We start from the raw sequence: 67,955 nt of genomic DNA on the forward strand, positions 1-67,955 counted from the left end.
GAAATGCTGCAGAGTTTCAGAGAAAAAAATACTTTTAATAGCCTCCGGGGACCGAGCCACAAGGTAGACTAGTTGGACAGGTGGGTCCCCATCAGCTTCTACCTGCCCGTTGACAATGACTGATATGTTTCTGCCTATGTGTGCATAAAGGCAGAAACCTGTCAAAGGGCAGTTGGACAGAAGTCTGTCCGACTAGCCATTCTGCAGCTCAGTCCTCAGCGGCCATTGAAAGTATGTTTTTCTCTGAAACGCTGCAGCATTACTGAGTGAAACATACTTGGCCTGGGATTATATAGCCAATGGATGATACGTGTTGCCTGAACTGATGGAAGAATGTATCAGCTGTCAGGTTCCCTTTAACCACTTCCTGCTGTGGCCAATTTTTCTTTTTGTACTTTTTTTCCTTCTGTTCTTCCAAGAGCCATAACTTTTAAATTTGTGTGCCAACATAGCTGTATGAGGACACGTATTTTTCTGACTATAAGATGCACTGTACCATGTGACACACCTTGGTTTTAGAGAAGGAAAAGAAGAAAAAAAAATTGAGGCAAAAATATGGTAATGACTCACTGTTTTGGGGGGTAATTCTGCGCCTGACACTTATGGGGTAATATCCCAGAAGTCTGTATTAGTGTCTCCCATCCTGGTATATATGTCCCTCATCTAAGTGTATATGTTCCCTGTTTTGGGCCCCTTCTAGTATATACAGTATGTTCCCCATCTTGGGCCCCTTCCTTGTATATATAATCCACACCCTGTTAGATATGTCCCTCAGCCTGATATATATGTTCCCCATCTTGGGCCCTTTCCTGTTAGATATATTCCACATCCTGTTATATATATCTCCCTCATCCTGGTATATATGTTCCCCATCATGAGCTCAGAAAATCAGACAAGGTGATTTTCTGGATTTGTTTTCTCTTTTTGTCTCTCATAGTTGTGGTCTACCTATGATGTCAATTACAGGCCTCTCTCATCTTTTCAAGTGGGAGAACTTGCACAATTGGTGGCTGACTAAATACTCCCCCCCCCACTGTATAGGACTCCCGTTTTGCTGCACACAAAGAAATAAACAATTCTATGCACTTTACCTTCACTCCCCAGGTGTGAGACATTATCTTCTGATGCTGACAACTGACTTTTGTGTAAATGATGGACAGAGCATGATGTAAAAAATGTGCCCCTTGTCACACCCCAATATCAGCTGCAAGCTAATCCACAATGAATATTCACTGCTCCCAACGCCCATAATTTGGGCCACCTCTCGACGCCGGGGTCAGTTATAGTAACAATCTTCACAGTCATTTACCATCACTGACCTCGAGGGCGTGGTTATCCTTTAATGGGGAAATGAATATTCCCTGCTTCTGCAGCCGTATACTTCTTGGAGTGGCAACCCGGCTCCTGCCTCCTGTGACCCCGCTCCACCATAGCGAGCCAGGTATATTCGGACTATAATACGCATCCCCATATTCCGGCCAAATTATGGGGGGAAAAAAGTGCATCTTATAGTACAAAAAATACCGTAGTTTTGAATGAAACCAAATAATATATGGTAAAACATAGGGGAAAAAAATGTTATGAAATAATGGAACAGGAAGAATATATTTTTGTACAATGTTAGCCAGTTGATATAAAAATAACATTTAAAAGTCGTTAATATGTGACTCTTCCGAATTTTTGTTATACCATGCCTGATGAAGAGACCAGAGTCTCGAAAGCTTGCTATCTATTACCTTTTTAATGGCTAACTGAAAAGATGGTATCAACCACTGAGGACTCAAATAATTGAATATATTTTTCTTTTTTACAGCCTTCAAAAAAATAGCAATCCTGGCATTTTTTTTTTCCTTTAAGATGTTAAGCTTTTTTCAAACGACCAAAATCATCCATTTTCGAGCAGAAGACGCTTCAGTGAATTTTTTCTCAGTAATTTTATAAACCTAAAGCATCTATTCTTAAGCCTGCTTTACATGTTACGAATAAGCATACGATATCGTATGCGATCGTAACCTCCCCCATGGTATATGCGGCACGTTCAATTTGTTGAACGTGTCGCACAACCGATTAAAAGCTGTCACACGTACTTACCCTTCCATACGACCTCGACGTGGGCGGTGAACGTCCACTTCCTGGAGTGGGAGGGACGTTCGGCATCACATCGACGTCATGCGGCAGCCGGCCAATAGAAGCGGAGATGAGTGGGACGTAAACATCCCGCCCACCTCCTTCCTTCCGCATTGCCGGCGGGAGCCGCGGGACACAGGTAAGGTCTGTTCATCGTTCCCGGGGTGTCACACACTGCAATGTGTGCTACCTCGGGAACATTGCACAACCTCACGTTCAATTTTTAGCAATTGAACGACGTGTATGCGATGAACGTTTTAACGTTCAATCACAATCGCACGTAGCTGTCACATGCTACAATATAACTTACGATGTGGATGTGTGTCACTTACGACGTGACCCCGCCGACACATCGTAAGATATATTGTAGCGTGCAAAGCCCGCTTAAGTGCTTTCATTTTAGACTATCCGTGAACCCTCACAATGTTTTTGTCAGCGACCTCTTTTTCTAGAGTTGTTCCAGTGTTCTTAAGGTGTCTTTTGCACTGGCATTTTCTAGGCTTTAAAAAATAAATTAATAAAAAAGAAAAAAAAAACTTTATTCAACAAAGCATCTGGTTTGAAGCAAAATGCTGACAAAATGTTCAAAAAGACACCCAAGTGCAGAGTGAACTTGCTCCAAATACGCCTGGAAAAATGTTGTGAGAACATACTCTAAGAAACAAAGCACACAATAATAGATTCATATACAATTTTTTTTTTTTTATTTTTCATTGACTTTTTATTTTTACAGCAAACTGGAAAAAAACAAAAAAAAAAACACAACACTCAAGCTCTGTCATACCACAAATAAATATATTATCAACCGCAACACACATACATATATAATACTGTATTGGCTTTATAGTGCACATTGTTTAAGGTCAGATATATTAGTGTTTTCAAAATAAACCAGAAAAAGAAGTTATAGTATTATGCTGTTATGATATACACCATTTTATGTCAGACATGGGCTATTATATTTGAAGAGTCACTCTTGCCAAATGGTGACATATGGGGTGTGCTTGGAAAACTTTCACCCCTTGTGGCCCTATCTCCTTCCAGCGGACCACAGTTCGAGTGGAACAATTCAGAAATTTGGAATTTTGATTCAAATGATGCACAAATTTACTGCTCCCTAAATTCAGCCACCGGCTCATCGTCAGTGCCAGGAGAAAATGCTGATTTCCTTGAGTGATATAGCTGGGGTCAGACATACTTGGACAGCGACAGAATGATAATTTAGTTCCTCTACAATGGATTTGATACAAAGTCACCAAGATGTTACTGGAGAGTAGCTATTTAGATTTTAAGTTGTCATCCAAAAATATTGCATTAACTATAAAGTGTTGTCTTCATTCTGTAGGTCACATGGATTACAGCAGTATCAAATGTGTATGGGTTCTATATTTGTTTTACAAAATTAAAACGAACTTTAAAAAAAAAAATAAAAAAATGATATATTATTTTTATATATATATATATATATATATATATATATATATATATATATATATATATATATATATATACACATATACATATACACATATATACACTGTCTCCTTCTGAGTGTTCTCCCTCTGTCAAACTCCTCACATAGCGTAATTTCATGCATTTACGCTGCGTTTAGCACTGCAGCGTAAATGCATGCATCCTGCGTCCCCTGCTCAATCTATGAAGATTGTGCATAATCCGTGCGCACAATGCTTTTTTGAACGCAGCGATTTGAGTGTCAAAAATTTGACAAAATCAGTGTTTAAAAATGCAACATGTCACTTATTTGGTGCGCTTTGGATGCTGCTCCAACTCTGTCTATGGGAGAGACAGCATCCCGAGCACATGAAATCGGCATCTAGGCTGCAAACACACTGCATCCATTAAGCAGTGTTTCTGCATCGATTTGGAGCGCACCTGTGCTGCCAAATCACTGCAGAAATTTCAGCATGTACAGTTAGGTCCAGAAATATTTGGACAGTGACACAAGTTTTGTTATTTTAGCTGTTTACAAAAACATGTTCAGAAATACAATTATATATATAATATGGGCTGAAAGTGCACACTCCCAGCTGCAATATGAGAGTTTTCACATCCAAATCGGAGAAAGGGTTTAGGAATCATAGCTCTGTAATGCATAGCCTCCTCTTTTTCAAGGGACCAAAAGTAATTGGACAAGGGACTCTAAGGGCTGCAATTAACTCTGAAGGCATCTCCCTCGTTAACCTGTAATCAATGAAGTAGTTAAAAGGTCTGGGGTTGATTACAGGTGTGTGGTTTTGCATTTGGAAGCTGTTGCTGTGACCAGACAACATGCGGTCTAAGGAACTCTCAATTGAGGTGAAGCAGAACATCCTGAGGCTGAAAAAAAAGAAAAAATCCATCAGAGAGATAGCAGACATGCTTGGAGTAGCAAAATCAACAGTCGGGTACATTCTGAGAAAAAGGGAATTGACTGGTGAGCTTGGGAACTCAAAAAGGCCTGGTCGTCCACGGATGACAACAGTGGTGGATGATCGCCGCATACTTTCTTTGGTGAAGAAGAACCCGTTCACAACATCAAGTGTTCTGAAGTCCAGAACACTCTCAGTGAAGTAGGTGTATCTGTCTCTAAGTCAACAGTAAAGAGAAGACTCCATGAAAGTAAATACAAAGGGTTCACATCTAGATGCAAACCATTCATCAATTCCAAAAATAGACAGGCCAGAGTTAAATTTGCTGAAAAACACCTCATGAAGCCAGCTCAGTTCTGGAAAAGTATTCTATGGACAGATGAGACAAAGATCAACCTGTACCAGAATGATGGGAAGAAAAAAATTTGGAGAAGAAAGGGAACGGCACATGATCCAAGGCACACCACATCCTCTGTAAAACATGGTGGAGGCAACGTGATGGCATGGGCATGCATGGCTTTCAATGGCACTGGGTCACTTGTGTTTATTGATGACATAACAGCAGACAAGAGTAGCCGGATGAATTCTGAAGTGTACCGGGATATACTTTCAGCCCAGATTCAGCCAAATGCCGCAAAGTTGATCGGACGGCGCTTCATAGTACAGATGGACAATGACCCCAAGCATACAGCCAAAGCTACCCAGGAGTTCATGAGTGCAAAAAAGTGGAACATTCTGCAATGGCCAAGTCAATCACCAGATCTTAACCCAATTGAGCATGCATTTCACTTGCTTAAATACAGACTTAAGACGGAAAGACCCACAAACAAGCAAGACCTGAAGGCTGCGGCTGTAAAGGCCTGGCAAAGCATTAAGAAGGAGGAAACCCAGCGTTTGGTGATGTCCATGGGTTCCAGACTTAAGGCAGTGATTGCCTCCAAAGGATTCGCAACAAAATATTGAAAATAAAAATATTTTGTTTGGGTTTGGTTTATTTGTCCAATTACTTTTGACCTCCTAAAATGTGGAGTGTTTGTAAAGAAATGTGTACAATTCCTACAATTTCTATCAGATATTTTTGTTCAAACCTTCAAATTAAACATTACAATCTGCACTTGAATTCTGTTGTAGAGGTTTCATTTCAAATCCAATGTGGTGGCATGCAGAGCCCAACTCGCGAAAATTGTGTCACTGTCCAAATATTTCTGGACCTAACTGTATGTGCGCACATAGCCTTAAACTGCACTGTGTCAATGATAAACTGCATGCCTTTGCTTCTCCAGCAAAGTCTATGAGAAATCAGAATTTCCATGTGCACGTTGCAGTTTTTTTTGTCAGTGTTTTATTTGTCAAATATTTGTCAAAATCTCTGGCAAAAAAAGCAGCATGTTCATTCTTCATTGCATTTTGTCAACATTTTCCACCCATTGACTTCTCAATCTGCAAACGCACTGTCCAAAGAGAGGCCAAAACGCAACAAAAACGTGGAGAAAACGCGGTCAAAACGCATACATTTTTACCGCGTTCTTTTTGTCAAACACAGGGTTTACATTTGTCAAAAGACTGCCAGAGGATGCAGTTTTGTTCTCAAACCGGAACGCAGCGTACGCACATACCCTTAAAGTATTGGGATCTGTGTTAGTTCTAGTCCCAGTACATGCAGCAGGTGCTTAGCTGTGTATTACAGCCATCTCCCACTATGTACTGTGGATCGAGCAGAACTTTTGTGCTGTGCCATCCCAGAGACATAACTGTCCATGTGTTCAAGAATTCAGACAGTCATTGATTGCAGACTCATAGCAATTAGTAATTCATTAAAAATAACTCTTTATATTTATAATTCTGTCACATTGTCTAATTATGTCTTAAGGCCCCTTTACACACGGAGACTTTCTAGCGATCTTGACCTGGCCGGGATCGCTGGAAAGTCTCTAACAGTTGCTGGTGAGCTGTCAAACAGGCAGATCTGGCCAACAACGCAGCAGCGATACGGACCTGCAGAACGACCTCGCTGGAAAGGGAACGCTAGCACGAATATGGGCTGGGTCGCTAACGATGTCGTTGTAACAGTGTCAAACACACCGATGCATGCTGCGCTGCGGGAAACAAAGGACCAAAGAATGTTCCTGAAAGATTTGTAGCGATAAGTGACCTCACAGCGGGGGCCAGGTCGCTGACGCGTGTCACACACTGCAGTGTCGCTGGGGAGGTCGCTATTACGTCACAAAACCGGTGACGTTAAAGCGATATCACTAGCGATGCTGCAGTGTGTAAAGGGGTCTTTAGTCTCTTAAAATTTTATGTAATTTCTATAAAGGTAACATGGTATTTTTGTAAAACCACTTACATTAAGAGAAATTCATTCATATCTTGTTGGCTTTGTTTCAAACCCATTGTACAGGTCTGCAGAGGCTAAATCATGAAAATTCAGTCTAATTACTTTTGAATGCAAATGTATACACAGAAAAACACTATCATATTGCAGATAAAAAGTGGAAAAGAAAAATGAATAAAAACATTAATAAAGCGGCTGCACGAGGCAGGTCCCTATGGACACAACCAGACTTATATGAGAGAAATCTATTCTATATTGACTAGATAAAGTACAGCTTCTAAAACAACTATAACCAGTCTCCAGGTCAAGTCCCATTTAGACGGCTGACTTTACGAGCATCAATCGACTATATACTAGGTGACAAGCGCTGGTTTCCTGGCCTCTTTGAAACAGGCTGCCGATAATTGATGGGTGAAGGATGATTATTACATCATTGTTTACACTGGGCGATAAACAAGCTTTTTTCTTATGTATCGGGTGATCATCGGCATGTTTACAAAGGCCGATAATCGGAAGCAACTGTTACTTCCAATGTTTGTTTGACGATTCTTCGTCCATCTGAATGGATAATTAGGCTATTGCAAAAGAAACGATGCATGCAAGCCTTATATCACCCAGCACAATGCCAATTGTCAGAGTAGTGTAAAGCTGTTACTGGACTCAAGGAGTGGAAATGATGAGTCAAGCTGCTCTTTCTGCCAATCTGGACAAGTCTTGGAATGGTAAATGTCAGAAGATCATTACCTGACTGCATTGTGCTAATGTTAAGTTCAGTGGAGGCGGTATTATGCTATGGGGGCTGTTTTTCATGAGTTATCCTGCTGGATGAATAAGCAAACATTTCCACACAGATACAGTGCAAAATCTTGGGAGAAAATCTGGGCAGAAGAGAGGAAGCTGTTTAAGCTGCAAAAGGTGGAAAATTCCATAAGGACCTGTGCACACACTGCATATTTACCCGCTTTTTTTTGCATTTTTGCTGCAGAAATTTCCTGATAAAATGGTTGTAACCTTTCTGCAGACATTCCCCTGCAAAACCTATGGAAAAAAAATAGCTGTGCGCACACTGCGTTTTTTTCTCAAGAACATTCTTTCTGTAGAATTTCTTGAGTAAAAGAATGAGCATGTCACTTCTTTTCTGCAGGTACCTGCGGTTTTTGCCATAGATAATAGTAAAAAAACAAATGGACCAACCTGAGGAAAAAACGCATCCAAAACGCGGTAAAAACGCATGCGTTTTTCGGTGCGTTTTTTTAATGTAAGTGCGCTAATCTTTCAGACTCAAGAAATTTCTTGAGAAAAATCCTTTTTCTATTGCGCACAGGGCCTAATGCCTATGGATTAAGAATGGGATCTCATATTGTGTATGTACTGGGTTTCCCAATACTTGTGTCCATACAGTGTAAGTTAATGCAGAATATTGAGTAATGGAGATGAATTAGATGAAATCTGCAATGTCTGTGGTGGTCATACACACAATTAATATCAGTTTTCACTGAAAAACCCTAGATCTGTCAATAATGATCAGATACATATCTCATGTCTATGGCCAGTACAGGAGAATAGCAGTGTTATATGCTATCCATATATTTCACATGAACTTTGCGCTTTGTAACTCCCATTTACATTTCCGCTGTAGAAATACACAATGAAATACTCTGTTTACAATGATTATTATCTACAGCAGGTCTTCTCATTTTGCTGTAAAGCTCTACCTGCCTTTGATCTGCAAAAATAGTCTGATCCTGACAGTTCCCTTCTGGGCATTATGCAGGGAAAATGCTGGCATTATGTCAAAAGCCCGAAAAATAAATTAGGCTTGATGTTAGTAAAAACAGAAAAGCTAAAATTGGCCATACACTTATAACCAACTCCACTACCATTTTCTGGAAGCCCTATCAATTTCCTGGGAGCAAAACTATTGGGCATGATGAAATTGAACATGTCCAATCTTCATTTCCTTAACATCTGCCATCATGGACGCGTCAGGAAACCACTATATACATTATATGGTTCCTGCTAAAATCTCATGTAAATGATCATCTTTCATAGAGTTGGGCATATAGATTTGTGTGACTCCGGTCCATTGGTCAGTTCAGTGATTGGAGCTCCGCGAATCTCATCCTTTGGGGATCCCCAATGCAGGGTTTTGATTATTCAGGCTGGCACAATGTTATCTGCACAACATGTGCGAAAGGTATGAGACTCATGAGCCTCCAATCGAGTGACTACAGACGTGACCGAAAAATGTAGAGTCCCAAGAATAGGTCTGCCCGTCTCTAATATTTATATTAGCATTATTGAGAAGCCTATATGTATATAGAAGTAACTGTCTACTGGTTCACAATCACCTGGAAAATACATGTAATCCCCATCAGAAGACTGTCAGTTTCTTGGTACTTATACGGGGATGTAAGTTCAAGTATCTGAATCTGAGGATATTATTGTAAAAAATCTGCAATATAGAACAATATCCCAAACCGTCACACAAACACAAATACCCTCTGACGTAAATGCTGCATGAATTGATGGCTTGGTTTTGCGCTTTAAAATGTTGCACCACAAGGGTTAACTGAGGTTTGGCAGCCCATGTTACGACTCTCCACCAGTACCCGGAATAGCGTCCCATCTGCACACATACACAGCTTGTAACGCTCTGTCCCATCATCGTACATCAGCTCCCCTGTGGAGGTGGGCAATCGGGAAGGAGTGACCATCACGCTGCCATTCAGGACTATGCTGTTTTCCTGGTGGGAGAAAGACATAAGAGGCTTAGGTCCCCAGGTTTAATATTTAGTACTGTAAATTAAAGCTATTCCTGAGCACCGGGGGTAGAGCTGGGGAAACAGCCGAGCACAGCTGAACTACACGGCTTCTGGAACTCCCATGAACGTGAACAGAACTTGCATACAAAGAAAAAAATTACATTTTTCCCATGCGCTGGATCCAATTTTCATCCAGTTTTGGCCCGTATGTGGTTTTACCATTACTGCGGCATCAATTTTTCTTAAGAATAAAGCTTTTCCCACCTATGAAACAGTAAAACCTCGGGCAGCAACTGAATGGCATATGCTTACTGTCCCCTGTGGGCATGTTAACATGCTAATTAAGGCCCAGCATCAGAGGTATAATTGCGCTCACCTTTGCTACCATCACGTCCGACTCCTGGATTTCGGGTCAGTGCGCATGATCAAAGACTTTCGGTCATGACCGAGCCCGAAATCCAGGAGTCGGGAGCGATCGCAGCAGAGGTGAGTGCGACCATCCTGATGCTGCCCATTCATTAGCATGTTAGTATGCCCACAGGGGTGTGCTTACATGCTAAGTGGCTGACTAGCCATGGGAAGTAACACCTTACGACTAGGCGCTGGCCTCATTAGCATATCATAAAGGATCTTTATAAATACTTTTTCTAATTATCTATGTTAGTGTATACAGGGACGGTTAGGCAGGGATTAGCAGTATGCACCCAGTACTGCTCGTGGTTCTGCGTGCATATTGGACCTGACAGGTTCATTTTAAGTATGTTTTGCAAACAAAGAAAGATAATCCATGCCGACTGGTAAGTGCCCAAGACCAGATCAAGTAATGCTGGAAAACACTTACAACTTTACCTATATTTTAACTGACTGCAGACAAGAAAATAACTCAAGTGTCACAAATGCGAAAAAATACATAAAATCCAAACTCAATAATACAAGCGCATACACAGCAGGAGCGCATTATTAGTAAATTAATATAGAATTTCAAACACTTACTGCTTTTAGTACAATGTTTCCACCCGTCCGGAAGTCTATGGTCTTTCCCATTATGAACACTCCTTCATTTCCACGTACAGTGATTTGCCCATCAACATTAATTTTAAGATCACTGCTTGCGCTGCTGGTAATCTGAATTATAAAGAGAAAAACAGTGGATATGAAAAAGACTGTATTAGGCCTTGTTCACACACTGCGTTTTACTAGCATTTTTGCTGCAGAAATTTCTTGAGAAAATGGTTGTAACCTTTCTGCAGACATTCCCCAGCAAAACCTATGGAAAAAAAAATAGCTGCGCACACTGCGTTTTTTTTCTCAAGAACATTCTTTCTGCAGAATTTCTTGAGAAAAAGAATAAGCATGCCAGCAACTTCTTTTCTGCAGGTACCTGCGTTTTTTGCCATAGGTAATGGTAAAAAACCGCAGGGACCAACCTGCGGAAAAAACACACCAAAAACGTACAATACCGCGGTAAAAACACATGCGGTTTTCGATGCCTTATTGGTGCGTTTTTTGACTGCAAGTGCGCCAATCTTTCAGACTCAAGAAATTTCTTGAGAAAAATCCTTTTTCTAGTGTGAACAGAGCCTTAGGCAGGCATGGAAAAAATGCTGCAAAGTAAAAATGCTCTCAAAGTTACGGTAATAATGTACTTTTATCAAAATGCAAAAAGAATGAACAAAAGAGAAATGTAAATGAAATGAATATTGCCTTCAAAACAGTATTAATTCTAGTAAGTACACTGCACACAGATTTTGTAGAATTATAGTCAGGTGTATGTGTAACCAATTATACCAAATGGGATACTGATCATCATTTTCTTATGTAGGCTAAAACTAAAGGCCCCTTTACACACTGCAGCATCGCTAGCGATATTGCTGTAACGTCACCGGTTTTGTGACGTAATAGCGACCTCCGCACCGACATTGCAGTGTGTGACACACATCAGTGACCTGGCCCCCGCTGTGAGGACGCTGATCGCTACAAGTTGTTCAGGACCATTTTTTGGTCCATTGTTTCCCGCTGTGCAGCATGCATCAGTGTGTTTTACAGCGGGGACCAACGAGCACCGACTCTGTGTAAGCGGTGCACGCTGGTAACCAGGGTAAATATCGAGTAACTAAGCAAAGCGGTTTGCTTAGTAACCCAATGTATACCCTAGCTACGTGTACTGGGAGCCAGCAGTGGCAGCCTGTAAGCGGTGTACGCTGGTAACCAGGGTAAATATCGGGTAACTAAGCAAAGTACTTTGCTTGGTTACCCGATATTTACCCTGGTTATCAAGCGCAGCATCGTTACACGAGTCGCTGCTGGCTGGTGAGATCTGCCAGTGACAGCTCACCAGCGACCATGTAGAGATTTTCCAGCGATCCCGGTCAGGTCGGATCACTGGTGGGATCGCTAGAAAGTCTCAGTGTGTAAAGGGGCCTTTAGTCATTAACTAAAAGACAAATAGCTGTGCAGGAGGCTTAAAACCTAATGGGGAACAGCCCATCTCTGCTATAAAGGTGAAGGTATGGTAAACACTTCCATATCACAGATTATACAGCAGCAAGAAGACACATGGTAGTTATACTGCATCAGTAAGGATTCTCCCAGGCAAAGCTTTCACAGCAGACAGGGGTTTCAAGACGAGCTGTTCAAGCTTCTTTGAAAAAACACCAAGAAATGAGCAACGTTGGGGAACAAATATGCACCGATTGGACAAAGAAATGAAGTGCAGCAGATAAAAGACATCATGCTTATTTCCTTTTCAGTTTTCAAGTTGTCCAGCAATGCCATCAATTCAAAACTGACAGTAACCCGCATGTCCCAGCTACATCCATCTGATGTTCAGAATTTGGCCAGAATTGGTTATCATGGAACAATGGAAATTTTAGCTGGACAGCAGTACAATAATGAGTGTCTGCAGCATGGTGGAGGTTGCTTGCAAATTTACAGCTGCACTTAAGCAAATGGAGCTTGGAATTTGGTCAAGATTAATGGGTTTCCTTAATGCTGAAAATTACAGACATATGTATCCATCATTGTAATACCCTTGATTGGATCCAAATTTATTCTGCAGCAATATAATGACGCCCAACATACAGTCATTGTCAAAAAATCCCGCTTCCCAAGTACAGTTTGTTTTTTTTACAAAACAACAAAACAAAAAAACCCACGCTTTACATACCATCCAAAGTGTCCACCGCCGAGTCTCCGTTGCCGCTCATGGTGTCTGATATTGGCTTCAGCACTGATATTACAGTGACATCACAGCAGGCAATAACTGAGCTCAGCCCGTGTAGATTGGCTGAGTCCGCTTGCTGAACCTGAGTGGCATCCTGAGGACCAATTGATACGTGACTGATGTGGTCCTGTGATTAACCAATGACTGTGGGGATCCTATAAGAGGGAATACCTGATTGGTTGATGGTGATTGGTTGTCCTGTGTGTGACATCATCAACAGAACCTTTAAGAGGGGTTGCAGCCATTTTGTTTGCTTACTATAGCCTTAGCCCCCTGATGAAGCCAGACATGGTGAAACATGTTGGGGAGGCTATTAGTTATCTTTTAGGCAGGGTAGGGCAATATCACTCTGACAATTATTGTAGGACAGTTCACTTACTCATATTGTCTGGTCCGCGGCCGGATACGTGATTTAGTATATGTTTAATTGTTCTACCTGCTACTGATTTTAGATTGATCTGTGTTAATTTGTTAGGATTAAAGGTTAAGTTTTATTAATCTTTAGTTTAGGGTACCTCTAGTTGCCCTTTGGACAAATTGTGTTTGCAGCCCATGTAGATGGAACGCCCCGCTCATAACCACTGAACTCAGCTACAGGATGCAAGGAGCAGTGGCCAGGCCCGAGGAGAATAAGGGGGGCTTTACATGTTGCGATATCGCTTCCGAAATATCGTCGGGGCCACGTCGTTAGTGACGCACATCCGGTGCCGGTAACGACATCGTAACGTGTAAATCCTAAATGCGCCGATAAAGGATCGCAAAAGTGTTGAAAATCGGTGATTTGTGTAGCATCGGTCATTTTCATAATGTCGGGTCGACCGCAGGTACGATGTTGTTTGTGGCTCCTGCGGCAGCACATATCACTGTGTGTAAACCCGCAGGAGCGACAAACATCTCCTCACCTGCGTCCCGCCGGCATTGCGGAAGGGAGAAGGTGGGCGGGATGTTACGTCCCGCTCATCTCCGCTCCTCCGCTTCTATTGCCCGGGCGATTGATAACGTTGCAGTGACGTCGAACGCACCTCCCCCTTGAAGGAGGGATAGTTCGGCAATCACAGCGACGTCGCCGAGCAGGTATGTGCGTATGAAGCTGCTGTAGCGATAATGTTCACTACAGCAGCAATCACCACATATCGCATGTGCGACGGGGTCGGGTGCTATCGTGCTCGGCATCGCTAGCCGATGCTAGCGATGTCGCAACGTGCAAAGTACCCCTAAGTGTGGGTTGTTTTTTGTTTTTAACTACAAATTGTGATCAAGCACCTGAATTTTCTAAAAGGGGGCACACCTTTTAGAAAACTATGTAAAGGAGAACATGGAGTCCCTCATCTCAACATCATGGAGTCTGTGTGGGATTAGATAAAGACACAGTATATGATCGGAAGTGCAGACGACTTTTGACCATGTGTAGTGAGCCGCTCTAAAGCCGGGGTGCATACACCCAGTGTCAGAGAAGCTTACTGCTGAGGGGAACAAAGCTGTGAGTGTGTGTGGCTTTGTATAATGCTGGCAAACATGGCGGCTTTTCTAAAGTATGTTAACATGTCCACAGGGGGTGATAACATGCTCAGTGGGCTGACTAGTTGGGGAACTAACACCCACTCGACTAGTCAAAGCCCTATTTTGCATATCATAAATGGACTTTAGAAATACTTTTTCTTAAGCTCTGTTTATATATGCTACTAGATGGAGATACTATTAGTTAGGAAATATAGATATATGCACAGAACTGCTCATGGTTCTGGGGGCACAGAGGACCTGACAGGTTCCCTTTCAGGCAGTGTAGATATACAATGATTATGTATATTACCCTTTCTGTAGATGCTCTCTGTACATTCAGTGTTTTTACTCCTTTTGGTAAATGGAATTCATGTTTCTCATAATCTGTGCTGAACAAAGTGTTCTGAGTCCGAGGGTCCACAAACTCCATGCCAATGTCACTGGTGATGGAGGTTTTGTTCTTGTCCACTTTCAATACCGTCGAACCCTGTTGCAGAATCACCTTTAAACACAAGATTAAGAATATGTAACACAAGACCAATAAATGGAGTTATATAGTGTAACCGTCACCTTAATTTTTATTTCTTAAATTAATAGAGCACATAAAAATAAGCAACTTAAGAAATATTATAATCAGAAAACACAAAAAAAACACAGATTGTACAACAACCCCAGGGAACGCAGTCCCCTAAACAATCCCACCCACCCAACTGCAGATCCAGCGTTTTTTGGAATGGTGCTTCAAATCTAAGTCACCTGCCCCTTCTTTTACTCACCTTCCAATGGCTTCATCTTTTTCGGCATTTCTCTGGTCTGTCTCTGCCGATTTGTGACCTGCCGGCGCAATGTAGGTCACAAATGAATACAACTCCAAGACAGTATTGTTCTGGCTCTCATAGACTTGTATTGGAAACTTGTGATGTAACTTCTGACTTACAGCCAGTAAGAAATTATGGGAACAAGATGGCACCGTACAACTGAAGCAACATTGATAAACAGTGAAGCCACCAGAAGGTGAGAATATGACAGGAGGCATAAATTTAACGCACCTCTCCAGCAATCAAAATGCTGGAATGGTGCTTTAAAGTGTAATGCTAATTTGCAGCAGGATGTATGTGTCAGCCTCAAGCTCCTCCCCTCCCTATAGAATCTTATGAGCACCAACTGTCATCTCTGATCCCAGTAATGGGAATATCTGTATTCACTGAAGACAGATTTTACCAGTGAATTGAAAGCTCAATCCAGGAGTAGAAAAGCATAGTTTTATGATAAGATACATTACAAAGTTAAGCTTCATATGTATTCTATATTCTATTCTATTTGTTTATGATATACAAATTAAAATGTTGGCAGCTCTTCAAGTAAAAAGTTTTTCAGCTGACACATTGTTAGTCTGTGACCAGCAGAAAAGAGCGCTGCAAATCTCCTCCTACTGTCCAGCATCTCTAATGCCTCTTCTTACTAGTATGCCCGGCACAAAGTCATGAGTGAATCACACAATAATAAGTTTTACTAATAAAAAAAGGCACTGTGGATGCTGGCAAGGTTCGAAGGGCTCTGATCTGACAGCCTCAGACTGTCGGCGTGGCTGCTGGACCACGGTTATGCAGATCTTTTTGCTCAGTTCTACCAAAAACCCATTTTTGGAGAACATCTGCGTATTACTGGAAAAGAAGGGAATTTTGTTTACTTACCGTAAATTCCTTTTCTTCTAGCTCCAATTGGGAGACCCAGACAATTGGGTGTATAGCTACTGCCTCCGGAGGCCACACAAAGTATTACACTCAAAAGTGTAACCCCTCCCCTCTGCCTATACACCCTCCCGTGCATCACGGGCTCCTCAGTTTTGGTGCAAAAGCAGGAAGGAGGAAACTTATAAATTGGTTTAAGGTAAATTCAATCCGAAGGATGTTCGGAGAACTGAAAACCATGAAACAATTGAACATGAACAACATGTGTACACAAAAGAACAACTAGCCCGAAGGGAACAGGGGCGGGTGCTGGGTCTCCCAATAGGAGCTAGAAGAAAAGGAATTTACGGTAAGTAAACAAAATTCCCTTCTTCTTTGTCGCTCCATTGGGAGACCCAGACAATTGGGACGTCCAAAAGCAGTCCCTGGGTGGGTAAAAGAATACCTCGATAACAAGAGCCGACACGACTCCCTCTTACAGGTGGGCCACCGCCGCCTGAAGGACTTTCCTACCTAGACTGGCATCTGCCGAAGCATAGGTATGCACTTGATAGTGCTTCGTGAAAGTGTGCAAACTAGACCACGTAGCTGCCTGACACACTTGTAGAGCCGTTGCCTGGTGCCGCAATGCCCAGGACGCCCCCACGGCTCTGGTAGAATGGGCTTTCAGCCCCGAAGGAATCGGAAGCCCCGAAGAACGGTAGGCTTCAAGAATCGGTTCCTTAATCCACCGAGCCAAGGTTGACCTGGAAGCTTGCGAACCCATACGCTGACCAGCCACAAGGACAAAAAGCGCATCTGAATGGCGCAGGGGCGCTGTGCGAGACACGTAGAAACGGAGTGCTCTCACTAGATCTAATGAGTGCAAATACTTTTCAAAGCGGTGAATTGGATTAGGGCAAAATGAAGGTAAGGTGATATCCTGATTGAGATGAAAAAGGCGATACCACCTTAGGGAGAAATTCCGGAACAGGACGGAGCACCACCTTATCCTGGTGAAAAACCAAGAAGGGGGCTTTGCATGACAGTGCTGCAAGCTCCGACACTCTACGGAGTGAAGTAACTGCTACTAGAAATGCCACTTTCTGCGAAAGACGCGATAAAAAGACATCCCGCAGCGGCTCAAAAGGCGGTTTCTGAAGAGCCGTTAGCACCCTGTTAAGGTCCCAGGGTTCCAGCGGACGCTTGTAAGGTGGGACTATGTGGCAAACTCCCTGCAGGAACGTGCGGACCTGCGGAAGCTTGGCCAGGCGCTTTTGAAAGAATATTGAGAGTGCCGATACTTGCCCTTTGAGAGAACTAAGTGACAACCCCTTATCCATTCCGGATTGAAGGAAGGAAAGAAAAGTGGGTAAGGCAAAAGGCCAGGGAGTAAAACCTTTATCAGAACACCAGGACAAGAAAATCCGCCAAGTCCTGTGATAGATCTTGGCGGACGTCGGTTTCCTGGCCTGTCTCATAGTGGCAATGACATCCTGAGTCAACCCTGAAGATGCTAGGAGCCAGGACTCAATGGCCACACAGTCAGGTTGAGGGCCGTAGAATTCAGATGGAAAAACGGCCCTTGCGACAGCAAGTCTGGGCGGTCTGGCAGCGCCCACGGCTGACCCACCGTGAGATGCCACAGATCCGGGTACCATGACCGTCTCGGCCAGTCTGGAGCGACGAGAATGGCGCGACGGCAGTCGGACCTGATCTTGCGTAGTACTCTGGGCAGCATTGCCAGAGGAGGAAATACATAAGGCAGTTGAAACTGCGACCAATCCTGAACTAATGCGTCCGCCGCCAGAGCTCTGTGATCTTGAGATCGTGCCATGAAGGCCGGGACCTTGTTGTTGTGCCGTGACGCCATGAGATCGACGTCCGGCGTTCCCCAGCGGCGACAGATCTCTCGAAACACTTCTGGGTGCAGGGACCATTCCCCCGCATCCATGCCCTGACGACTGAGAAAATCTGCCTCCCAGTTTTCTACGCCCGGCATGTGAACTGCGGAGATGGTGGATGCTGTGGCTTCCACCCACTGCAGAATTCGCTGGACTTCCTGGAAGGCTTGACGACTCCGCGTGCCGCCTTGGTGGTTGATGTATGCGATGGCAGTGGCGTTGTCCGACTGGATACGGATCTGCCTGCCCTCCAGCAACTGCTGGAAAGCCAATAGGGCCAGATACACTGCCCTTATCTCCAGGACATTGATCTGCAGGGAAGACTCTATCGGAGTCCAGGTTCCCTGAGCCCTGTGATGGAGGAACACCGCTCCCCACCCTGACAGGCTCGCGTCCGTGGTGACCACAGCCCAGGTTGGGGGCAGGAAGGATTTTCCCTGTGATAGAGAAGTGGGAAGAAGCCACCACTGAAGAGACGTCTTTGTTGCAAGGGAAAGAGAGACGTTCCTGTCGAGAGAGCTCGACCTCCTGTCCCATTTGTGGAGAATGTCCCACTGGAGCGGGCGCAGATGGAATTGCGCGAAGGGCACTGCTTCCATCGCTGCCACCATCTTCCCCAGGAAGTGCATGAGGCGTCTCAAGGGGTGCGACTGAGTCTGAATCAGAGTCTGCACCCCTGCCTGCAGTGACAGCTGCTTGTCTAGTGGAAGCTTGACTACCGCTGACTGTGTATGAAACTCCATCCATAGATAGGTCAGAGATTGGGTCGGTGTCAACTTGGATTTTGGGAAGTTGATGAGCCACCCGAACTGCTGGAGGGTCTCCAGAGCGACGGAAAGGCTGTGTTGACACGCCGTCCGAGAAGGTGCCCTGACTAGGAGATCGTCTAATTAGGGAATCACCGAGTGTCCCTGAGAATGCAGGACCGCCACAACGGATGCCATGACTTTGGTGAAAACCCGTGGGGCTGTCGCCAGGCCGAAGGGCAATGCCACGAACTGAAGGTGTTCGTCCCCGATGGAAAAACGCAAAAAGCGTTGATGTTCTGGTGCGATCGGCACATGGAGATAGGCATCCTTGATGTCGATCGATGCGAGGAAGTCTCCTTGTGACATCGAGGCGATGACCGAGCGGAGAGATTCCATCCGGAATCGTCTGGTGCTCACGTGTTTGTTGAGCAATTTGAGGTCCAGAACGGGACGGAATGATCCGTCTTTCTTTGGCACCACGACCCTGTTCCTGAGTGGGAACGGGGGTCACGACTCCTTCTTTTTTCAGAGCGTCCACTGCTCTGAAAAAGTGCGTCTGCTCGCGCGGGGGGCGGGGAGGTTCTGAAGAAACGAGTCGGAGGACGAGAGCTGAACTCTATCCTGTAACCGTGAGACAGAATGTCTCTCACCCATCGGTCTTGAACATGTGGCCACCAGGCGTCGCGAAAGCGGGAGAGCCTGCCACCGACCGAGGATGCGGTTCGGGGATGCCGTGAGTCATGAGGAGGCCGCCTTGGAAGCAGTGCCTCCGGCGGTCTTTTGGGGGCGTGACTTAGATCGCCACGCATAGGAGTTCCTCTGGCCTTTGTCCTGTCTATTGGACGAAGAGGACTGTGGCTTGGCGGAGGGACGAAAGAACCGAAACCTCGATTGAATTTTTCGTTGCTGAGGTCTCTTAGGTTTGGACTGGGGTAAGGAGGAGTCCTTTCCCTTGGATTCCTTAATAATCTCATCCAAACGTTCGCCAAACAATCTCTCGCCAGAAAACGGCAAACCGGTTAAGAACCTCTTGGAAGCCGAGTCTGCTTTCCATTCGCGCAGCCACATGGCCCTGCGGACTGCAACCGAATTAGCGGATGCCACCGCTGTACGGCTAGCAGAGTCTAGGACTGCGTTCATGGCGTAGGAAGAAAACGCCGACGCCTGAGAGGTTAAAGATGCAACCTGCGGGGCAGACGTACGTGTGACCGCATTAATCTCAGCCAGACAAGCTGAGATAGCTTGGAGTGCCCACACGGCTGCAAAAGCCGGGGCAAAAGACGCTCCCGTGGCCTCATAGATGGATTTCACCAGGAGTTCTATCTGCCTGTCAGTGGCATCTTTTAGTGATGAGCCATCTGCAACCGAAACTACAGATCTAGCCGCCAATCTGGAGACTGGGGGATCCACCTTAGGACATTGAGCCCAACCCTTAACTACGTCAGCGGGGAAGGGGTAACGTGTGTCAGTAAGGCGCTTAGTAAAGCGCTTGTCTGGAACCGCTCTGGGCTTCTGGACAGCATCTCTGAAGTTAGAGTGATCAAAAAATGCACTCCGTGTACGTTTGGGAAACCTAAACTGGTGTTTCTCCTGCTGAGAGGCCAACTCCTCTATAGGTGGAGGCGGGGGAGATAGATCCAACACCTGATTGATGGACGAGATAAGATCATTTACTAAGGCGTCCCCCTTCAGGTGTATCAAGATTGAGAGCAACATCAGGGTCCGAGCCCTGAGCTGCAACCTCCGCCTCGTCCTCCAGAGAGTCCTCAAGCTGGGAACCCGAGCAGCGTGAGGAAGTCGGGGAAGATTCCAAGCGAGCCCGCTTAGCTGGTCTGGGACTGTGGTCCGTGGAGGAGTCCTCCACGTGAGACCTAGGGTCCACCCCGGCCGGGGTGTACCGAGAGGGACCTGGAGGCGCCGATCTATCAGGTTCCGGGGCCTGTGTAAGGACCGGTCTGGACTGCAGGGCTTCCAGCAACTTGGCAGACCATTTGTCCATAGACTGAGCCATGGATAGTGAGAGTGACTCTGAGAGCTTTTCAGCAAAAACTGCAAACTCTGTCGCTGCCACCTGGACAGTGGAAGCAGGGGGGTCTGCCTGAGCCGAGGGGCCCACTAGTGACCGAGGCTCCGGCTGAGCAAGCGTAACAGGGGTCGAGCATTGCTCACAGTGAGGGTAGGTGGAACCCGCAGGTAGCATGGCCCTACAAGAGGTACATGTCGCAAAAAAGCCCTGTGCTTTAGTGCCCTTGCTCCTTGTGGACGACATGCTGTGTGTGTCCTAGGAGCGTGATCACTGAGGGTATATAGAAAAAAGGGTATACAGCCCAGCCGAACAGAATAAGTATATATATATATATATACGTATCTATACCGGCACCCAAGGGGACCAACACCGAGTGACCGGTGCAGGCTTACCGACCGCTACAAGCGGGGTGTGTGTGCTCCAGATTCCCTGCCTGGTCTCCCAGAGCTGTTCTCTGTGATTCTCCACCGGCAGAATGTCTTAAAGATGGCTGCCGGAGCTCTCAGGGGAGGAGTGAAGCCATGGGCGGCGTTAGGAAAAGTGCGGGAATCTGGGGTCCCCACAGTGATCAGTGAGGGGGGAGGGAGCATACAGGATGCCCCTGCCCTCACATCCGACGTCAGGTCGGCTGTCCCGCCCCTATCTCTGATAGACAGGCCCGGGGGCGGGAGTTTTGCCACTAGGCCGCGATGAAGCCGGGGACTAAATTTAATACCGCGGCTGACAAGCAGGCGCGGTCGGCGCGGTAGTCCCCGGTCTTCACAATTCAGCAGTCAGATGCGGCGTCCGGACACCAGGCGCTCCATACACAGTCCCCATGGGGACACAGAGTACCTCGTGGATGCAGGGCCCTGTCCCTGAAGATAGATAAGCTCCTGTCCAGCAGATTCCCTCAGGGGCTGCGGAGGGAGCCTGGTCCCAGAACCTGGATGACCGCTTCGGATCCCACTTCTACCAGAGCCCGCAGGGATGGAGAAGGAAACACGGCATGAGGCTCCGGCCGTCGTACCCACAATGGGTACCTCAACCTTAACAGCACCGCCGACTTAGTGGGGTGAGAAGGGAGCATGCCGGGAACCCCGTGGGGGCCCTCTTTTCTTCCAACCGATACAATCAGCAGCTGCTGCTGACTAAAATGGAGATGTGTGAGTGGATGTGTGCCTCCTTCCACACAAAGCATAAAACTGAGGAGCCCGTGATGCACGGGAGGGTGTATAGGCAGAGGGGAGGGGTTACACTTTTGAGTGTAATACTTTGTGTGGCCTCCGGAGGCAGAAGCTATACACCCAATTGTCTGGGTCTCCCAATGGAGCGACAAAGAAAACACAATATATGCAAACTGCAAATACAGTGGAACCCTGGTTAACGAGAACAATCCTTTCTGGGACTGTGCTTGTAAACCAAGTTACTTGTTCAGTAAAGCAAGATTTCAGATATGAATTCATTGCAATGCAGACAATTCCTTCCACAACTTGTTAAATGTCCTATCCTGATCCCCTATTGTGCCATTCCACACACGCACAAACACACGCAAACGCGCGTGCACACACACACACACACACACACACACACACACACACACACACACACACACACCCCTTACCTTCTGTTCCCTCGCCGGCCGCCTGGAACTTGCAGTTCGCTGGTACAGGATGTGTATCGGGTAACCATAGCGACCGATGCCGGACCTTCTGCTCCCAGCGCGCTGACGTCAAAGGCAGGAGCCGCTTGCCTCTGATTGGTCAGCGCACAGCCTTTCAGTAGCGGCTGACAGCCGAAGTTCCTCCCTGGTCGCAATGTTTACCGGATACACATCCTGTAGTGGCAAACTACAAGAACCAGGAGGCCGGCGATGTAACGGAAGGTAAGGTGATCATAATATGTGTACCTTCCATCCCATCATCGGCCTCATGACTCTTGTAGTTCGCCGCTACAGAATGTGTATCGGCAAGCATCGCGACGAGGGAGGAACTTCCCCTGTAAGCCGCTACTTAAAGGCAGCGCGCTGGCCAATCAGAGGCAATCTGCTCCTGCCTTTGACTTCAGCGTGCTGGGAGCGGAAAGTCCGGCATCGGTCGTGATGGTTACCCGATGCATGTAAGTTCCAGGAAGCCGGCGATAGGACGGATGGTAAGGTGATCACAATGTGTGTGTGCATGCGTGCGTGTTCGTGTGTGTTTGTGCGTGCTTGTGTGGACTGCAAGAGTGGGTTAGAGCATGGTTGAAGTACGGAACCGGAAGCGTGTGAGGTGAGTATTTTGCTTGTACAGCAAAGCTTGCTCGTAAACAGAGTTACAAACTTACAGCAAGCTTTGCTCGTTAAGCGAAATACTCGCAAACCGAGTTACTCGTTAAGCGAGGTTCCACTGTAAAAGTGAATATATAAACAAGGCATGTGCTTCATTAAATAGAGGCAGTAATGTTCATTAGTAATATCGCCAGGTAAAGTCTAAAAATCACACATTTTAAACTGATTAAAGAGGTTGGAAGAATAGGAACAATTATACGGTCCAGAATATAAGGGCTATATATGTAACTTACAGGCTGATTGTTGCCCGTGATCACCAGATCTTCGCTGCGCCGTCCTCCCACGGTGCTCTTGTATAATGGATGTATTATTCCCATGTCAGAAACTTGTTTAAACCGTAGTAATCCGCTGTCATGAAATTCCATACTTTCACAGCCGCTAGGTCCAATACGGATGACAACCCATATTACCAATGTGATCTAGAAAAACATATAAACATATTACACTAACCCTAAAAGAAGATTGCCTCTAGAGAAGACAGTCGCTAAATGATGGCTCAACACAAAGCCCAATTTTTCAGGATTTTCCACTGTTTGACACTAAAGTGAGCAGCATCTTAGATTTGTCTAGAAATGCAGTGAAATGATAATTAGCAATACCCACAAGAGAATGAGGTCGGCACTACTAAACTGTCTACGTCCCACGGGTATCCGCATTACAATCATTACAATGGGTGGTGCTTTGTATAAAAAAGAAAGATGCAACAAAGAAGGGAATTTTGTTTACTTACCGTAAATTCCTTTTCTTCTAGCTCCTATTGGGAGACCCAGACAATGGGGTGTATAGCTTCTGCCTCCGGAGGCCACACAAAGTATTACACTTTAAAAAGTGTAACCCCTCCCCTCTGCCTATACACCCTGCCGTGGATCACGGGCTCCTCAGTTTTGGTGCAAAAGTAGGAAGGAGAAAACTTATTAATTGGTCTAGGGTAAATGCAATCCGAAGGATGTTCGGAGAACTGAAACCATGAACCAAAAGAACAATTCAACATGAACAACATGTGTACACAAAAAAACAACCAGCCCGAAGGGAACAGGGGCGGGTGCTGGGTCTCCCAATAGGAGCTAGAAGAAAAGGAATTTACGGTAAGTAAACAAAATTCCCTTCTTCTTTGTCGCTCCATTGGGAGACCCAGACAATTGGGACGTCCAAGAGCAGTCCCTGGGTGGGTAAAAGAATACCTCAATAAAAAGAGCTGAAAAAACGGCCCCCTCTTACAGGTGGGCAACCGCCGCCTGAAGGACTCTCCTACCTAGACTGGCGTCTGCCGAAGCATAGCTATGCACTTGATAGTGCTTCGTGAAAGTGTGCAGACTAGACCAGGTAGCTGCCTGACACACCTGCTGAGCCGTAGCCCGGTGCCGCAATGCCCAGGACGCACCCACGGCTCTGGTAGAATGGGCTTTCAGCCCTGAAGGAAGCGGAAGCCCAGAAGAACGGTAGGCTTCGAGAATCGGTTCCTTGATCCACCGAGCCAAGGTTGACTTGGAAGCCTGCGAGCCCTTACGCTGGCCAGCGACAAGGACTAAGAGCGCATCTGAACGACGCAGGGGCGCCGTGCGAGACACGTAGAGCCGGAGTGCTCTCACAAGATCCAAAGAGTGCAAATCCTTTTCACACTGGCGAATTGGATTAGGGCAAAATGAAGGCAAGGAGATATCCTGATTGAGATGAAAAGGGGATACCACCTTAGGGAGAAATTCCGGGACCGGACGCAGAACCACCTTATCCTGGTGAAACACCAGGAAGGGGGCTTTGCATGACAGCGCTGCCAGATCAGACACTCTCCGAAGTGATGTGATTGCCACTAGGAAGGCCACCTTCTGCGAAAGACGTGATAGAGAGACATCCCGCAGTGGCTCGAAAGGTGGTTTCTGAAGAGCCGTTAGCACCCTGTTAAGATCCCAGGGTTCCAGCGGCCGCTTGTAAGGTGGGACTATGTGGCAAACTCACTGCAGGAACGTGCGGACCTGCGGAAGCCTGGCTAGGCGCTTTTGAAAAAACACGGAGAGCGCCGATACTTGGCCCTTGAGAGAGCCAAGTGACAAACCCTTGTCCATTCCGGATTGAAGGAATGAAAGAAAAGTGGGTAAGGCAAACGGCCATGGAGTAAAACCGTTATTAGCGCACCAGGATAGGAAGATTTGCCAAGAACCTATAATAGATCTTGGCGGACGTAGGCTTCCTGGCCTGTCTCATGGTGGCAATGACATCCTGAGATAACCCTGAAGACGCTAGGAGCCAGGACTCAATGGCCACACAGTCAGGTTGAGGGCCACAGAATTCAGATGGAAAAACGGGCCTTGTGACGGCAAGTCTGGGCGGTCTGGAAGCGCCCACGGTTGACCCACCGTGAGATGCCACAGATCCGGGTACCACGACCTCCTCGGCCAGTCTGGAGCGACGAGAATGGCGCGACGGCAGTCGGACCTGATCTTGCGTAACACTCTGGGCAGCATCGCCAGAGGAGGAAACACATAAGGCAGTCGAAACTGCGACCAATCCTGAACTAACGCGTCCGCCGCCAGAGCTCTGTGATCCTGAGACCGTGCCATGAATGCCGGGACTTTGTTGTTGTGCCGTGACGCCATGAGATCGACGTCCGGCGTTCCCCAGCGGCGACAGATCTCTCGAAACACGTCTGGGTGCAGAGACCATTCCCCCGCGTCCATGCCCTGACGACTGAGAAAATCTGCTTCCCAGTTTTCTACGCCCGGGATGTGAACTGCGGAGATGGTGGAAGCTGTGGCTTCCACCCACTGCAGAATCCGTCGGACTTCCTGGAAGGCTTGACGACTGCGAGTGCCGCCTTGGTGGTTGATGTATGCGACGGCAGTGGCGTTGTCCGACTGGATACGGATCTGCCTGCCCTCCAGCCACCGATGAAAAGCCAATAGGGCTAGATACACTGCCCTTATCTCCAGAATATTGATCTGAAGGGATGACTCTATCGGAGTCCAGGTTCCCTGAGCCCTGTGGTGGAGAAAAACCGCTCCCCACCCTGACAGGCTCGCGTCCGTGGTGACCACAGCCCAGGTTGGGGGTAGGAAGGATTTTCCCTGCGACAGAGAGTTGGGAAGGAGCCACCACTGAAGTGACGTCTTGGTTGCAAGGGAAAGAGAGACGTTCCTGTCGAGGGAAGCCGAACTCCTGTCCCATTTGCGGAGAATGTCCCATTGGAGTGGCCGAAGATGGAATTGCGCGAACGGGACTGCCTCTATAGCTGCCACCATCTTCCCCAGGAAGTGCATGAGGCGCCTTAAGGGGTGTGACTGACTCCGAAGAAGGGATTGCACCCCTGCCTGCAGAGAAAGCTGTTTGTCTCTCAGAAGCTTGACTAACGCTTGCTGGGTATGAAACTCCATCCCAAGGTACGTCAGTGATTGGGTCGGTGTCAACTTGGATTTCGGGAAGTTGATGATCCACCCGAACCGCTGGAGAGTCGCCAGAGCGACAGATAGACTTTGTTGACAGGCCACCCGAGACGGGGCCCTGACTAGGAGATCGTCCAAGTAGGGAATCACCGAGTGGCCCTGAGAATGCAGGACCGCCACAACGGATGCCATGACTTTGGTGAAAACCCGTGGTGCTGTCGCCAGGCCGAAAGGCAATGCCACGAACTGGAGGTGTTCATCCCCGATGGCGAAACGCAGGAAACGTTGATGCTCGGGTGCGATCGGTACATGGAGATAAGCATCCTTGATGTCGATCGATGCTAGGAAGTCTCCTTGTGACATTGAGGCGATGACCGAGCGGAGAGATTCCATCTGGAACCGTCTGGTTCTCACATGTCTGTTGAGCAGCTTGAGGTCCAGAACGGGACGGAATGACCCGTCCTTTTTTGGCACCACGAACAAGTTGGAGTAAAATCCGCGACCACGTTCCTGAAGGGGAACGGGGATCACAACTCCTTCCATCTTTAGAGCGGCTACTGCCTGAAAAAGTGCGTCGGCCTGAGCGGGGGGCGGAGAGGTTCTGAAGAAGCGAGCCGCAGGACGAGAGCTGAACTCTATCCTGTAACCATGAGACAGAATGTCTCTCACCCATCGGTCTTGAACATGTGGCCATCAGGCGTCGCCAAAACGGGAGAGCCTGCCACCGACCGAGGATGTGGTCAGGGGAGGCCGACAGTCATGAGGAAGCCGTCTTGGAGGCAGTGCCTCCTGCGGCCTTTTGTGGGCGAGACTTGGATCGCCACGCATAGGAGTTCCTCTGGCCTTTCTCCGGCCTGTTGGACTAAGAGGATTGGGACTTGGCGGAGGGACGAAAGGACCGAAATCTCGATTGAACCTTTCTCTGTTGAGGTCTCTTAGGTTTGGCCTGGGGTAAGGAGGAATCCTTTCCTTTGGATTCCTTAATAATCTCATCCAATCGTTCGCCAAACAAACGGTCGCCAGAAAACGGCAAACCGGTTAAGAACCTCTTGGAAGCCGAATCTGCCTTCCATTCGCGCAGCCACATGGCCCTGCGGACTGCCACAGAGTTAGCGGATGCTACAGCTGTACGGCTAGCAGAGTCCAGGACGGCGTTCATGGCGTAGGATGAAAAGGCTGACGCCTGAGAGGTCAAAGACGCAACTTGCGGAGCAGAATTACGTGTGACAGCATTAATCTCAGTCAGACAAGCCGAGATAGCTTGGAGTGCCCACACGGCTGCAAAGGCCGGGGCAAAAGACGCGCCCGTGGCCTCATAGATGGACTTCACCAGGAGCTCAATCTGTCTGTCAGTGGCATCTTTTAGCGATGAGCCATCTGCAACCGACACCACGGATCTAGCCGCCAATTTTGAGACTGGAGGATCCACCTTGGGACAGTGAGCCCAACCCTTAACGACTTCAGATGGGAAGGGGTAACGCGTGTCAGTGAGGCGCTTAGTAAAGCGCTTGTCCGGGACCGCTCTGGGCTTCTGGGCAGCGTCCCTGAAGTTAGAGTGCTCAAAAAACATATTGCGTGTACGTTTGTTGAACCGAAACTGGTGTTTCTCCTGCTGAGACGCCGACTGCTCTACAGGAGGAGGCGGGGGAGAGAGATCTAACACCTGGTTGATGGACGAGATAAGATCATTTACTAAGGCGTCCCCCTCAGGTGTATCAAGGTTAAGGGCGACGTCAGGGTCAGAGCCCTGAGCTGCGACGTCCGCCTCGTCCTCCAGAGAGTCCTCAAGCTGGGATCCCGAGCAGCGAGAGGAAGTCGGGGAAGAGTCCCAGCGAGGCCGCTTAGCTGGTCTAGGACTACGGTCCGGGCAGGAGTTTTCCGCCTGAGACCGAGGGGCCAACCTATGAGCGCGCTGTGGCGCGGACCGAGAGGGGCCTGGAGGCGACGAGCCAACAGGGGCCGGGGCCTGTGAAGGGTCCGGTCTGGACTGCAAAGCCTCTAGCAGCTTAGAAGACCATTTGTCCATAGACTGTGCAATGGATTGAGAAAGTGACTCAGAGAGTTTCTCAGCAAAAGAGGCGAACTCTGTCCCTGCAGCCTGGTCAGGGGGAGCAGGGGGTCTACATGAGCCGAGGGGCCCACCAGTGTCCGAGGCTCTGGCTGAGCAAGCGAAACAGGGGTCGAGCATTGCTCACAGTGAGGGTAGGTGGAACCCACAGGTAACATAGCCCCACAAGAGGTACAGGCCGCAAAAAAACCCTGTGCCTTAGCAGCTTTGCTCCTTGTGGACGACATGCTGTTGTCTCCTAGGAGAGTGATCACTGAGGGTATATGGGAAAGGGGTATACAGCCCACCGAACAGATAGATATAGATATATACGTATCTAATCCGGCACCCTAGGGGGACCAGCACCGGGTGACCGGTGTGGCTTACCGACCGCTAACGAGCGGAGTGTGTCCTCCAGATTCCCTGCCTTGGATCCCCCGGAGCTGCAGAGCTGTTCACTGAGAATCCTCCACCGGCAGAATGCCAAAAAATGGCTGCCGGAGCTCTCAGGGGAGGAGTGGAGCCGTGGGCGGCGCCAGCAAAGTGCGGGAATCTGTGGTCCCCACAGTGATCAGTGAGGGGGGAGGAAACATGCAGGATGCTCCAGCCCTCACATCCGACATCAGGTCGGTAATCCCGCCCTTACCCCTGACAGGCAGGCCCGGGGGCGGGATTTTTGCGACTAGGCCACGATGAAGCCGGGGACTAAATTTGAGACCGCGCCCGACAAGCAGACACGGTCGGCGCAGAAGTCCACCGGCCTCCTGAATTCAGCAGCCGCCGCGGCTTCCGGGAAGAAGGTGCGCTCCCTGCACAGTCCCCTATGGGGACACAGAGTACCTTTGAGTTGCAGGGCCCTGTCCCTGAGGTTGAAGAGGCTCCGGTCCGGCAATTTCCCACAGGGGCTGCGGATGGAGCACGGTCCCAGTAAATGGATGACCGCTTAGGATCCCACTTCTCCCAGAGCCGCTTAAGGGATGGTGAAGGAGACGGCATGTGGTTCCAGCCTCTGTACCCGCAATGGGTACTTCAACCTTAACAACACCGCCGACGTATTGGGGTGAGAAGGGAACATGCCGGGGGCCCCGTGGGGGCCCTCTTTTCTTCCAACCGACATAACTAAGTTGAGAATGCATTAGTGGATGTGTGCCTCCTTCCACACAAAGCATAAAACTGAGGAGCCCGTGATCCACGGGAGGGTGTATAGGCAGAGGGGAGGGGTTATACTTTTTAAAGTGTAATACTTTGTGTGGCCTCCGGAGGCAGAAGCTATACACCCAATTGTCTGGGTCTCCCAATGGAGCGACAAAGAAATATATTCAGCATACTCACCACATAAACAGGAATGTATTTTCATAAGGTGGAAACAGGATAAAGATTACGGGAGACAAGTGTGCAACAGTACGACAATCGTTTCACTTGTCTCCCATAATATATATCCTGTATGTCGGAAAGTTTGGATGAAGACTTATTTGAGTGCTGTGAATAGATCTCTTTTATTGCAGTATGATTGCTGCAAAAGTGGGCTCCTGCTGATGTGACATCTCTGCTCCCCTCTCCTTATGGGTGTCTGAAAAAGGAGGGGAAGTATAACGTTCAGAATCACAGCCCGGCACCATTTTCTTGGCGACTGCATTGTGATTCATCCGTGTGACCAGCATCTTCCTGGAATTGCTGGTGTAAAGCGAGGCACAGAGGAGAATGGCTGCGGCTGAGCTGGAGCCTCTGAGCAGCGAGGAGGAGGTGGTCACGGTGCAATGATGATATTCACCGCCACGGCCCTTCTCCTTTTAGCTGCTCGATGTAAACTGTCACAGCCCTTCTCCTACGAACAATTGTGCGCCGGCCAAGACCTGTAATGTCGAAAGCTGCCACAATTGTTTCTACTAATGTAATCTTATGCAAATTGCCAGGAGACTGAAAAGCGTGGCACCCGGCTTCCCCTACAGCTGTGAACTGGGAGCGTACAAAGTGCAAAGCAGATACGGCCACAGCATAGGAGATCGGGTCAGAGACCGTCACTACCCTAAAATGCTGTGTGTGTGTGTGTGTTGCATTTGCGTTGTGCACTGATACATTACACAGAGGCAAATACACATGGCTGCCCCCTATAGCAGCAGAAAAAGATCATGAGAAAAAAGATAATACAAAATAAATAAATAAATCTTAACCCCCAAAGAACCAGGAGATTTTTCATTTTTTGCACTTTTGTTTTTCTTCCATTCTTCAAAGAGCCATAACATTTTTTTATTTTTCTCCTCCTTTGACATCTGCAGACCTGATTTTTTTTTTTTAAAGTTTGTATGAAGAAACAAAAAAAAAAATAAAAATCTAATTTGGGTTGTGTCGCCATTTTGCAAGACCTGTAACATTTTACAGCTGTGTGAGGACTTACTTTTTAAACCCTGAGCAGACACTTGTATTGATACTAACTTGTAGGAAATAAAACCTTTTGGGTTTTTTGTGGGGTTTTTGTTTTGTTTTTTTTAAAAAGAAGGGGTGTTGATTAAAAATCCCAATTCTACCTTTCTGATTTTTTTACCATATGGGATCATTAATTTTATTTTTTTATTGTTTTGATAACCTGGACTTTTACAGACGCGGCGATAAAGGTCTACAGTGTTTTTTTTTTATTCAAATATTTAGATTTAAGTTTTTGATATGTTTAAAACTTTTTTGTATTTTTTGTATTTTTTCCTTCCTTATTTTTTAGTCCTCTTATGGAACCTGAACCAGCGCTCATCCAATCGCTTACACTATAAATACTGCAATGCTACAGTATAATGAAAATCTCCGTCCCCTATGAAGCTCAGCTGTTGGCTGAGCTTCACTGGATTACCAAGATTGCAGTGATGGGGTCTTCAGAAGGCTCACAGTTACAATGGTAACGCATTAATGCCCATTTTTGGGGACCGATGGGAGCCGGTTAGAGATTGACAGCGACATTTAGAAGGTTAATAGCAGTGACTGGAGCTCAGCTCTGGATGCGAAGTCCTCTCAATAAAAAGACACACAGCGCTGACATGACTTTACAACATTTTGCAGTAAGGGCTTAAAAACCTTTCATAAACTAAAAAAAACCCCCAAACATTCCCATTAATCTTGATATTGGCCTGATGGGACAGAAATTGGTCAGATACCTTATGTGTAAAAAAAGATGAGAGGTTGTTCTGGCAATAAAAAAAAAAAGGGAATTTTGTTTACTTACCGTAAATTCCTTTTCTTCTAGCTCCTATTGGGAGACCCAGACAATTGGGTGTATAGCTTCTGCCTCCGGAGGCCACACAAAGTATTACACTTTTAAAAAAGTGTAACCCCTCCCCTCTGCTATACACCCTCCCGTGCATCACGGGCTCCTCAGTTTTGGTGCAAAAGCAGGAAGGAGAAAACTTATAAATTGGTCTAGGGTAAATTCAATCCGAAGGATATTCGGAGAACTGAAAACCATGAACCATAAGAACAAATCAACATCAACAACATGTGTACACAAAAGAACAACCAGCCCGAAGGGCACAGGGGCGGGTGCTGGGTCTCCCAATAGGAGCTAGAAGAAAAGGAATTTACGGTAAGTAAACAAAATTCCCTTTTTCTTTGTCGCTCCATTGGGAGACCCAGACAATTGGGACGTCCAAGAGCAGTCCCTGGGTGGGTAAAAGAATACCTCAAGAAAAGGAGCCGAAAAACGGCCCCCTCTTACAGGTGGGCAACCGCCGCCTGGAGGACTCGCCTACCTAGACTGGCGTCTGCCGAAGCATAGGCATGCACTTGATAGTGCTTCGTGAAAGTGTGCAGACTAGACCACGTAGCTGCCTGACACACCTGCTGAGCCGTCGCCCGGTGCCGCAAAGCCCAGGACGCACCTACGGCTCTGGTAGAATGGGCTTTCAACCCTGAAGGAAGTGGAAGCCCAGAAGAACGGTAGGCCTCGAGAATCGGTTCCTTGATCCACCGAGCCAAGGTTGACTTGGAGGCCTGAGAGCCCTTATGCTGGCCAGCGACAAGGACAAAGAGCGCATCTGAACGGCGCAGGGGCGCCGTGCGAGACACGTAGAACCGGAGTGCTCTCACTAGATCCAAAGAGTGCAAATCCTTTTCACACTGGTGAATTGGATTAGGGCAAAAGGAAGGCAAGGAGATATCCTGATTTAGATGAAAAGGGGATACCACCTTAGGGAGAAAGTCCGGGACAGGACGCAGAACCACCTTATCCTGGTGGAAAACCAGGAAGGGGGCTTTGCATGACAGCGCTGCAAGCTCAGACACTCTCCGAAGTGATGTGACTGCCACCAGGAAGGCCACCTTCTGAGAAAGACAGGAGAGAGAGACATCTCGCAGCGGCTCAAAAGGCGGCTTTTGAAGAGCCGTCAGAACCCTGTTAAGATCCCAAGGTTCCAACGGACGTTTGTAAGGTGGGACCATGTGGCAAACCCCCTGCAGGAACGTGCGGACCTGCGGAAGCCTGGCTAGACGCTTTTGAAAAAACACGGAGAGCGCCGACACTTGGCCCTTGAGAGAGCCGAGGGACAAACCCTTGTCCATTCCAGATTGTAGGAATGAAAGAAATGTGGGTAAAGCAAACGGCCATGGAGGAAAACCGTTATCAGAGCACCAGGATAAGAAGATTTGCCAAGACCTGTAATAGATTTTGGCGGACGTTGGCTTCCTGGCTTGTCTCATGGTGGCAATGACATCCTGAGATAACCCTGAAGACGCTAGGAGCCAGGACTCAATGGCCACACAGTCAGGTTGAGGGCCACAGAATTCAGGTGGAAAAACGGCCCTTGTGACAGCAAGTCTGGGTGGTCTGGAAGCGCCCACGGTTGACCCACCGTGAGATGCCACAGATCCGGATACCACGACCGCCTCGGCCAGTCTGGAGCGACGAGAATGGCGCGACGGCAGTCGGACCGGATCTTGCGTAGTACTCTGGGCAGCATCGCCAGAGGGGGAAACACATATGGCAGTCGAAACTGCGACCAATCCTGGACCAGAGCGTCCGCTGCCAGAGCTCTGTGATCCTAAGACCGTGCCATGAAGGCCGGGACCTTGTTGTTGTGTCGTGACGCCATGAGATCGACGTCCGGCGTTCCCCAGCGGCGACAAATCTCTCGAAACACGTCTGGGTGAAGAGACCATTCCCCCGCGTCCATGCCCTGACGACTGAGAAAATCTGCTTCCCAGTTTTCCACACCCGGGATGTGAACTGCGGAGATGGTGGAGCCTGTGACTTCCACCCACTGCAGAATCCGCCCGACTTCCTGGAAGGCTTGACGACTGCGAGTGCCGCCTTGGTGGTTGATGTAGGCGACGGCAGTGGCGTTGTCCGACTGGATTCGGATCTGCCTGCCCTCCAGCCACCGATGGAAAGCCAATAGGGCTAGATATACTGCCCTTATCTCCAGAATATTGATCTGAAGGGACGATTCTATTGGAGTCCAGGTTCCTTGAGCCCTGTGGTGGAGAAAAACCGCTCCCCAACCTGACAGGCTCGCGTCCGTGGTGACCACGGCCCAGGTTGGAGGGAGGAAGGATTTTCCCCGAGACAGAGATGTGGGTAGGAGCCACCACTGAAGTGATGTTTTGGCTGCAAGTGAAAGAGAGATGTTCTTGTCGAGGGAAGCCGAACTCTTGTCCCATTTGCGAAGAATGTCCCATTGGAGTGGCCGTAGATGGAATTGCGCGAACGGCACTGCCTCCATAGCTGCAACCATCTTCCCCAGGAAGTGCATGAGGCGCCTTAAGGGGTGTGACTGACTCCGAAGAAGTGACTGCACCCCCGCCTGCAGAGCAAGCTGTTTGTCCCGCGGGAGCTTGACTAACACTGGCTGGGTATGAAACTCCATCCCGAGGTAAGTCAGTGATTGTGTCGGCGTCAACTTGGATTTCGGGAAATTGATGATCCACCCGAACTGCTGGAGAGTCGCCAGAGTGACGGTAAGACTTCGTTGACACGCCACCCGAGAAGGGGCCCTGACTAGGAGATCGTCCAAGTATGGGATCACCGAGTGGCCCTGAAAGTGCAGGACTGCCACGACGGATGCCATGACTTTGGTGAAGACCCGTGGGGCTGTCGCCAGGCCGAAGGGCAATGCGACGAACTGGAGGTGTTCGTCCCCGATGGCGAAACGCAGGAAACGTTGATGTTCGGGTGCGATCGGCACATGGAGATACGCATCCTTGATGTCGATCGATGCTAGGAAGTCTCCTTGTGACATCGAGGCGATGACCGAGCGGATAGATTCCATCCGAAACAGTCTGGTTCTCACATGTCTGTTGAGCAGCTTGAGGTCCAGAACGGGACGGAATGACCCGTCCTTTTTTGGCACCACAAACAAGTTGGAGTAAAATCCGCGACCACGTTCCTGAAGGGGAACGGGAATCACAACTCCTTCCATCTTTAGAGCGTCCACTGCCTGAAAAAGTGCATCGGCCTGTGCGGGGGGTGGAGAGGTTCTGAAAAAACGAGCCGTAGGTCGAGAGCTGAACTCTATCCTGTAACCATGAGACAGAATGTCTCTCACCCATCGGTCTTGAACGTGTGGCCACCAGGCGTCTCCAAAGCGGGAGAGCCTGCCACCGACCGAGGATGTGGCTAGATGAGGCCGAGAGTCATGAGGAGGCCGTCTTGGAGGCAGTGCCTCCTGCGGCCTTTTGGGGGCGTGACTTAGACCGCCACGCATAGGAGTTCCTCTGGCCTTTCTCCGGCCGGTTGGACGAAGAGGATTGGGCGAAAATGCTGATGCCTGAGAGGTCAAGGAAGACACATGCGGAGCAGAATTCCGCGTGACAGCATTAATCTCAGTCAGACATGCTGAGATTGCTTGGAGAGCCCACACAGCCGCAAAGGCCGGGGCAAAAGACGCGCCCGTGGCCTCATAAATAGACTTCACCAAGAGCTCTATCTGTCTGTCAGTGGCATCCTTCAGGGATGAGCCATCGGCAACCGACACAACTGACCTAGCAGCCAATCTAGAGACTGGAGGATCCACCTTGGGAGAGTGTGCCCAGCCCTTCACGACTTCAGCTGGAAAGGGATAACGCGTGTCAGTGTGCCGTTTAGCAAAGCGCTTGTCCGGGACCGCTCCGGGCTTCTGGACAGCGTCCCTGAAGTTAGAGTGATCAAAAAACGTATCGCGCGTACGTTTGGGGAATCGAAACTGGTGTTTCTCCTGCTGAGAAGCTGACTCCTCTGCAGGAGGAGGTGGTGGTGAGAGATCCAGCACCTGGTTGATGGACGAGATAAGATCATTTACTAATGCGTCCCCCTCAGGGGTATCAAGGTTAAGGGCGAAGTCAGGGTCAGAGCCCTGAGCTCCCACGTCCGCCTCGTCTTCCTGAGAGTCCTCAAACTGGGATCCAGAGCAGCGTGAGGAGGCCGGGGAAGAATCCCAGCGAGACCGCTTAGCAGGTCTGGGGCTGCGATCCGGGCAGGAGTCCTCCGCCTGGGACCTAGGGGCTATCCTGGGAGCGCGCTGCGGCGCGGACCGAGAAGGACCTGGAGGAGACAAACTAACAGGGACCGGGGCCTGTGAAGAGCCCGGTCTGGACTGCAATGCCTCAAGCAGCTTAGATGACCATTTGTCCATAGACTGAGCAATAGATTGAGAAAGTGACTGAGAGAGTTTCTCAGCGAAAGAGGCCAACGCCGGTGACTCTGTCCCTGCAGACTGCTCAGAGGGAGCAGGGGGATCTACATGAGCCGAGGGGCCCACAAGTGCCCGAGGCTCCGGCTGAGCAAGCGAGGCAGGAGTCGAGCATTGCTCACAGTGAGGGTAGGTGGATCCCGCAGGCAACATAGTCCCACAAGAGGTACAGGCCGCGAAAAAAATCTGTGCCTTAGTAGCTTTGCTCCTTGTGGACGACATGCTGATGTCTCTTAGGAGAGTGACCACTGAGGGTATATGGGAAAAGGGTATACCGCCTTTCCTAACAGATATATATATATATATATCCCGGCACCTTAGGGGAGACCAGCACCGGGTGACCGGTGTGGCTTACCAACCGCTCACTAGCGGAGTGTGTCCTCCAGATTCCCTGTCGTGGATCCCCCGGAGCTGCAGAGCCTTGCTGCTGAATAGCATCCACCAGCAGAATGTTAAAAATGGCTGCCGGAGCTCTCGGGGGGGAGTGGATCCGAGGGCGGCGCTAGCAGAAAGCGGGAATCTGGAGTCCCCAAGTGGTCAATGAGGGGGGAGGGAGACATGCAGGATGCTCCAGCCCTCAAGGCCGACGTCATGTCGGCAATCCCGCCCTTACCCCTGACAGGCAGGCTCGGGGGCGGGATTTTTCGGACTAGGCCGCGGCGAAGCCGGGGGCTAAATTTAAGGCCGCGGCCGACAAGCAGGCACGGTCGGCGCGGAGGTCCGCCGAAAAGCTAACGGACGGAACCACCGCGGCTTCCGGGGGAAGGTGCGACCCCTGTACAGTCCCCACATGAGGATACAGAGTACCTTCAAGTTGCAGGGCCCGGTCCCTGGGGATGAATAAGCTCCGGACGGCAGGTTCCACCAGGGGCTGCGGATGGAGCACGGTCCCAGTAAATGGATGACCGCATAGGATCCCACTTCTCCCAGAGCCGCATAAGGGATGGTGAAGGAGGCGGCATGTGGCTCCAGCCTCCGTACCCGCAATGGATACCTCAACCTTAACAACACCGCCGACTTAGTGGGGTGAGAAGGGAACATGCCGGGGACCCCATTGGGGACCTCTTTTCTTCCATCCGACATAACTATGTATGAGAATGCATGAGTGGATGTGTGCCTCCTTCCACACAAAGCATAAAACTGAGGAGCCCGTGATCCACGGGAGGGTGTATAGGCAGAGGGGAGGGGTTACACTTTTTTAAAAGTGTAATACTTTGTGTGGCCTCCGGAGGCAGAAGCTATACACCCAATTGTCTGGGTCTCCCAATGGAGCGACAAAGAAAACCTCTTAGCAATGTAGGTGTGAACATAGATCTATGTTCACACTTACATTGGGATAAATACTGCTACATGCAGTAGTATTTTCCCCAGACATGGACAGAACCTGACAGACCCCATTATATGTAGATGCTGCCCATGGATCGCCTCTAGGGTCTGCGTTACGACATGTTGGGCAGAACGCTGCAGCTTTGGATAATACCAGACACCACTCGAGTTCTCTCTTATTGGCTATAACACTTGTTATAGGATTAACTCTGTTGGTAACATACGCTCCTTAGACACATATGTCTCTTGATGGCTCTCCTACACACATGGGTGGAGTGCTGCATAGGACTGGATTTTCTGTAACAGCTGATGACGCAAAACCTTTCAGAGTTTGTGTACTTACAATTAAATTAATGACAGCCAAGATAAACAGGAGGACAATCACACAAATGGCCAAGTTGCCCTTTCTGCCCCTCAGGCCGGTTTTATGCAGACGATCTTCATCAATGGGAATGTATCCGGCTTTGAAGTTACTGTTGTGCTCCTTATTCACATTTCTGCGCTCTACTGCTTTCTCCCGCATTGATTTCTTGACTGGTCCATTGGAGCTCTAGGGTGAAAGACAAAAACACAACATTTAATTGATTATATTACGTCACATATTTAATGTCCATTTTCCAACTATTGCAAAGTATTGAGTGCTAAACCAGTATTAAAGGGAACCTGACATCACTTTTTTGGCCTATAAGCTGCGGCCACCACCACCGGGCTCTTATATACAGCATTCTAACATGCTGTATGTAAGAGCCCAGGCCGCTGTGAGAACATAAAAAAACACTTTATAATACTTACCGAACGGTCACGCGGTAGACCATATGGGCGTCTCCGTTCGCCGGCGCCGCCTCTTTTGTCCATCTTTGTGCTCCTTCTTCTCTAGCCGCGGTGCATGACGGATCCGACATCATCCATACTCGCCGGTATTCAGGTCCCGAGCAGGGCAGATCAAAGTATTGTAGTGCGCCTGCACAGTACCGGCGAGTGTGTATGACGTGACCGCGCCATGCACCCAGGCTTCAGAAAGAGGACGAAGATGGCCGAAAGAGACGGCACCGGACAACGGAGACGCCCATAAGGCCCTATTCCACTTCAGAGCAACCGTTCGGTAAGTATTATAAAGTGTTTTTTATGTTATACCCCTGGCCTGGGCTCTTATATATAGCATGTTAGAATGCATATAAGAGACTGGTGGTGGTGGCCGCAGCTTATTATACGCCAAAAAAGTGGTGACAGGTTCCCTTTAAAGGAAGGCTTTCAAAAGAGCAGCAATTTCTTAGGTTGTATGTCTGGATCTGAGCAGGCGTGTTCTGCCTAACTTCGTTTGCATGGTGGATTCCAACAAGTTCAATATTTTGCTTCCCTGGGAATAGCAATAAGGCTATGTGCGCACGTGTGCGTAATTCATGCAGTTACGCTGCGCTCTGCAGCGCAGCGTAACTGCATGCGTCCTGCGCCCCCTGCACAATCTATGGAGATTGTGCAGGAGACGTGCGCATGTGGCGTATTAGAGCGCAGCGCTTCTGCTGCTGCCCGGAGCGCGCGTTCTAAGGCTATGTGCGCACGTTGCGTAAAAACATGCAGTTACGCTGCGCTTTGTAGCGCAGCGTAACTGCATGCGTCCTGCGGCCCCTGCACAGTCTATGGAGATTGTGCAGGGGCCGTGCGCACGTGGCGTCTAAGAGCGCAGCGCTTCGGCTACTGCCGAAGCGCTGCGCAAAAAGAAGTGACATGTCACTTCTTTCCTGCGCTTTGCCGGCAGCTCCTGCTCTGTCTATGGCAGGAGCTGCAGGCAGAGCGCATGGAATCGGCGCTCACTACGGACATTTCTGCAGCGATCTAAAGCGCACATGTGCTCTTCAGATCGCTGCAGAAATTTCTGCAGGGCTTGTACGCAACGTGCGCACATAGCCTAAGAAGTGACAGGTCACTTCTTCCGTGCGCTTTGCCAGCAGCTCCTGCTCTATCCATGGCAGGAGCTGCTGGCAGAGCGCATGGAATCGGCTTTTTTTTTTCACTACGGACATTTCTGCAGCGATTTAAAGCGCACATGTGCTCTTCAGATCGCTGCAGAAATTTCTGCAGTGACTGTACGCAACGTGCGCACATAGCCTAACCTGTCCCTCCTAGCAGCATCCAATATATAAAGAAAATTGACAGTTTGATATGACCACTCCCAGTGTCTCTAGAATGCCAACTGGAGAAAGGGGAATGGTAGAATCTAGTCTGCAATCAATTCTTCAATTTCCAGGAGGAATAATAAAGGAACAGCATTACTCACAATTCTGAAAAAGAACATCTAAGGCTACATGCGCACGCTGCTTTTTTTCCTGCTTTTTTGGCTGCAGTTTTGTTGTCAGAACTTTCTGACATTTGACTTCCCAGCAAAGTCTATGAGAAGTCAGATTTGTCATGCTCACGTTGCAGTTTATTTGTCAGCGTTTTATTTGTCAAAGGTTTGTGACAAATAAAATGCAGCATGTTCATTCTTCCTGCGTTTTTGTCAACATTTGTCACAAAAACGCAGCAAAAACGCAGGGTGTGAAAAACGCAGCAAAAACGCACCGAAAACGAAGCAAAAACGCACCTAAAATTACATGCGTTTTTTGTGACATTTCCAGGCTCTCTCTGACACGGTGCAGTTTTGGCTGCAGTTTGTGAACACAAAAAGATGCAGCGTGCGCATGGCTACTAAGGCTACATGCACACGCTGCTTCTTTTTCGTGTTCACAAACTGCAGCCAAAACTGCAGCCAAAATGGCACCTTGTCAGAGAGAGCCTGGAAATGTCACAAAAAATGTAGGTGCTTTTTTGGTGCATTTTTGGCTGCAGTTTTGTCAACAATTGTTTCATGTATTTTTCAGTTCAAACAAGCCCATAATGCTTGTCTTGATCCGGCAAAATTTGCTTGTCCGGCGGCCGGATGGAACGTTGAGGGGAACGTTTTTGTACCCGGCAAAAATACGGATCTGGTGGGGTGTTTTATAATGATAGCCTATGGACGCCGGATCATATGCTGGTTTCGTTTTTGGGCATGCCCAGACTGTGTGTAAATAGTCTCTCTGTCGGTCGGTCTCTCTCTCTGTCGGTCAGTCTCTCCCTCCCTCCCTCCTTTATACCCATCAATCACGGGCGCGGCGCTGCATGGTTGTCACACTGCTCTGGCAGCTTCTCCTCTTTTGAAAATGCCGGCTGCTCATTATTCCATCACATTTTCCCTGCTTCCCCCGCCCACCGGCGCCTATGATTGGTTGCAGTGAGACACGCCCCCCCCGAGTGACAGGTGTCTCACTGCACCCAATCACAGCAGCCGGTGGGCGTGTCACTATGGCGCATAGAAATAAATAAATAATTAAAAAACCGGCGTGTGGTCCCCCCCAATTTCAATGCCAGCCAGATAAAGCCATACGGCTGAAGGCTGGTATTCTCAGGATGGGGAGCTCCACGTTATGGGGAGCCCCCCAGCCTAACAATATCAGTCAGCAGCCGCCCAGAATGGCCGCATCCATTAGATGCGGCTGTTCTGGGACAGTACCCGGCTCTTCCCGATTTGCCCTGGTGCGTTGGCAAATCGGGGTAATAAGGAGTTATTGGCAGCCCATAGCTGCCAATAAGTCCTAGATTAATCATGTCAGGCGTCTCCCCGAGATACCTTCCATGATTAATCTGTAAGTTACAGTAAATAAACACACTTGAAAAAATCCTTTATTAGAAATAAAAAACCACTAACAAATTCCCTCAGTCTCCCATTTAATAAGCCCGACAAAGCCCTCCATGTCCGGCGTAATCCAAGATGGTCAAGCGTCGCTTCCAGCTCTGCTGCATGGAGGTGACCGGAGCCTCAGCAGACTCCGCCGCTCCTGTCAGCTCCACGCAGCAAATTAAGACAGCCGCGCGATCAGCTGATGATGTCACTGAGGTTACCCGCGGCCACCGCTGAATCCAGTGGTGGCCGCGAGTAACCTCAGTGACAGCTCATCTGATAGCGTAGCTCACCTCATTTGGTGGCTCTGGCAGCTGAAAACATTGACTTTCCCCTCTCGCTGCTGCCGCCGCTGATAGTCACGTCCTCCACATCATCTCCCCTGTGCGTGCATGCTGGGGACAGCAGTACTTCGGGGAACACGTGGAGGACGGGACTATCAGCGGCAGCAAGAGGGGGATGGACATTGGCAGCTGAAAACATTGATTTTTCCCCTCTCGCTGCTGCCGCCGCTGATAGTCCCGTCCTCCTCATCATCTCCCCTGTGCGTGCACGCTGGGGACAGTGGTACTTTGGGGAACAAGTGGAGGACGGGACTATCAGTGGAAATTTTGGAAATATACTTACCAATTCAATCAGCTTCCTTACATTAATCTGCATACGTTGATACCAGGTCATGTCTTCTGCTGCACTCCAAAGTACTGCTCCTACACTATTTAGCATGGAACAATGGGGTTTCCACTTGCCTGTTACCTCACTTCCTGACAAATCACCTGCGTTTTTGATACCAAAAACGCAGGTAAAAGGCAGGTAAAATGCACCACTTTTGATAGCATGTATTTTTCCTGCGTTTTTGATGCCCTCATTGATTTCAATGGGTGACAAATGTTGACAAAAACGCAGGAAGAATGAACATGCTGCATTTTTTTTGTCACAAACTTTTGACAAAAAAAAAACGCTGACAAATAAACTGCAATGTGCGCACAGCAAATCTGACTTCTCATAGACTTTGCTGGGAAGTCAAATGTCAGAAAGTTCTGCTGACAAAACTGCAGCCAAAAAAGCAGCAAAAAAAGCAGCGTGCGCATGTAGCGTGCAGCATGTTCATTCTTCCTGCGTTTTTGTCAACATTTGTCACAAAAACGCAGCAAAAACGCAGGGTGTGAAAAACGCACCAAAAATGCACCTAAAATTACATGCGTTTTTTGTGACATTTCCAGGCTCTCTCTGACAAGGTGCAGTTTTGGCTGCATTTTGGTTGCAGTTTGTGAACACAAAAAGATGCAGCGTGCGCATGTAGCCTTTGTGTTCACAAACTGCAGCCAAAACTGCAGCCAAAACTGCACCTTGTCAGAGAGAGCCTGGAAATGTCACAAAAAACGCATGTAATTTTAGGTGCGTTTTTGGTGCGTTTTTCACACCCTGCGTTTTTGCTGCGTTTTTGTGACAAATGTTGACAAAAACGCAGGAAAAATGAACATGCTGCATTTTATTTGTCACAAACCTTTGACAAATAAAACGCTGACAAATAAACTGCAATGTGCGCACAGCAAATCTGACTTCTCACAGACTTTGCTGGGAAGTCAAATGTCAGAAAGTTCTAACAAAACTACAGCCAAAAAAGCAGCAAAAAAGCAGGAAAAAAAGCAGCGTGCGCATGTAGCCTTATAGGTGCGTTTTGGATGCGTTTTCGGTGCATTTTTCACAACCCGCGTTTTTGCTCCGTTTTTGTGACAAATGTTGACAAAAACACAGGAGGAATGAACATGCTGCATTTTTTTTGTCACAAACTTTTGACAAATAAAACGCTAACAAATAAACTGCAATGTGCGCACAGTAAATCTGACTTCTCATAGACTTTGCTGGGAAGTCAGATGTCAGAAAGTTCTGACAAATAAACTGCAGCCAAAAACGCATCAAAAACGCAGCAAAAAAAGCAGTGTGCGCATGTAGATTGTTTTTCACACGAAACCTGCAAATGACCACTAAAGCCACGGTGTGAGCACAGGTGACAGCCCCTCTTTGCAGAGCCTTTTGTGCTAACTTTCTTTTCATGGGTAATCCCTAATCTCTTATGTACCTGTTTACTGTAACTACCTGTTATATGCATCCCTGTGCAGCCATCAGACGGTGTTACAAGCCAACACCATAGCAATGTGGTAATACCGGAAGATACTTACCACCCAGTATAGATCTGAGGCCACTTCTGCTTTTTATCATATATGTGAAATAAAATCCAACAGTTTATGAATAGTGATGCGTGGACTCGCAGATAACTGGGATCGGTGGGTCCCTGTTATCTGGTTTTTAAAATCCGGTTCCGGTCCCCATATAAGTCTATGCAGACCAGAATCCAAGCGATTAAAAATGTTGGTAGAGCAGATAGGAACACGCGTGTTTTACCTACCGAGCATCAGTCATGGCGGTACACTGCTTTCAGGCCGCCCATTCACTTCCTGGGGACGATAATTAACCCTCATTGAATATTCACTGCTTTCCCCACCCACCGGCACCTGTGATTGGTTGCAGTCAGACGCGCCCCCACCCCGAGTGTTAGCGTGTCAGCTGACTGCTTCCAATGACAGGCGCTGTGTGCGTATATATCGTACAGTAAAAATAAATATATAAATTAAAGAATTGGTGTAAGGTCGCCCCGTATTATGATACCCAGCCCAGATAAAGCATATGGCTATAGCCGTGTGCTTAAATTGGCTGTGTATCAAAATAAGAGGTACCGCATGCTGCTTTTTTTTTTTAATTAATTAAAAAACCAACAAGTGGTCCCCCCCAATTTTGATACCCAGCCAAGATAAAGCCCGTCAACTGGGGGGTTATTGTTATGGTTATTCAGCTCTTCTACATCAGAGTCACAGTGTGGGATCATGGAACATGACTGCCCGCTGTGAGCTCCCGGCAGTGAATGAGCCACGGTCGGTGGTGATATCCCTCAGGTTAACTGCGTTCACAGCAGAAAGGTTTCCACAGTCCTCCTTCTGCTATGACTACAACGAACCTACGGTAAGTTACGTCACCGCTGATCTCATCTCATTCTCTGCATGCAGTTTAAGGCTATGTGCCCATGGGAGCACGTAACTGCGGATGTATCCACAGGTACGGCCGCAGGCTTCCCGCAGCTGCCCACTGGCACCCGCAGCCATTTTTAGCTGCGGGATTCCAGCGATATCGCTGCGGTAAACCTGCGGACTTTCATGCGAATTACCTGCGGATGTCCCGGCCTCTAACGCCATAGCGGAGGGCCGGGATTTCTGCAGGTAATTCCGCATGAATAATTGACATGCAGTTACGTGCGGCTGCGGGACATCCGCAGCATATTCCGCAGCTGCACTTTCCGCAGCGTGGACACAGACACTCCCCATGTCCCATAGGATAACATGGGGAGTGCCTGTACATGCTAAAACCTGCGGATTTATCTGGAAAATCCAGAAAAATCCGCAGGTTTTCTGCGGCAAAATCCGCAAAAACAAGCTCCTGTGGGCACATGCCCTAAAAGAGTGATGACATGTTACATGATCACACACTGTGATACAGATGCGGCAGAGCTGAATTGTCGTGGGACCTCGTGTGGATTACGTCGGACCTGCTGGGGTGTTTTGGGAGTTAATAAAGTGGTGAAAGAGGGGTTTTTTTGTATTTTATTTCAGATAAAGGTTTGTTTTTTTTCAGTGTTTATAGTTATATACGTTCATTTACAGATTAGTAATGGTGGTGTCTCACAGATGCCTCCCCATTACTAAACTAGGGCTCAGTGACAGCTGTGGGCTGTTATTAAGCCCTGCTATTGCCCCAAATGCCACTGCACCAGGGCAACTGGGAAGAGCCAGGTAAAGTGCCGGGCTTGTTGCGATGTAACTTCTGAAGAGTCAGCCGTTATGGGCACAAGATGGCGCCGGGGGACTAGAAAAAGCTGGAGGGTGAGCAAAAGAATAGGGGACTTGGATTTAAAGTGCATTTTTAGAGTAACAATAGACAGTGCGCTTTCTAAAATCTCACTCACACACCAATTTTATTCCTTGTGATTGTTTTGTTGTTGTTTTATAATGCAGATTGTTGATTCTGAGTTTTTTTTATTGAAGTTTTTCCCCCTTTGAGATCAAAATGACAAAGCACCAAAAACAGCTGAAAAAAAAAGTGTAAATTATTCTGTGATTTTCTGGCTGTAGACTGTTTTTTTTTTTTTTTTTAACTATATTTTTATTCAAATTTTTCAATAACATAACATTGGCATAAGCGAATTCAGCATTGTAAATTCAACATTACATTGTCATGTTTGATCATCCCAAATTCCATACCAATTTTTAAAATCAATAACCATAACATGGCAAGATAAAGCAAAGGAAAGCAGCGACCCCTTAACCCATCATTCTTATCATTCCCCCCATTGAACCCTTGTGAACATGGTAATGACATACAATAAAGAAGTCCCACTCAAATCGGTTATTTCCCCCTCTCCTTTTAGTCAGCTTTCGGCCTTTCCTCCCCCACCTCCAAGCCATCCAATGTATCCTTCAATTTTTCAGTATGATACCAGACTGTGTCTTTGAAAGGTGACATAATCCTGACTATCTCCTCCCGAGTACAATAGGCCAGTATGAATTTCTTCCATTTGTTAAAGTGCTGTCGTATTCTATCCGCCCTCCTTTCTGCATCCAATCCTTCTATTTCAAGAAGATGCATGAGCTGACCCAAGATCTCTTCAATCGCGGGGACCCTAGACTCCAACCAATTTTTTAGTATCGCTCTCTTGGCTGCCAGAAGTATCACATGTATAAGTCTGGGTGGGTTAGTCATCTTCCCTTTGGTATCGTTCCCCTCCTCCCAATGGTGAAAAATAGCGAACCCAGGTGAGAGCCGAACTTCAAGACCCCACACCTTTTGTATACAACTTTTGATCTGTGACCATATTGGACTCAAATGGGGGCAGGACCACAACCCGTGAAGGAGATCAGTTCCACTACTCTTACACTTAGGGCAATACGTAAGCCTGTCTGGCTTTGTTGCTGATGGAGGGAGATTAAAACCATAAATTGCCTTGTGCATAATTCTAAATTGGGTTTCTCGCCAATTCTCATTTAAAATTGATTTACGAAGAGCATTCCACCCTCCCCTAATTTTTACCCCCATAGACGGGTCTTCAAATTGTTTTTCCCAAGATTTAAATAAACCTTCTGGGTGCTGTCCTATTAATAGATCACGCATGGCTCCATAAAGAAAAGAGATAGATGATGAAGTTATTGAGTTCTTTACCAGACAATCAAAAGAGTTAAATACTACCTCCTGGGTCACATCATGCAACTGAGTCATAATACTATATCTCACTTGGTCATATTGGATTACTTGGTTAGGCCCCAGGCCATACTGCGCTATAATTTCGTCTCTACTCAACCATCTAGGCTCTGAGGTGTGCAAGAGATGAGCAACAGTCCTTATACCCCGCACCTTCCACTCTTCAAACAGCTTATTGCTTGTCCCCTGCACAAACTCTGGATTCCCCCATATAGGCAAGTATTTGGATATTTTATGGGGAAGTTTGTAGTTTTTCCTCAACGCCTTCCACGCTGCAATCGTGTCTTTAAATAAGGAAGAGTGCTTGATTTTCACTGGGAGATTAGCCTGCCTAGTATGAAGTAATGCCACCAGATCCCAAGGTTGTGCATAGTCTCTCTCAAGCTCCAACGCTGAATAATGCCTAGAGCCTTTAATCCAATCCAATATATATCTAGTCAAACAGGCTATATTGTAACCCCGAATGTTCGGCAAACTCAGACCTCCATGAACCTTAGATGCCATCAGCTTCTTAAGCCCTATACGAGGGCGTTTCCCCCTCCAAATGAAGTGTGAAAAAGCTCTATTTAGCTGGACAATATCTTTATGCTTGAGAAGCAGGGGAAGTGTTTGAAGATGATACATTAATTTTGATATCGACATCATCTTAATTAGGTGGACTCTACCAATTATGTTCAATGGAAGGTCGTGCCATCTTTTAAGATCTTGCTCTATTTGGCTCAGAAGGGGTGGATAGTTTAGACTATAAAGGGTTGCCGGAACCTTACCTATTTTAACTCCCAGGTATGTGATATATGACTTAGCCACTGTAATTCCTTCAAAAGGGTTCTGCTCCCGTGTTTGAACATTTGTCCCTCCCAGGTATAGGAGCTCGCACTTTGACGCATTAATCTTGAAGCCTGAGTACGCTCCAAACTCTCGCAAAATTTGTAAAATCTCGGGGACCTGCTGAGTTGGATTCGAAAGGAAAAGCAAAATGTCATCCGCAAAAAAAGCTGACTGAATTTGTCTATTATTTACAGAAATACCCTGGAAGGTGCTATGTGTAGATAACAATCGTACCAATGGTTCCAGAGCCAGATTAAAAAGTAATGGGGAAAGGGGGCAACCCTGTCTGGTTCCTTTCAGTAACGGAAAAGGGGCTGACAGATATCCTGGAATGTAAACTTGAGCCTTCGGATTTGTGTAAATTTCTCTAATGTAGGTATAAAATGACCCCGAAAAACGCATTTGATCTAGAACTCTATAAAGCCATGACCACTCAATATTGTCAAAGGCTTTCTCAGCATCTATTGTAAGCAAAGCGGGAGATTCTCCTTTCAGAGGCCGAAGGTTAACCCTATCCAGGACAAGAAGAACTTTTCTAATATTTAGTGTCCCTGATCTTTTCTGAATGAAGCCGGCCTGTGCTGGGGAAATCAGTTGGGGAAGAATTATAGCTAGACGATTTGCCATAATCTTTGACATTATCTTCATATCTAGGTTGATAAGTGATATGGGCCTATACGAACCCGGCTCCTTCGGGTCCTTCCCCTGTTTAGGGATCAATTTTATATATGCCCGGTTATTATTTTGGAAAGACGCATTACCGTCTAGTATGCTATTATACAGCTCTAGTAATGTAGGTAAGATCTCTTCCTTTACTGTTTTATAGAATTCTCCCGTAAATCCGTCAGGGCCAGGGGCTTTATAATTATGCATGGAGTTGATTGTCCCCAATACTTCTTCCCCCGTAATTTTGGCATTCAGAAAAGTGCGATGCTCTTCTGTGAGTCGAGGTAGTGTCACTTTAGATAAAAGATTATTATCAGGAAATTTGTCTCGCTTTTCCGACGAATAAAGGTTTCTATAATACGTGCCTAAAGTCTCAATTATTGTCTTAGGGTTTTTGTGTATCTCCCCCTTTTGATTTTTTATTTCCATGGGTCCCTGAGTTATAATCCTATTTTTCGCTAAGTTGGCCAGTATTTTCCCTGCTTTATTTCCAAAGCGATGTAATGTAGCTTCTTGCATTGACCTAGCCATTTGTTCCCGTTTTTCCGCCCACTCATTAAAAGCTCTTTGGGCTATTACCCATCTATCTCTATGGTCCCTATCAGGATGCTTTTGAAAAGAAGTATATGCTTCCCTCAATTTATGGGAGGTTTCAGTAAATTTAAGATGAGCCTTTTTCTTCAAATAGGAAACATGTGCTATCGTTCTGCCCCGTAATACTGCCTTCGCCGTGTCCCATAATAACATAGGTGTTTCTTTATGTTGATCATTATGTACCATAAATTCCGTCCACCATTCCTTTAATTTCAAGGAAAAATCTTCGTTATCTTTAAGGAAGGAAGGATATCTCCACAGATAGTCCGTTCCTCTGGGATAAATGTTTGCTAGGTCTAGCACCACCGGGGCATGGTCAGAAATCACCAAATCCTGGATAGTAGCTGAGTGGAGCGCACGTACCAGGTTCCCTGAAATAAGGAAGTAGTCAATGCGAGACCAGGAGCTATTAGCATGTGAATAGTGCGTAAATTCCCTATCCTGAGGGTGCAGTAGTCTCCACGCATCCCATAAGGCCGTGGCATTTAACAGAGGACGCATAACTTTATCATGGCCGCGCGGTACATTTGGGGGGCCTTTAGCATTTTTCCTGTCCTCTAGCACAGATACCACCGAGTTGAAATCCCCCCCAATTATTAGATTAAAATGGGCATGTTCTAAAATTTTGGCCTCAAGTCGTTGAAAGAATGATTTGTTGTTTTCGTTCGGGGCATAAATATTAAAGATTTTATAAATTCCTCCAAGTATCTCCACTGAGATCATCTGAACCCTACCTTCCGTGTCCGCATATGTTTCCAGGACTTGATGTTGTAATCTCCTACTTACTAATGTAATAACCCCTGCTTTCCTTTTAACTGAAGATGACCCATAGACTCCTCCAACCCACAATTTCCCCATCCTCTGCATGTCTGAACCTTCCAGATGAGTTTCCTGAAGGAGCGCAATGTCCGGTTTGAGGCGATTAAGGTGGCGTAATATCTTAATTCTTTTTTGGGGGGAACGTAACCCCTTAACATTCCAGGTGACTATTCTCATAAAGCACATGTAATAAATGGAAATCCTGCCTTTCGTTTACCATGTTTTTGCTGCCCTCCCTTGCCAAAAAAAAATTCAACCAATTAGACAATTGAACATAGTGCTCACTTGCAATAGTGAGAGTAGTAGTAATAATAATAACTCTGTGTAAAATCTTTGCTACTTCACTTGAATCCAAAATCCCCAAACATTTCAAACATCTCCCTCCCCTCCCCCCCCCCAACTATACCATAATACTCAGACTTCACTTTTTTCTGATCATTTTCCAAGCTCAGTCAACCTTATACTTATAGCGTTTAACCAATATAAAGGAGTGTCCCACCTACAAAGAAAGAGAGAGAAGGGAAAAAAAAAAAAAAGTTCTCTTTCCTTTCCTCCGCCTCAGATTTCTTGAACTTTTTCCACTGCGGCTTCTCCAGCCTAAATCAAAAACAGGTGTCCCACCTTGAACTTTACACATCCGACATTTGTCTATTTGTCTCAGGTTCCCTTAAGTTCCTTGTTTTGCTGTCTCCGGTCCTTCGGGGAAGCTGTAGCGAGCTTCACAGAGCTCCCTTTGGTCACTCTCTGGTTCGGTGAGTCGTTGCGCCCTGGTCCTGGAGAATTCCTGAGGTCATGAGGACTGCTGATCCGCTCAATAAAGGCCTCTGCCTCCTTTGGACTTGAGAAAGAATTGTAGGATCCATCCTGATGTCTGATAATCAACGTTGCCGGGTACTTTAACTGGAAGCGTATATTTCTCTTAAATAAGGCAGAGCATATGTATGAGAATGCCCTCCGCTGCCGTGTGACCTCCGCAGAAAAATCCTCGAAGAGCAAGATGCGCGAGCCTTTCACCTCCAAGGGATGTTTCAATTTCTTGTATGCCTGTAATATTTCCTGTTTATCGGAGAAGTCCAAGTATTTCATTATGACTTGTCTTGGGCGTCTGTTATGTTCACTCTCATCACCTCTCCTTGGCGGACCAATGCGGTGCACCCTTTCCACTTTTCTCCTTCCTGCTACTCCCAGGGTTGTAGGAATAGTGGATTCACACAATGTACGTAGCTCACCAACCGGGTATGTTTCAGGCAGGCCGACAATGCGCAAATTGCTTCTTCTGGAGCGGTTCTCTAGATCGTCCACACGGTCCCTCAGGGTCAGATTCTCCCTGGCCAGACGCATGACTGTAGTGTGGTCAGAGCTGAAGTCCTCCTCTAACGTCGACATTTTGGTTTCCATAGCCGCAACCTGTTCCACCGTCTCATCAAGTTGGTTCTGTATGGCACTGAGAGCTTTTGCTATTGATGCTTTAATTGTAGCGGAGATGTCAGGTAGCAAACGATTGGCGACTTCATCAGCCAGACGCTTATAATCCATACCCTCCACTGTTTTGAATACATCCGGGGTCCCCGGGGAATCCTCCATCTCCATCTGATGAGTATTTTCAGGTGACCGAGGGACACTTAATTCTGTATGGGGAGTCACAATCTTTTTTTCACACTGTACGCTGGATGTATGAGGATTTTGTGTTTTAGAGCTGCTACGCAGCAGGTATCTTTCCATCAAATAGTGAATGAAGGGACATAAGTTTTGACACTGATTTAGTGTGGGTTGTCAGACAAATCTTGATTCTGCTCCCCCTTTTGTTTATTCTCACTTTCACCCCTTTCTCCCCCCTGCCAGAGTTATATGAATTCTCACTGTCCTGAAACTTTGCAGGGATGTATGTTTAAACTTCCCTCCTTCAGCTTCTTTCACTTTCTCCAGAGCTTTGCATTGATTCTGTATGCCTAGAGATTCAGCTCCTGCTTATACACAGGTCTGGACAAGATGGGGGAAGGGCCCAGGGATTCCCAGCTTTTTAACTCTTAGCTCTTTGCAGAACTTGTCAGTAGCGTTGTTTGCTGCTGATATCTTATCAGGACTCCAGGAGATTTATTATTCTGCTGCCGGTTAACTGCTTAGTGCTGGGGGAGTGAGTGCAAGGTAAGCTGCGTCCTGCTCTCTGTGTACAGATCTGATTTTAGTGCAGGGCAGGCTCCGGCGCCATCTTTATCACGCTGCCAGATCTTGAGAGGGAGGGGGAGAGCGAAATTCACCGTGCTGTTTCAAGTAATTATCTCCACGGCTCCCCATGAACTTCCCTGCATGTAGCAACTTCACTCACCGGTGGAATGGAGCGGGGGAGGCTGGTGGGTTGTCCGGTATACATGTCAGAGCTGCAGGGAATGACAGAGCTCAGGCGTCCTGTGTCCTACATGATCAGCGCAGGAGCCGGAAGTCCCTGTAGACTGTTTTCATGCACAAAAAAATAAATGCATGAAAATTGCTGTGTGAATAAACCCCAACTTGCTGTTTCATGACAGCCGTGCAATAGGGGAAATCTGCAGCAGTCCCACTACGAGAGCTGAGATTATCGTGCAAAGTTTGGGGCTGCAGAGATCTCAGAACTTTTCCAATGAATTGTGCTCTTTTTATTATTGTTGCTGACAGGAGTCTGTAATATTCTGCTGTTGATTATAGCGATGTGTGTGGTTTTCAGGATCAGCGGCCCCCACATAGACCTGGCGGACCCGCACACACCTGGCGGACCCCAACTTAGACCTGGCGGACCCCCCAACTTAGACCTCGCGGACCCGCACACACCTGGCGGACCATAACTTAGACCTGGCGGACCCGCACACACCTGGCGGACCCCAACTTAGACCTAGCGGACCCGCACACACCTGGCGGACCCCAACTTAGACCTAGCGGACCCGCACACACCTGGCGGACCCCAACTTAGACCTGGCGGACCCGCACACACCTGGCGGACCCGCAAACACCTGGCGGACCCCAACTTAGACCTAGCGGACCCGCACACACCTGGCGGACCATAACTTAGACCTGGCGGACCCGCACACACCTGGCAGACCCCAACTTAGACCTGGCGGACCCGCACACACCTGGCGGACCCCAACTTAGACCTGGCGGACCCGCAAACACCTGGCGGACCCCAACTTAGACCTAGCGGACCCGCACACACCTGGCGGACCCCAACTTAGACCTGGCAGACCCGCAAACACCTGGTGGACCCGCACACACCTGGAAGCCACTTATCGCCCATCTTGTGGCTTGCCGGTGGGCGGCTGGCTGTGGTGCAGGTGAAGTCGCCCTTTCTCCGGTTTCTGACCTGGAATTGCGGTGTGTGATGGATCCTGAGGATGTCTGCAGCTCTTATCTCACTGGGATGATGGACATGGCCTTATCTCACTGGGATGATGGACATGGCCTTATCTCACTGGGATGATGGACATGGCCGCTCAGGACCACAGGCGCCATACACAGAGCCGGGAGGACAGCAGGCGGCCACTGCAGTAATGCCAGAGCCTGGGCTCAGGACTATGGGGGAAGCCACTGGGGGGGGGGACCTGTACCGTGCCGCTGCCCTCCACCCCTCCTGCAGACACCGCTCTCCTATGTGCAGCCCTGTCCCCGCCCTGCAGGCGCCACACATCCCCGCACTATCGCACCGGCACCAGTCAGCTCCGCACTGACCTGCTCGGCCGCCGCCATCTTCCTCCGCACTATTCTGACTGAAACACAGAGGAGGCGCCGGACTGTACCACCAGCATACCCAGAGGAGGGGGTGAACACCGCCGTGCGAATGTGCCATACATAGGAAACATGAATATTTGTACAGTGAAAGAAAAACTATTCATGAGATAGGAGGCGTAATGTTGAATTGTAGATAAAATACTGTTTGTCTGTTGTTTTTTGTTTACCCCCAACAAGTCGGACATGGTTTGTGCCGTGGTCCATAGGAATGTAGCGGTGGAGGAGCCGCACACTGGGCTATTCCGGGCGCCGTATAAATAGCGGGGTGTGAGGAGATGTACAGTGAGTCAGGGGCCGCATGTATCTGGACACATCTGTGCGACTTGTCCCGACTGTGTTGCGATTCTGCTGTAAAAAAAAAAAACAAACAAAAAAGCGCAGACAAGTTACGTGCGACCTGTGACACTGTGGACTTTCGCTCTGTTCTCCCCATTGAAAACACTCGTGTCTCTGCAGCATAACTGACATGTAGCAGTTTGGAAAGCAGCACCACAGGCCAGGTGATACTGAGGGAAACCCAAGCACACTGGACATGGGATTTCTATAAATCCCATCTACTGTGCTCCTACCGTACAGCGCAGGGTTTAGGACGCAGCGAAAAAAATTCAAAAACGCTTTTAACATTGTTCGTGGGCACTGGCCCTAAAGGCCGCTTTACACGCTACGACATCGCTGATGCGAACTCGTTGGGGTCACGGAATTGGGGACGCACATCCGGCCGCATTAGCGATGCCCTTGCGTGTGACACCTATGAGCGATTTTGCATCGTTGCAAAAACGTGCAAAATCGCTCATCAGTGACATGGGGGTCCATTCTCAAATATCGTTACTGCAGCAGTAACGAGGTTGTTCGTCGTTCCTGCGGCAGCACACATCGCTCCGTGTGACACCGCAGGAACGAGGAACCTCTCCTTACCTGCCTCCCGGCCACAATGCGGAAGGAAGGAAGTGGGCGGGATGTTCGCTCCGCTCATCTCCGCCGCTCCTCTGCTATTGGGCAGCGGTTCAGTGACGCAGCTGTGACGTCGCTGTGCCGCTGAACGAACCGCCCCTTTAGAAAGGAGGCGGTTCGCCGGTCACAGCGACGTCGCTGGGCAGGTAAGTATGTGTGACGGGTCTGGGCGATGTTGTGCAGCACGAGCAGCGATTTGCCCGTGCCGCACAACAGATGGGGGCGGGTACCCACGCTAGCGATATCGGTACCGATATCGCAGCGTGTAAAGCGGCCTTTAGGCTACATTCACACTTGCGTTGTTTTGCATCAGTCACAATCCGTCGCCTTGAGGAATTACGGTATCCTGCAAAATATTTTGCCGGAATCTGTTTTTTCCCATAGACTTGTATTAGTGACGCATAGTGACTAATGGTCCTGCGTTGCATCCGCCGCCAGTTTACTGACTGCCCGTCAAGAGGGAGCAATGCTGAATGTAACGTTTTTTGTGTGTGGCAGATCGGTTTTTTACTGTGAGCATGCGCACAGTAAAAAACCACGATCGACTGTAAATTCCGTTCCCGTTCCAGCGGCCAGAACGATCGGCCGGCTATTATGAACAATCAGCTGATCGTTCACAATAGCCGACCGCCTGTAAGGCCTCTTTCACACATCTGTGTCTCCGGTACGTGTTTGGTCCGTTTCCTCACGTACCGGAGACACGGGCACACGTAGGCCAATAAAAATCAATGGGTCTGCGCTCACGTGCGTGTTCTGCCATGGACCGTGTGTACGTGTGGAGTAAGTGTGCCCGTGTGCTCCACACGTAGACATGTCCGTTTTTCTCCGGCATCACGGATGTCACACGGAACGCAAACGGACCACACGGAGGTGTTCCCTGTAACACGCACCGGAGAAAACACATGTGTCTGCGAGAAAAAAAAAACTTTACTCACCTTCTCCAGCCCTCCTGTCTCTGCCGCTGCTGTCACTTGCTGCCGACCGCCGCTCATTATGCTCATTGCATATTCACTTCACTGCGGCTGGAAGCAGCAGCAGCGGGGAGTCTGTACCGTGTTTCCCCGATAGTAAGACACCCCGATAGTAAGACGTAGTGGGGGTTTTGGGGGGGTCGGCTAATGTAAGACGTACCCCGAAAGTAAGACGTAGTAAAAATGTATTTATTTATTTTTTTTTTCTTCTTTACAGTACAGTTATAGCGGCCGAGCGCTCAGCTGAGAGCCCTGACTTGCCGGCGGCCGAGCGCTCAGCTGAGCGCCCTGACATGCCGCCAGCAAAGCGCTCAGCTGAGAGCTGACACATGCCGGCGGTTGGGCGCTCAGCTGAACGCTCGGCTACCGAGAAATGTTGAAATGTTGCAGTAATGTTGTCCGTGGTCCATCAGGACCATGGACAACATACAAAATCACGCAGCCTCAGTGCCCTCGTGTACAGCCGCTGGTGGTTAAGTTTCCTTAACTTGCGGTACACTTAGGGTGCAATTGCGGCAAGTCCCCATACGGTACATTGCATGGAGACTTGCTGCGATTGCTGTGGGATTTTTTCCAATATAAGACATACCCCGAAAGTAAGACATAGTGGCACTTTTGGGGGTAAAAAGAATGTAAGACACTGTCTTACTTTCGGGGAAACACGGTAGGAGCGGAAACCGTAGATCAGCACCACGGACAGCGAAGTCAGGGACCGGTGAGTAGAAAGTTCCCGTTCTCCGTTCATCACGGATAACACACAGAGAACACACGTGTGCCATAAACGTGTGAAAGAGCCCTAAAACAGTAAAAAAAAACCATCAGTTGTGCCACTATCTGCAATGCATCCGTTGCATCAGTCACACAACTGATTGTGACTGATGCAAAACAACGGAAGTGTGAACTTAGCCTAAGGCTGAGGCCACACGTGGATTAGTGTGAGTCATCGCACAGCAGGAGGCGAGTGTCATGCGACTGTGGTCCAATCGTGCGATCAGACCACAGTTGCGGAATGGAGGGCCAGCGCTGTGGAAGGGAAGGGATTTATCTGCTGATTCGAGAATCGCACTGCACTCACATTACACCGGTGTAACACAAAAGCAATGTGATGTTTCTCTCACCCCATAGACTTGTATGGGTGTGAGTGAAACAGGATCACATTGCACCCTCAGCATGCTGCAACTATTTTATTGGTTCTATTAGGGCTGAGAAAAAAATTGCTCATAGAAGCGGGCACATAAAGTAATATTGGTCCGAGTGGAATGCAATTTTTTTTTTTTTTTTATCGCACTCCACTCGCTCCGTATTACTTGCTGTGTGTGCTGGGCATAATCCTGATCATGGACATGGACAGCTGAGAAATGACAGTGTCTACAATTCAGTGTCTCTTGGTCGTGGGAATGTAGCCTAAAGGCCGCTTTACACGCTGCGATATCGTGACTGATATCGCTAGAGTACGTACCCGCCCCCATCGGTTGTGCGACACGGGCAAATCGCTGTCCGTGGCGCACAACATCGCCCAGACCCGTCACACTACTTACCTGCCTAGCGACGTCGTTGTGACCGGCGAACCGCCTCCTTTCTAAGGGGGCGGTTCGTTCAGCGTCACAGCGACGTCACAGCAGTGTCACTGAACGGCCGCCCAATAGAAGCGGAGGGGCGGAGATGAGCGGGACGTAACATCCCGCCCACCTCCTTCCTTCCTCATTGCCGGCGGGCGCAGGTAAGGTGAGGTTCCTCGTTCCTGCGGTGTCACACATAGCAATGTATGCTGCTGCAGCAACGAGGAACTACTTCGCTAGCTGCAGCAGCAGCGATAATCGAGAATAGGGGGACATGTCACCGATGAGCGATTTTGAACGTTTTTGCGACTATTCAAAATCGCTCACATGTGTCACACGCAACAACATCGCTAAAGCGGACGGATGTGCGTCACAAATTCCGTGACCACAACGAGATCGCTTGAGCGATGTCGCAGCGTGTAAAGCGGCCTTTAGACGATGTTCACACATTGCGGTTTTGCTGCATTTTTCACTGTAGTCAAAACCTGCTTTCTTGACAGACAAAAGCTGCTTGCAAAAACCAGGTTTTGATGCATTTTTTTGTTGTGTTTTGACATGCTATCTTTTGTCTACAGTGCATGTTTAACCCTTTAACGACCACTGGTACGCCTTTTAACAGCGCTCGTTCTGGGGCCTTATTCCTCAGTGCACTGAGGAATAAGTAAATACTGCTGCCCCAGAGGTGAAAATTCCACAGGTGACAGCTGACACTAGCGGGCATCAGTCCCAACCCATTTTGGAACCAATCGGGGCTGATTAACCCCATAAGTACCGCTATCAATCACGGCAGCAGTATTATGAGGTTAAGCATGGTTAATAGACCCCCTATGGCAACATTGCCCCCCCCCCAAGATTATAATTGCGTTTGTCATTGCCATGGTACCCTGGGGTCATCTGATGATGGTGGATGGTGGCCTGTAAGATCCAGCTATGAGCTATGAGCTGGTTCTTACAGACTGTTACTGACACACTGACAGGTCTTGTGTGCTGCTATACATGAGTAAAGGGGGCTTTACACGCATCGATATCGCTAGCGGTATCGCTAGCGAGTGTACCCGCCTCCGTCGTTTGTGTGTCACGGGAAAATCGCTGCCCGTGGCGCACAATATTGTTAGGAGCCGTCACACAGACTTACCTGCCTAGTGACGTCGCTGTGGCCGGCGAACCGCCTCCTTTCCAAGGGGGGGCGGTTTGTGCGGCGTCATACCGGCGTCACTAAGCGGCCTCCCAATAGAAGCGGAGGGGCAGAGATGAGCGGTCGTAACATCCTGCCCGCCTCCTTCCTTCCTCGTTGCTGGCGGCTGCAGGTAAGCTGTAGTTCGTCGTTCCCGAGGTGTCACACGTAGCGATGTGTGCTGCCAAGGGAACGACGAACAACCTGCGTCCTCAACAATCAACGATTTTTTTAAAATGAACGACGTGTCAACGATGGACGATTTGGTGAGTATTTTCCATCGTTAACGGCCGCTTGTTGGTGTCACACGCAGCGACGTTGCTAACGATGCCGGATGTGCGTCACAGAATCCGTGACCCTGGCGATATATCGTTAGATACGTCGTTGTGTGTAATGGGGCTTTTAGGCCCCTTTCACTCATGAGTTTTTTGCCATCAGTCACAATCCGTTGAATTTTGAAAAAAAAAAAAACGGATTTGGTGACTGATGCCGCTGGATCTGTTTTTTTCTCATCGACTTGTATTAGCGATGGATGGCCTCACGTGTCACCCGTCGTTCGATGGAGCCGTCAACAAATGTTTGTCCATCGGACTGAGACAAAGGCCAAAGTTTTTTGTATACGCCGAAAAAACGGACATCGACGTCCGTTGTTTGGTAGAAATTAAGCCTATGGGCGCATGATCCATCGTCATCCGTCAAATGACGGCATCCGGTGACAGATTCCATTTTTTTTAACTAAGCATGCTCCAATTATTATTTAGCCCCCCGTCGAAAAACGGATCCGTCGCATCAATTTAGCCACAGTCTGCGATGGATCCGTCGAGAAAACGGATTGTGTCTGATGGCAAAAAACTGATGTGTGAAAGGTGCCTAAGGCAGCACATGAGTTCAGTGATCAGAGTAAAAAATATTCATGTTCACAGTGGGAGTAAGTGAAAAAGTTAAATAAAATATGTTAAAAAAAGTAAAATAAAACACCAACAAGTGTACTTAAATCACGAAAACCCGGTTAGCTACTAAAACAAAACCAACCAAAGAAACATACACATAATTGGAATCGCCACATCCAGAACGACTCGATGTATAAAATGTTACTTATTCAGTATGACGAATACTGTAAAAAAAAAAAAATAAAAACACCACGGCCAAAATGCCATTTTTTTCATCGTACTGACACAAAAAGGTGAATAAAAAGCGATCAAAAAGTCATATGTAAAAAAATTTGGTAAAAATCAAAACATCAAACCATGCCGCAAAAAACAAGCCCTAATGTGTCTCATTTTGAAAAAAAAGTTACAGCTTTCAGAATATGGCGATGCAAAAAGAAATGAATTTTTGTAAAATATAGATCTTAGTATATAAAAGTAGCAAAGAAAAAAAACAGCGCGATAAACGTGGTATCATTGTAAGTGCACTGACCCGAAGAATACGGTAAATCCATCCTAGCACTTTTATTGCATGATTAACAGCGCAAAGAATAAAAAAATAGTAAGTGAATTACTGGTATTTGTTCATTCTTCATCTGAAAAATCTGAATAAAAAAATATATGTTCCCCAAAATGGTACCAGAAAACCCCCCAACTCATCACGCAAAAAAATAAGCCCTTATACAGCCCTCTTCGCCAAAAATTAAAAAAAGCTGCAGGTCTCTGAATATTGCAATGAAAAACTACTTATTATATAAAAAAAAGCATTTTACTGTGATAGAAGCAGAACATAAAAAAACAATACAAATCTGTTATCACTGTAATGGCACGGACCCGCAGAATGAATCCGTCCAATTAATACCGCATCGTGAACCACGCAAAAATAATAAAAAGTACTATTCCTGTACTGCTGTCTATTTCTTCATTCTGCTTTCCAAAAATAGGAACAAGGCTCAGCTGACAGTTATCCTGCGCTCTCCGCTGAACACTTACTTTGGGGTTTCCGTGCAAATCCCAAAAACGGCGATTCAGATAAAACCTGCGTTGGAACCAATCACTCTAATGAGGCAGGTGGAATCTGGTCTCTCTCCTGACCTGGCAATGTCTCATCATGTTAAGCGTCTTTTTAGCGCACATACATGGACGATCACAGCTCTGTGCACACCTTAAAAAGATGGACACCCTTAAAATAGAAACCAAACAGAGACTAGAGTGTCTCCATCTGCCTCATTAGAGTAAGTGGTTCCGCTGGGGGCTTCGTCTGAATCACATTTTTGGGGATTTACACGGAAACCACGATGTAAATGCTCAGCGCAGAACACAAGAACGTGATCCCAGCTTTATAATGAAAGCTATCAAAAAATGTTATGTAGCCCAAAATGTTCCCAATAAAACCCGTAACTTAACCCAGCCCCCTCTCAAGTCCGTCATCTGTCACTGAGAAAATAGGGGGCTCACACATTACTGCCAGGACAAAGACTCTGGAAAAGGGACAGCTCCCACCCCCAAAATAAATGCCAGTGATCTCTGCACTCCCAAATCTAAATGCAACCCTCTTCTGAGCCCCCTTGTGCCTAAGCCACCGTAAGCGACCACCTGTGTGGCATTATTGTAGTGGTGAGAGTTCACTTAAATGGAAATTCCCATCTCCATGATCCTATCCCAATATGTAGTAGGCATAATAATAATATTTTAAGCAAATACCTCCAATTAGAAATGTAGTAGAGTTCTCATGATATAGCCATTTCTCTTGCCTCATATGTAGGGCATTGCAGCATAGATATCCATGGTTACTGCAATGCCCTGCACATGAGGTAAGAGACACGGCTATATCAGGAGAACTATACTACATTTCTAATTGGAGGTATTTACTATTATTGTTATTATTATACCTACTACATATTGGAATAGGATCTTGGAGATGGGAATACCCCTTAAGAATTTACGGGATGCGTGTCACATTGTATGGGCACTAAACTGCCATATTTGTAATTCTCCAGAAAAAGAATGCGGCGTAGATGTTACAAAATAGTCACTACAGCCATAGATACAGTGCAATTTCTACAATAGGGTCAATTTTGTGGTTTTTTTGCTATTCTGGCACCTTAGGGGCTCTGCAAATGTCGACCAAAACTATTCTAGCAAAATCTGTGCTCTTAAAGCCAAATAGCTCCTTCCGGCTCAGTGCTCAGCTCTGCCTAGTGACTCATACAGTAGTTTCTGATGACATAAAGGTCACGTTCGGAAGCAATTGTGCAATAAATTGTGGGGTCCATATTCACCTTTGACCCTTGTGAAACTTACAAATTGACAGCTAATAAAAAAAATTACAGTTTAAAATGTTTTATTTTCACATCCCAATGTTATAAAATTCTGTGAGGCTCCTGTGGGTTCAAAACACTCACTACATCCCTACATGAATTCCTTACACTGTGATGTTTCCACTATAGGGTTACTTGTGGGGTTTCTGCTGATCTGGCGCCTCAGGGGCTCGGCTAGTGGAGGCCACATGTGGGGGTTTCTTCTGATTTGGCACCTCAGGGGCTCAGCTAGTGAAAGCCACAATCTATTCAAACATAATCTGCATTCTAAATATTAAGTCATGCTCCTTCCCACATCTGATCCCTGCCATGTACTCAAATAGTAGTGTACAACCACATATGGGATACTGCCATACTGCCAAATTGTACAGCAAATTGTCCTGTCCATTTTCTCCTATTACCCTTTGTGTGAATACAAATTTTAAAAACTAAATTTTAACGTGAAAACCCTAAGATTTTAATTTTCACAGCCCAATGTAATAAAATTGTGTGTAATTTTTAGGTTGAAAATACCCACCAATCCAATAGAAGATTTCATTATAGGGTTCAGTTTGCAAATGGGGTCACATGTTGGTGTTTCTACATTTTTGGCACCTCAGGGGCTCTGCAAATGCAACACGTTATCCAATTTGCCTTCCAGAAATCAAATAGCACTGCTTGAGCCCTGCCATCTGCTCAAACGTTAGTTTTTGACCATGTATCCCTGTGTTTGGGAGAAATTGAATAACAAATTATGCAGTCTGTTTTCTCCTATTATCTATTATTAACATTTTAGCTGAAAAAAAATTAACCATTATTGTCATATCTACATTTTAAAAAGTTCTGTGAAGCACCAATGGGTTCAAAAGGCTCAACACACCCCTAAATAAATTCCATGAGTGGTCCAAAATGGGGTCACTTGTGGTGGTTTCTGATGTTTTGGTACCTCAAGGACCCTGCATATGCAGCATGGTGCCCGCAGTCTATTTCAGCCAAATTTGATTTCCAAGATTCCAATATTGCTACTTCCTTTCCAAGCCCTTACATTTGTCCAAACGTGAGGTATCAGCACGCTCAGAAGAAACTATGTAACAAACTTTGGGGTCCATTTTCTCATGCTATTTCTAGTAAAAGTGCATTCATTCCTGTGAAGTATGTGAAGGGTTAATAAGAGGTGAGTCTAGGCTTTCCGGCACCCGAGGCAAAAAAAGTTGAAAGAAAATCCAGGGCAGTCCTCAAGGTACAATTAGAAATTTTTCCGTTTATTTGATAAATCCGTTAAAAATGAAGAGTGTACAAAGCGGTCAGCTAGGAAGGTATAGGGGACATAGAGAAAGAACCCCACAGAACTATGCGTTTCGACACATAGCCTTAATCATGATTAAGACTATGTGTCGAAACGCATAGTTCTGTGGGGTTCTATGTCCCCTATACCTTCCTAGCTGACCGCTTTGTACACTCTTCATTTTTAACGGATTTATCAAATAAACGGAAAATGTTTTAATTGCACCTTAAGGACTGCGCTGGATTTTCTTTCATCTTGTATATGAGACTGGCAGCCTAACCTTCCGTGCGCGGATCCAAACATACAGCGGACCACAGCAACTCGGTGAGCTGAATTTTCACTTATTTTCCGAGGCAAAAAAGTGGTTTGGGTGGACGTCATGTGACCAATCATATGTGATTTGCACATGTGATAACAAAATGCTCTTAATAATTTTTTCAATGTTCAATGAGAAACGTAGATATAAAAGCCAGTTGTCACATGCAAGCATGAAAATCACATATGAGTGGAGTATTTCAACACTGATGGCTTATCATTAGGATAGGATCGGTCAGGGTCTGGCATGCTGCACCCCCGCCAATCACCTATTCTAGTTGCCGGCAGCAGCAGGCCGGAAGTGCTTAGTTTCGGATCTGCTCCATCTTCATATCTACCTCTACCATTCAAATCAATGAGGCGGATGTGCAGTACCTGGCTATGGACACTATCAGAAGATGGAGCAGATCCAGAAATAAGCATTTCCTGCCACCTCTATGGAGAACAGCTGATTAGAGGGGATACTGGACCCCGGCAAATTAGCCATTGATGACCTAAAAATAGGTCATCAATGTTAAAGTAATCTTACAATTTATGAATTGTTACCTGTGTACAGAATCAGAACTAATAACAGCACCAGAACCACCAGAAGTACAGAAATATATCATTAGAACCCCCATCAATAAAGAAACACAGCATCCAACCACCATCAGTACAAAAATTCATCACCAGAACCACCAGCAGTACAGAAATACATCCATATAACCCTCATCAGTGCAGGAATACATAATCAGAACCACAAGCAGTACATGGTATGTCAATTGTAATGTCAGATCAGACCCATATACATTTGTACTGCATAAACTTAAACTTCCAGTAAATCCTTAAAGGGAATCTTTCTCCAGGTTTTTGCCACCTAATCTGAGAGCAGCATAACGTAGGAGCAGAGATACTGATTCCATCTTAGTGTACGTTTGATAAAATCACTGTTTAATCAGCAGTAGATTATCATTACAGGCAGTGGCGTAACTAGAGTTTGATGGGCCCTGGTGCAAAATTTGGACCAGGGCCCCCCTCCATGTACACCGACACTTAGGGTACGGGATAATGATGCTGACACTTGGCTTTTACCCACAGCACTCTGCTTTCCCATGATCTGATATCCATCTTATCCTCAGCACCCAGCTTTCCCATGCTCTGTCACACATCTTTCCCTCAGCACCCAGCTTTCCCATATCAGAGCATGGGAAAGCTGGGTGCTGAGAGATGTATAGCAGAGCATGGGAAAGCTGGGTGCTGAGGGAAAGAGCCTTCACACCTCAGCACAAAACATTCCCATCCCATACTTATATCTTTGTCCCCCCTCGTACATAGTTCTCCAAATACTATAATGGCCCCCACATAGCCTTCCATATAGTATAAAGGGTCCCACATAACCGATCATATATTAGAATGCACTTCCATAGTCCTCCATGTATTATAATACATTTTCCATAGTTCTCCATATTTTATACTGCACAACATAGTCCTCCCTGTTTTATAATGCACCCCCACAGACCATGTATAAACTAGCCTCCATAGTCCTCCATATATTATAATGTAGCCCCCATAGTCCTATATGTATTATAATGCAGCCCCATGAATCATATTGTATTATGCAGCCCCATACTCCTCCATGTATAATGCACCCCTATAGTCCATGTATAAGGTGTCCTTCATGTTTATTATGCAGTCCCATAGACCTCCATGTATCATGCAGCCAGCACCCCCAGGCCTCCATGTATCATGCAGCCAGCCCCCCAGGCCTCCACGTGTCATGCAGCCAGCTTGCCCCGGGGCCTCTACGTGTCATGCTGCTAGCCCAGCCCCCCAGCCCCACCAGGTGTCATGCAGCCAGCCCCACAGGCCTCCATGTGTCATGCAGCCAGCCCCCCAGGCCTCCATGTGTCATGCAGCCAGCCCCACAGGCCTCTATGTGTCATGCAGCCAGCCCCACCAGGTGTCATGCAGCCAGCCCCCCCAGGGCCTCTATGTGTCATGCAGCCAGCCCCACCAGGCCTCCATGTGTCATGCAGCCAGCCCCACCAGGTGTCATGCAGCCAGCCCCCCAGGCCTCTATGTGTCATGCAGCCAGCCCCACAGGCCTCTATGTGTCATGCAGCCAGCCCCACCAGGTATCATGCAGCCAGACCCCCAGGCCTCTATGTGTCATGCAGCCAGCCCCACCAGGTGTCATGCAGCCATCCCCCCAGGCCTCTATGTGTCATGCAGCCAGTCCCACCAGGTGTCATGCAGCCAGCCCCCCCAGGGCCTCTATGTGTCATGCAGCCAGCTTGCCCCGGGGCCTCTACGTGTCATGCTGCCAGCCCCCCAGCCCCACCAGGTGTCATGCAGCCAGCCCCACCAGGTGTCATGCAGCCAGCCCCCCAGGCCTCCATGTGTCATGCAGCCAGCCCCCCAGGCCTCCATGTGTCATGCAGCCAGCCCCACAGGCCTCTATGTGTCATGCAGCCAGCCCCACCAGGTGTCATGCAGCCAGCCCCCCAGGCCTCCATGTGTCATGCAGCCAGCCCCCCAGGCCTCCATGTGTCATGCAGCCAGCCCCACAGGCCTCTATGTGTCATGCAGCCAGCCCCACCAGGTGTCATGCAGCCAGCCCCCCAGGCCTCCATGTGTCATGCAGCCAGCCCCACAGGCCTCTATGTGTCATGCAGCCAGCCCCACCAGGTGTCATGCAGCCAGCCCCCCAGGCCTCCATGTGTCATGCAGCCAGCCCCCCAGGCCTCCATGTGTCATGCAGCCAGCCCCACAGGCCTCTATGTGTCATGCAGCCAGCCCCACCAGGTGTCATGCAGCCAGACCCCCAGCCCTGCTCCCCATACAGCCTGCATCCCTCCATATCACTCACACACACACTACACCCCCATATGTCACACACCCTGCCCCACATAACTCACCCTGCCTGTACCCCAAATTACCCCTCTCAAACACTCTGCACCCCTTCACATGCTTCTGTCGCAGTCTGCACTCACCCTGCAGCCCCCCTCCCCCTCATGTTTCCTCTTTTCTCATTACCAGTCATGTGTCCAAAGTATCGTCTCCTGCTTTCTCCCCGGCAATCCTGTGTCTCCTCCCACAGTCACATGGGCATGACATCATCGCAGGTCCTGCAGGATGGATTCCGTCTGCCGTGCAGGAGCAGTCCTGCTCTGCTGCAGGTCAGGAACGCCTGGTGGCCTCTCCAGGTCAGGGGCCCCTATGCCTCCTTCTGACACCGGGCTCCCCTGACTCACAGGCCGGCCCCCTAACAGTCGCGCAGTCGGCCACTACACAGCGGCACTACACATAGGGGCCCGGCAGCCGGCTCTGCAGAGCGGCTGCCGGGCCCCTTTAACCCCGCGGGCCCGGTCGCAGTGGCGACCTCTGCGACCGCGGTCGTTACGCCCCTGATTACAGGACTACTTGGTGTGCTGCTAGGTAGTCCAGCAGATTCATGAGCTCTGTGTAACTGCTAGATCTGCAGCAGAGAAAACATTGATTTTATCAAAATGACAGCAAAAAGCTCAGTAAGGCCCGTTTCACACGTCAGTGAAAAACACAGACGTTTTTCACTGGCGTGTAAAACACGCACATGTCCCTGCGTGTGCCGTGAATCACGCCACACGTGGGTTGTCTAAGTGCAATCCGGGCTCCGTTCTCCGTGGCCCGTGATTGCACTTAGAAATCAACTCACCTGCGCCCGCTCCCGCTCTCCATGGTGCTGATCGCTCCCGCGGTGCAGCATCCGGCCGGCGCTGACCCCTGCAGCAGCTGCTTCCGGGTCGGCTGTGTCGTGCATCATTAATATGCGCGACAGTAATCAGCCGGCTTAGAAGCAGCAGGCAGAACGGGCTGCAGAGGACATCGCTGGACGCCGGGTGAGTAAAAATGTTTATTATTTTAAATGCACGTTTTTTTCTGGCACGTGTTTCACGGACCACACCACTGCGTGGTCCGTGGGACATCAGTGATGCCAGAAAAAAATGGACATGTCTCCGTGCGGCAATCACGCACACGCGGGTACGCCGCACGGAGACACGTGCAGTGAAAAATCACTGATGTGTGAGCAGACCCATTCATTATAATGGGTCTGCGTATGTCAGTGATTCTGGTACGTTTAAAAAAAAAAAGCACAAACGTACCAGAATCACTGACGTGCGAAAGGGGCCTAAAGGGGGCTTTACATGCTGCGACATCGCTAATGCGGAGTCGTTGGGGTCACGGAATTTGTGACGCACATCCGGCCGCATTAGCGATGCCGTTGCGTGTGACACCGATAAGCGATTTTGCATCGTTGCAAAAACGTGCAAAATCGCTAATCGGCGACATGGGGGTCCATTCTTAAAAATCGTTACTGCAGCAGTAATGATGTTGTTCCTCGTTCCTGCGGCAACACACATCGCTGCGTGTGACGCCGCAGGAACGAGGAAGCTCCCCTTACCTGCCTCCCGGCCGCTATGAGGAAGGAAGGAGGTGGGCGGGATGTTACGTCCCGCTCATCTCCGCCCCTCCTCTGCTATTGGGCGGCGGTTCAGTGACGCTTCAGTGACGTCGCTGTGCCGCCGCACGGACCGCCCCCTTAGAAAGGAGGCGGTTCGCCCGTCACAGCGACGTCGCCGGACAGGTAAGTATGTGTGACGGCTCTGGGCGATGTTGTGCGGCACGGGCAGCGATTTGCCCGTGTTGCACAACAGATGGGGGCGGGTACCCACACTAGCGATATCGGGACCGATATCGCAGTGTGTAAAGTAGCCTTTAGTGACACATTGCTGGGATCAGGGACTCTGTCTCTACATTATGCTAGTCTCAGATGGGGGAGCAAAAACCTGGTGACAAAAACAAAAAAGGTGAAAACCAAATTAAATGATAAAAGGCCATATAGGTATAGGTAAGCATCAATGTGCCATATGAAACATAATTGTTACTCATCTGGTGAAGAGGTCCAAAGGTTGAGTTCCTCGAAACATTGTCCCAGGAACTCGACCATTTCCCAGGGACGATGTTTTGAGGAACTCGACCATTTCACCTCTTCACCAGATGAGTAACAATTATGTTTCATATGGTACCTATCTGGTCTTTTATCATTTGATTTGTTTTTTACCTTATTTTTGGTTGGTACACAGTTGGTGTACTGTAGGGTGATTTAGGGATTAATAGGGTTTCCTTTCAGTGAATGGGGGCGATACAACCCTAAGGCGACATACCCTCCATTGCTAGGTAGGGATCTACTCAGGGCCTTTCAGGGTGAGTTTATCCCCTACCACTACGGTCTTTTCCCTAGCTCACTTTCACTATTAAAGGTTTGTTTTAGTTGGTCCTGTGACGTTATTTTAAATATAGTATTAAAGGTTATATTTTAACGGTGTTTTTTCTTTGGCCTGTTTAATATTGTACCCCTCTATTCCATTAGCTGCAGCTTTGGTTTTGTCTGTATACATCACTCCTCACCCTCTCTCCCCATACTA

General features: G+C 47.8%; 1 protein-coding gene across 1 annotated transcript; it reads right to left on the bottom strand.

The window, feature by feature from the left end:
• Positions 1-6,999: 6,999 nt before the first annotated feature.
• Positions 7,000-53,027, bottom strand: SGCB (sarcoglycan beta). The gene is made up of 6 exons (XM_075347034.1): positions 52,971-53,027; positions 37,710-37,916; positions 23,210-23,395; positions 14,630-14,821; positions 10,590-10,721; positions 7,000-9,578 (listed from the first exon to the last, which is right to left on the bottom strand). Exons 1-6 carry the CDS (start codon positions 52,986-52,988, stop codon positions 9,378-9,380), a joined length of 936 nt encoding a protein of 311 aa, XP_075203149.1. The 5' UTR covers positions 52,989-53,027; the 3' UTR covers positions 7,000-9,377.
• Positions 53,028-67,955: the final 14,928 nt, after the last annotated feature.

The sequence above is a fragment of the Anomaloglossus baeobatrachus genome, chromosome 1 (genome assembly GCF_048569485.1).
Source record: "Anomaloglossus baeobatrachus isolate aAnoBae1 chromosome 1, aAnoBae1.hap1, whole genome shotgun sequence".
Taxonomy (NCBI): domain Eukaryota; kingdom Metazoa; phylum Chordata; class Amphibia; order Anura; family Aromobatidae; genus Anomaloglossus; species Anomaloglossus baeobatrachus.

Excerpts from the sequence above, each read along its gene's own strand:
- SGCB (XM_075347034.1), bottom strand. Across the intron at positions 10,722-14,629 it reads AGAGAGCATCTACAGAAAGG|ATTACCAGCAGCGCAAGCAG; the intron begins GTAATATACATA and ends TTTATAATTCAG. Across the intron at positions 9,579-10,589 it reads GAAACATTGTACTAAAAGCA|GAAAACAGCATAGTCCTGAA; the intron begins GTAAGTGTTTGA and ends TTCTCCCACCAG.